The sequence below is a fragment of the Pelophylax lessonae genome (genome assembly GCF_965119305.1).
Source record: "Pelophylax lessonae genome assembly, chromosome: 5".
NCBI lineage: Eukaryota > Metazoa > Chordata > Amphibia > Anura > Ranidae > Pelophylax > Pelophylax lessonae.
Window position 1 is genome coordinate 398,678,167 of NC_138772.1, and position 72,089 is coordinate 398,750,255.

General features: G+C 43.2%; 1 protein-coding gene across 1 annotated transcript; it reads right to left on the reverse strand.

Moving 5' to 3' along the window:
- Positions 1–3,475: 3,475 nt before the first annotated feature.
- ESCO1 (establishment of sister chromatid cohesion N-acetyltransferase 1) lies at positions 3,476–50,261 on the reverse strand. The gene is made up of 10 exons (XM_082258425.1): positions 50,032–50,261; positions 29,996–31,866; positions 26,602–26,701; positions 16,304–16,355; positions 14,323–14,446; positions 12,227–12,358; positions 11,077–11,166; positions 10,832–10,975; positions 7,805–7,995; positions 3,476–4,036 (listed from the first exon to the last, which is right to left on the reverse strand). Exons 2-10 carry the CDS (start codon positions 31,862–31,864, stop codon positions 3,886–3,888), a joined length of 2,853 nt encoding a protein of 950 aa, XP_082114551.1. The 5' UTR covers positions 31,865–31,866; positions 50,032–50,261; the 3' UTR covers positions 3,476–3,885.
- Between the last annotated feature and the right edge of the window lie 21,828 nt (positions 50,262–72,089).

Here is a 72,089-nt window from a genome sequence, read left to right on the forward strand (position 1 = left end):
AATTTTTCCTTTTCATAATCTCAGCGCATAGTAGAGAGATAAGAGGTTCTGGTTGCTTTGGGCAACATAGTTCTTCCTTAGATAAATAAGGCCCATTCTGTTTTAGTAGTGCATTAAATCGCATATCTATGAGACATAGCACTCATTTTCCTAGGGGATAACCGTTCATTTAAAAGCTCAAAAAAAAAAAATATCAGAAGTGCAACTCATCCTTTCATTTTCAAGCCTGGAAAAATGAAGGGCATAAGCTGATTGTTAGATGCAGTAATGCACTCTTGCATATGCATGGTCCCTCACATTAATGTTCTTTCATGAAACAAGAGCAAAATAACAGCAGTTTTAAAATTACAGTGCAATGGAATAGTTCACAGATGAAATAGGACTGACGATTTTCCAGCAAAAACAAAGAAAGAAATGCTGATTACATCTGATACATTGTCATTTTTTTTTTTTTCTCATTTACGCAATGCCTTGCTACTTTTACTTTCAGGTAAAGCAATATTTCATGTCAGTCATTCATGTACCACCATGACAACCTTGTAAGCATCTCAACATTTAAATATTTCTATGCACAATACTGGTTTATCTATAATAGTTGTCAGTAAATAGATGTGGCGTGCATCCAATTCACTTCTATCTGAGCATTCAAACCTCAAGGTGGAATCAGGGTCATCTCTGGGCAGACCCATCTAGTCTCCTGGTTAAAGCCTGGTACACACTATTTGTTTTATTTCATTCAACCCAGCAGCCTGAATGGAAGAACAACAGAACAGCTCAGGAGAAGCCTCTGTACTAACAGTCTGATGTTAGTACAGCAATTTTCACTGCTGAGCTATTGTGTTTTGACAGGGGGGCGCCCCTGCCAGAACATTCCGGTCAGTGCTCTCAGCCATTGGCTGAGAGCGATGATCAGATGCCGATCGGCAGACCTTTTTCGGTTACCTTCTGTTGGACCAACTTCAGTAAACATGGGCCAAAGGTTGGTTGGTTTCTATTGAGCTGGCCGATGCCACCCAACATTTGGCCCGTGTGTACCAAACCAAATGCTCTGTGTAGTGCCAGCCATTAACACAAGAGCAAGAATATTCTCCTAAAGCCATTCTGCACTAGCGAGGAGAATACTTTGTATACCTTCTATTTTAGCTATTTTTGATTCACTTGAATGGAAGCATATACAGTATATTAATCTTTGAGATTAGGAAATCTACAATTTTATTCAGCTAGCAGGATACAGGTCAGTAGAGACTTTTTTTCAAACTGAACAAATCTGCATGCATACATTCAGGCATATCTAAAACGTGCTCATATCTTTCCCTTGCATTACTTCTAAACCCGGTGAGGGACCAAATATAATCAGGATCTGTACCCATAGTGGTAGACTTCCATTTCTTTTTGAGATACTAAACTTAATTCTATTGAGCATTTAAAATTATATTACATATGAGAAAGGGTTTTCATAAAAAGGATGTAAAATTGGTTATAAACAAGAGGCTGAACTTGACACACAATGACCTTGGTGAGAACCACTGCCAATGTCGGTTTCATTCACATATCTTTGTACACCTTACTTTTTCTAAAAATATAAAAAAAAAAAAGAAAAGAAAAAAGAAAAAAAAAAAAAACAGAGCCTTCCCCATTGGTTTTGGTAGGTTCAGATCCAATAAATGTGTGCCATAGAGGTTAACTGCCACAGTTCATAGAACACTTACTGTGGACTAACACAGCCCCTATGGAAACTAAATGGTGCAATGACCTATAGAAATAAATATGGAGGTGCCAGCTCAACCAGAAGTATCCATGCTGTCCATTAAATCATTTCAATATTTTGAATAAAAAATAATGTGTCAAGATGGCAGTATAAAGGCTACTACCTAGTCTTTAGGCAGCCACAGCCCAAATCCCAATAACTGTGATGGTTATCAGGCTAAGCCTATCTGTGTTGCATCACCTACACACAATGTTGTGTATGCCCCAAAACTAGCAATACTTAAGGTAACAGCAGTTACTAGCATTGTAAAGGAGTCCTAGTTTGGTTAACAGCCATCGGATACGTTCCCTTGGAATTAGTGCACAGTTCAATCTGCTGAGGTAGAACTCAGAATGTTAGTTCTTTCTTTCCTGGAGAGTGTACAGGGCATTTTTTTTTGCCAGTCATGGTGCTAAAGAGATATAGGAGCAAGAAAAAAGGAAATATATGCTGCTCGTGAGGAATTGCTTTTAGGGACCCTTTTACGTTGCCCAGCATGGACAAAAAGTTTAACACACGACTGTTGTGCCAAATAAAATTGTACCTGTGATCCAAATGCCCATCTGCAGCCGTTCTTTCCCCTCACTTTCTGGTCTCTCGGACTTTGCTGAGGCAGCGGAAGCTGATGGCTGTCAATCAAAGACACTGATGAGGGGGCGGGGCTGAGTCCTGCTGTCTGTGTCAAAAGATGCAGACAGTGGGGCTTGAGAGGGAGCCCGCACGATTGCCCCCATAGAAAGCGGCTTTCTTTAGGTCACTCGACGGAGGGAAGGAGCCAGGAGTACTGCCAAGGGATTCGAGAAGAGGGGGTTCAGGGCCGCCCTGTGCAGTTGCACTGCATAGAGCAGGTAAGTATAAACTTGTTTGTATAACAAAAAAAAAAAAAACACAACTTTCATTTAACAAATTTTTTTAGAAGATCTATTTTGTTCGAAAATAAAACAAACTGTCTGATTTTTTTCTTCGATTCAACTTGAAAAAAAAAAAAAAAAACTGATGCAACTGTAGTTCAATTAAGCACTGATATTTGTAGCAGCAAAAAGCACAACAATGGAGTTTTATGGCTATTGGTACATAATATGTTAATAACTAGGGTTGCACTGGTGCCGATGCTAAGCTTTTGCACGAGTTCTTGTACAAATGCTTCGATACCTGAAACAGATACCTTGAGGTGTGATTTGGGTCCATACAAAATGAATTGGCTAATATCACACTGCAAAGAATTGCATGTCATTTAAACAGGAATGCGGTGCAATTCCTGTCCAAATCATGTGGTTTCCCCCACCGCTCCTGTGTGAACCCAGGTTTGTCATAGTGACTTCAGCCTGGGTTAACACAGGAGAAGTGCGAGAAACTGCTTGCAGTTTGGACAGGAACCGCACCACATTCCTGTTTAAATTATATGCAATTCTTTGCAGTGTGATACAAGCCCATTCATTTTGTTTAGGCTCAAATCGCACTGCAAAGGTAACAGTAATTGGTATTGGCGAGTACTTAAGCACAAGTATTGGTACTCATACTAGCCAATTATTAATAAAAAAAAAAAAAAAAAAAGTATCTGTGCAACCCTATTACCCATATCAACTTTGAATTTTCAGCTTTAAGTGGAGGTCCTTTAACATTTTCCATCTTCCTCCAAAGTAATATGCATTTGATACTTTAACCAGTAGGACAAATATTAATTAGGAGTGAACTTATCTGCTAAAAATTAGACTTTTCTTTCTTTAAAAACGTACAGAACGGTCACTGGTTTAAAAGAGAACAAGAGAACACACGGGTCACAAACCATGCTGTCGGCAAACTCATCATACGCTTCTGTATATACCCACATGAGGACTTCAGTTTACACTCATCAGAGTCTTCTATCTTTACAATTAGTTTAGTCCACTATGAACAAACTCATTTGTTGCATGTAAACATGACTAAAGTACAGTATAGAAAATACTTGAACCATAATTTCTTGGAAGAAAAATATCAAAATATTTGCTTTAAAAATCAAGCTTTAGTGAATCCTTATATTCCAGTTAAAAATAACACGTGAACAACCCTTGGGGTGTTCACATCCTGAGTTCATTGGTAGGGGCATCCGAAATTATACAGGCTTTGTCTGTAAACTAAGAAGTTATGAAGTCCAATCTTCAACTCGATGGATGAGATCCGTTGACAAAATTATATATTAGAAACTGACTGGTGCCACAATAGTTAGTTGCAAACAGCTTGCCATCTGGAGTTGGGTCTGAGAACGCAATTTCATCCTTATTCAGATGAGAGCCATATATAAAATGGTTTCTGTTAGGAGAAAAATAGAAACAAATGACCATAATACCACCATACATTTCCAGTTAATTATGAAGTGGCCATGGAGGTTGCCATTCTTCTTGGTACAATCTATAGCCAACTTTTAAAGATGTTCTAAAGCCTAAATCCTACTTACCTTAAAGTGATCGTAAAGTCGATTTTTTTTTCCATTTAGATAAACATTTTATACTTACCTCCTCTGTGCAGTTGGTTCTGCACGGAGCAGCCTAGATCCCCCTTTGTCTCTTCTGGCCCCTCCCTCCCTTTGAGTGCCCCCACAGCAAGCTGCTTGCTATGGGGGCACCCGTGCAGAGGCACAGCTCCGCGTGTCCATTCAGACACGGAGCTGTGTTTCGGCCCCGTCAATGGACAGGCAGAGCAGCGGCTTTGGTGCCCCCATAGCAAGCTGCTTGCTGTAAGGGCACCTGACAGGAGGGAGGAGCCAGGAGCGCCAGCGTAGGACCCGAGAAGAGGAGGATCGGGGCTGCTTTATGCAAAAGTACTGCACAGAGCAGGTAAGTAGAACACAAGTAAAGCTTTACAACCACTAACTTCTTATCGCTGGTTGTTTGCATTAATGCAGCCTCTCAGCGGGTGGGGTTGAACACTGAGAGGCCGCATATTTGTGGCCCCTATGTACAAATCTTTCTGTGCTGAGAGTGTGCACCCTATGCACTCACCGGCGGGTACCGGAAAGCCCCCGATGCAGACTTGCGATCGGGAGCTTTCAGATCAAGTGACTGCTTGGACAGGCAATCACAGTGGTCACATGATCGGAATGCCTATCCCTGCTTCCCAGCGTTTAGAACCTCTTACAGGGCCAGGAGGCAGAAGTGGGAAGGAGTTAAAGCACAAAAAACCTAGAGGTAGGTTTTGAAAAAATTCTTTGGGTTATACTACAAAAATGTCAAAAAAAAAAAAAATTGTAGGTCAGCCCACGGTATAACCTCCTCCATTTTGCAACCAATCAGTAGCAACTGCATATTTATAAACAGGTTTGGACCTTATTATTGAAGGTGGCATCCTGGTTGCGGTCACTCTGTGTGCAGGGTGTCGGCACTGGTGACTTGTCCTGTCGTTCTCCCTATGTGTGGGTTCATGGGGCCAAGTGGTACTTCGTCCGGATCCGTCCTTCCCTCCGAAGGTGGTTTCTGGTGTTCACTTGCACGAGGACATTGTATTACCATCTTGTGTCCCAAGTCCTCACATCCTAAGGAATGTGCGTTGCATAATCTGGATAGAGTTCGGGCACTCAAGGTGTACTTGGTGACTACTGAGTCTTTCGTGAGTCAGGTTCGCTCTCTGTACTCATGGATGACCCAAGAACAGGGCTGCCTGCGCCTGCTGCGACTATTTCCAGATGGATCTGACAGTCGGTGGTGCAGGCTTTCCCTGTTTCAGCGCATTCTACTCGGGCGCCTGGTGCCTCCTGGGCTTTTCGCCATACAAGGCATCTGGGCTACGGCCACACCACCCTGAATGCGCCCGCTCGGTTCTGATCTTGGAAGCTAAGCAGGGTCGGGCCTGGTCAGTACTTCATCTGTTCACACCTTTACCAATTTTTATGAGGTGGATGGGCTGGCATCTGCAAAGTTTTTGCTGGCTGCTGTCTGGAGGGCTTTTGGGCTTCCTTGAGGGTGTTTACTGTTTGTTTTCAGGTGGGCCTCATCTTTTGTTCTGATGAGTCTTCTGTTGCCTGGTCAGCTATGTTTAGCCTTGGGGACTTTTCTTTTCTGCTGTTCCCACTAGGGATCGACCGATTATCGGCAAAGCCGATATATCGGGGGCCGATATGCACTTTCCCCGATATATCGGAATCAGCCCCTGAGGTTACCGATATTTCGGGAAAGTGCTTGTACCGGAGTGATGCCTGCAGCTAGAGGCATCACCCCGGCAGTGGGGTCCGTAGCCGACGGTCGGCTGTCTTGTAATGACAACTGATGTGGCTGAGAAGCCACTCGGCTATCATTACAAGGACGTCCCCCCCTCCCACCGTCTTCCGCAGGTCGGCTTTCCCACCGGGAGACCCAGGCAACCAGCCTGCATGGCTCCTGGAGAGAAGACCCAATCAAAGCCGCATTCGGCTCTGATCGGGTCTCCATGTAAAAACCCGGAAGTGATGTCACTTCCGGGTACTTGCCGCCAAATTTTAAAAAAATTACAGCATTCAAAAACAGCCAAACTTGGCGTTTTGAATGCTTTTAAGTGCAGAGGAGGGGTTTGGGGTCTTAGACCCCCAGATCCCTCCACAAGTGTACCTGCCAAAAAAAAAAAAATGTACGAAAACATCGGCCAATATATATGCGATGACCAAATATCAGTATCGGCAATAAAAAAAACGATATTGGTCGATCACTAGTTCCCACCGCTCATTTTATGGCACTTCTTTGGGACGTTCCTACTGATATAGATCAGAGAACTGCATCGGTCAATAAACGATAGAGAAAACTGGATTTTTGACTTACTGTAAAATCCTTTTCTCTTAAGTTCATTGACAGAAGCAGTAACCACCCCTCTATTTTGAGTTGGGTTGGTGTTACTTTCGGACACTGCTTTGATACAAAACTGACATAATATGCAGGAAGCGACAGGGTGTACCCTTCGGGACTGCCCATAGGCGTAGCCAGAACTTTTCTTCTGCCTAGTGTCCTACTCCTGTAGGGGGCAGTATAACCCATGTCTAATCCATGTCTTTATGAACCTTGCTTTGTGCAATGGATGAGTGAGTTTGGGGGTGGAGGATCTTGACTGGCTTGCACAGAGTCCTGACCTCAACCTGATAGCAAACCTTTGGGATGAATAAGAGCGGAGACTGCAAGCCAGGTCTTGTTGTCCAACATTAGTGCCTGACCTCACAAATGCGCTTCTGGAAGAAGGGTCAAACATTCCCATAGACACACTTGTGGGCAGCCTTTCCAGAAGACTTGAAGCTGTTATAGCTGCAAAGGGTAGGCCAACTCAATATTAAAGTGCATGTAAAAACAGGTGTCCCAATACTTTTGACAATACAGTAAACCCCCGCTCCATCGCGGTTCAGTTTTTGCGGTCCCGGTATATTGCGTTTTTTTTTGTAATGTTATTTTACTATATAAATCATTAAAATTTAAATATTTTTGTGTTTTCCATAGCTCTTGCTATGTCTCTCAGTATCTTTTATGTGTTTAAATGAGTTTCTATTGTTTTAAAAGTGTGTTTAAAGACCTTAAAATGCTTTTACACGTACAGTGACAGTAAAAAAAACATGCCTACAATGCATTTTAATAGGGTTTTTCTATTTCGCGGATTTTCACTTTTCGCGGCTGGGTCCAGAACGTAACCCCCGCAATGGAGGGGGGTTTACAGTATAGTGTATATACATACATACAAAAAAAATGTGTTACTGTTTCAGCAGTCACAATAGGTTTCAGTTCAGTCACATGTGCGATCAACAAAGATACTCCATCCGAATAGCTCCACTAATTCTAAATAGTGCGGGAGCATACCTTTCTTCTCGCTGTCCTCTATAGCACCACCATGTTGTCACTGAGTATTTATTCAGTACTATCTCCAGATTATTCCTGTGCAAAAGGCGGCTTCTGATGAACCCTACTAAAGCAATGAAGGTTGTGTGTAGGCCTCCTCACCCCTTCATTAGCAGTGGGAAACGGGGATTACAGATAAAACCTCATGTAGCCTTTGGTTCCCTAATAGCCAGACTGTCTGCAAACAGCTTAGTAACTGTCAATTACCAATAATCTTATACAGCCTGGTTATAATTACCTTAGACACTCCAGCATCCTGGACGCAATCTTCTTCCTCCTCGTCATTGAGAATACCCAGATGCGACTTACTCCACAGATAGCCGGCTCAGGAGTAGTAGAACAGCACCACGCTTTCACTCTCTCAGAAAATAACTTCTCTGTGTCAGAGGATGAATTACCTGGATTAAAATCCTCAATGACTCTGTAACCCTAGAAAAAAATATATATATACATGACTGATAGCCAAACAGAGGGAAAATAAATACACGTATATGATTTTTAGACATATTTAATTCAGACTAGTATATACTCAATGAACCAACATAAAATTGACTCTCCATAACTTTAAGATTGCTGTTGGAATAATGAGGATTAGCAGAAATAGCCTAAAGTGGGATTTCAAATGATGTGGCTGCAACCACAGGCTTCTAGATGAGCATATTCTCCATGGCCTCCAATACCCAGCTTTTCTCTATAAAAAGGGTAGGCCAGAGACAGTACCGCTGGGGAGGAAAGAGCTTGATCATGTTGGATGTCCAGCCAGTAAATAAGGGCTCTATCTGACCTGAGAAGCTCAAAGTGTGCAGGGAAATCAAAGTCATTTCAGTACAGAAGAAGGACCTGTACAACTGTACAAGGCTGAAGGCAAGGTTGGAGCTCAACTTTAATCAGGAACCATCACGAACAGTGTTTAAGTGCTCAGTGGAACTTGTTAAAAGTGGTAGTAAACTTTTTTTTTTTTTGCGCGCATACTAGCACATTATGTTAAACTTACCTTAAAAAGCCCTGCAGCGGCGCGCTTTCACTACGGACAGGGCTTCCATCTTCATCCGCTCTTCCTTCTGGGTTTGCGGGCTCCGGGCCATTGGTTGGATGATTCATGATTATGTCATTTCCAAGAAGCGTGCAGGAGCCGCTGTTCATGGCACAGGGCTCTGAAGGAACAGCATGGAATGCCGTTCCTTCACAGCGCATGCGCCAGTGACGTCACTGGCGGCTTCACAAGTAAATATCTCCTAAACGGTGCACGTTTAGGAGATATATACTGTACCTATAGGCAGTGCTGTATTTTGGCCTAGGCCAACAAGGCCCAGGCCTACGGTGGCACTTTGCAGGGGGGTAGCAAAAAATCCGCCCCCACCTGACACTATTGGCCACTGGTTGCTAGAGCTGCCTCTCTTATTCCCCCCACTCTCTCACCCCCCCTCTCTCTCGCTCTCATCCCCCCACCTCTCTCTCATCCTCCTCTCTCTCACCCCCCTCTCTCTAGTCACTGGTTGCTAGAGCCCCCTCTCTCATTCCCTCCTCTCTCTCTCACATCCTCCCCCCTCTCTCTCTCACATCCCCCCCCCTCTCTCTCTCTCACATCCCTCCCCCCTCTCTCTCTCTCACATCCCTCCCCCCTCTCTCTCTCTCTCTCTCACATCCCTCCCCCCTCTCTCTCTCTCTCTCTCACATCCCTCCCCCCTCTCTCTCTCACATCCCTCCCCCCTCTATCTCTCTCACATCCCTCCCCCCTCTATCTCTCTCACATCCCTCCCCCCTCTATCTCTCTCACATCCCTCCCCCCTCTCTCTCTCACATCCCTCCCCCCTCTCTCTCTCACATCCCTCCCCCCTCTCTCTCTCACATCCCTCCCCCCTCTCTCTCTCACATCCCTCCCCCCTCTCTCTCTCACATCCCTCCCCCCTCTCTCTCTCACATCCCTCCCCCCTCTCTCTCTCACATCCCTCCCCCCTCTCTCTCTCACATCCCTCCCCCCTCTCTCTCACATTCCTCCCCTCTCTCTCTCACATCCCTCCCCTCTCACATCCCTCCCCTCTCACATCCCTCCCCTCTCACATCCCTCCCCTCTCACATCCCTCCCCTCTCTCTCTCACATTCCTCCCCCTCTCTCTCTCACATCCCCCCCTCTCTCTCTCACATCCCCCCTCTCTCTCTCACATCCCCCCTCTCTCTCTCATCCCCCCTCTCTCTCTCTTTCACTCACTCACCCCCCCCTCTCGTGAGATCTTAGGGGTTAATGCTGGGACTTTTAGTCCTTCAATTTTGGAGGGAGCCACACCCGTTAAAAAAGGAGTGGGGCAAATTTACATAGGAGGGGGAGGGGGGCGCCCTATTTTAGTCTTGCCTAGGGCAGCACAAAACCAAACTACACCACTGCCTATAGGTAAGCCTTACTATAAGCAAAAATCATCCATGGGAGTTTACTCTCACTTGAAGGCCTGGTTCACACCTATGCAGTTTGCTTTTGATCTGTTTCTGCAGTGCTTTTTGTACATGCATTTTTGATGCGTTTTGCATTCTTAATGCTTTTTTTTTTTTTTTGCCCAATAGTTTGGGCAGATTAAAAACTGCACTACATGCTTTTCTACAGCATCTACATTGAAGTATGTAGAACCAAAAACGCACCAGTTGGGGTTTAAAAAAAAGTAACTGATCCTTTCCAAAAATGCAGGGGGAAAAAAAAGTTTTATGTGAACGTGTCCTATAGGAAACCATGTTCAATGGATTGTTTCTGCAAAAAGCACCAAAAGACGCATACATGTGAACAAGGCCTAAGGGCTCGTTCATGCTTGTGGCAGTCCTTGCCACCCCTCAAAAAAAAAAATCGATCAGTGCCTCCTCACTGCCTTTTTAAAACCATGAAAGTAAACACCACAACCGCATGCATTACACATTTCACTTGAATGGGTCGTGTTCAGTTGCGGTACTGCTCACAGAAAGTGACGAAGTATAATTTTTGCAGTGGCCACAAACCAAAGCATTTTGGCCACAGCAGGGATATAACCCCTCTGGCTGTCCTTGCAGCTTAAGGGGGGGGGGGCAGGAAAAACAAATCAGTTTCTGCCTATTTTTTACCACCCCCCCTTGCTGCCCGTGTGACCAAGCCCTTGGAGAAGATGGTCTTCAAGTGTTGTCTACCGGTCCCAATATTTTAACATTTACTTTGAAACAGTTTTTTTTATTGGGCACGTGGAAACATTGTGAAGCAGAAAATGCAGTTTAGGAAAGATCCAAACAGCGAACCAAGATCAATAATTACCCATTGTATATGTTCTGCAATTAAACACCCAACAACTTTCTTGTCAGAGCTAATAAACAGAAGTGTTTTTGTCCTGGAATGCAGACGAAGTGGAACCTGTTGGAACCCCAAGTCATTATCCACCATTTCCCGAATCTCCAAAACCTAAAAAAAAAAAAAAAAAAAAAAAGAAGAAGTGTAAGGTAAATTCCATTATACTTTAAAAGTAAAAACTGAAAAATATTGAAGTTAAAAGTTGCAACTACCTTTTTAAGTGCATATTTAGGGTCATCTGGCAACACCATTATGATTTTCCCATCTGGATATTCAGCCACAATCCTTTCCTTCTTCCAGCCCTGCATTGCATAGATTAAAGTTAAGAGGAACTGAATTCTAGAAGTGGTGCCCACAATAAGGCAGGCAGAGGGCAAAGAACTAGTCACTGATATTGCTGTGAACACTTTGCACCTAATCTTTTCCTATCACTGGCTTACCATGCCTTACTATGCAACGTGTCATTGGGAAGGCAGCCATCCTAATGTGTTTTTTTCCTCCTCATGTCAGAGACTCCAAGAAAGAGAACAATGAGCAGACCAGTAGTGACATCAGCAAATCTCACCTCAAACCTGGTAAGACTAAAGCAGCAGTGCCTTAAATCTCACAGCAGATATACAACTATGAGGCTTAAAGAATATGTAAACCCAACATTTCATATAAATGATATGTGCCTGCCGTACCATGTACTCATATGAAAAAAGTATCCTGTTCTCTTTGTATTGCTTCCTTTGTGTGAAATCCCTAGTGTTCCTGCCAGTCACTCTACTTTCCTATTAAAAACTGACCACACTAAGCAGGAGAACACACCGCGGTCCGTTATCTAGCTGTGATGGGAACACAGTCTGCTCTCCTTCAAGGAACAGACTTGTTCTGACACCCCCCACCCCCCAACACTTACAGTCACTCAAGGGGAAGCTCAGTGGTGCTGCTGTTTCTCCTCCCCAAAACTTTTATGCAGCTGACAACATAGAGAATGGAATCACTTACAAAAAAGGAGAAAAAAAAGCTATTTATAATAGTTTTTTTTAAATTTTTTTATATATCTTTACACAAATAGGTTTTACCTTTCATTTCTAAAAATGGGTTGTTTTAAAAGGTGAGGGTTTACAACCAATTTAAAGCAGAAGTGGAAGACAAAAGGAAAGTGAGGTGCATTGCATCAGTCTCTGCAACATATATGTGTATATATATATATATATATATATATATATATATATATATATATATATATATATATATATATATATATATATATATATACACACACACACACACACACACACACACACAAAAAATGGCAGTTCATTGTTTACCTAAATCCCGAAGGAAGTGTACGGCCATACAATAAAGAGTGCTTACCACATACTTTACTGCACTGATGAACTGGTTATGAAAGAGAAGGTGCTGTGCCTCATCTTCAGGGTTTGACGCAGTATACAGCATGCCACACACACAGCAAGATATGGCACCAAACCGTTTCTGTCCAGCATCCTGACACAAGAAAGAGGACTTACAGTAAGTGGTAAAGATAGTGACCCTAAAATGTTAGCAATATGCCTGTTTGTTCATGAAGCGTTAAACACGCTGATATAAAATGCAAGGTAATCAGACAATATTCCGCTGACACCTGCTGCTATCCGATCCGATCCTGTCCGTGAAATCCGGACGGATAGAAACCCTATTTTCCATCCATCCAGAGGATCGGATGGGACAGGCGGTCTGTTCTCAACCGATTCCCCCATAGAGGACAGCGGGGATCTGACAGCTCCATCTCCGCACACAGAGCAGAGACGGAGCTGCAATTCGCCTGCTCAGCGGAGATCGGCGGATCGATCCCCACAGAGCAGAACGGAGTCTGCTGGGGGATGCGGACAGTGTGAAAGGACCCTTAAGCCCCGTACACACGTATCGATTGTTGGCCGACCAATCGGCCGTCTTTTGTCCAGGGCTGTCCTGTCCGCTGAAAAGTGCAAAAGACTGCACAAGAATTTTGTCCGCTGACTGCAGAAGTGATGTCATGTTCTGGTCTACTTTCCCTGTGTTTTTTCTTCTCTGAGAATGCCCAGTCTTGCAAATCTGCTGATTGTCGGCCGAATTATGTACTGACTGGCGAACAATCGGCCGTTCTGGTGTTGGCCAACAAAAATTTTAATGCTTGCACGACAGATTATTTTCGGCTGAAAGTGCGCTGTCGGAAGCATGATACTAACAAGCCTACAATCGGCCGAATATTTACGGCCGACAATCCATACGTGTGTGTACGGGGCTTTAGTCTTCAGTATTAGTCTTTTTTGCTTTGATGAGCTACAGATATTGCTGATGGTGCTTTGGAGAGAATATCCTGCCATTATGTTTTAAACAGGAAGGGGTTAATTTAATAAACATGCTGAGTGTAAAATCTGGTGCAGGTTTTTTTTTTCTGCCAAAGCTTTATTGAACAAGCTGAAGTTAGGGGCTGATTTTTTCTAAAACTGGAGAGTGCAAAATCTGGTGCAGCTGAGCATGGTAGGCAATCAGCTTCTAAGTGCTGCCTGACATTTTTTCCTAGGTAATTTGACCTGGTGAGTTTATATTGCTCAGTAGGGATGGGCTCAGGTGTGTTCGGGATCTTAGTCCCAAGCCACCTGAGCAATCCCGCCAGGAAGCCCTCACTGCACACCGCCAATCATAGGCAGTGAGGGATTTCTCAGCCCGGAGCTGCACATACACACACTGCCTGTGATTGGCGGTGTGCAGTGATGGCTTCCTGGCGGTGGGTTTGAATTGCGATCCAAACACACCTGAGCCCATCCCTATTGCTCACAGGGGGTGGAGAAGCGCACAGTGGTGGATATCAGCAACAACACATTCAATTATGACTGGAGGACCTTCACATTATTGCACCGTTTTTCTGGAATTTGTTTCTTCCTGAACGTTTGGGACTATTTCAGAGGACTTTATTTTTCACCGTGAATTATAAAATTCTCTACCCTATTTTCTTAGCAAAATTCTTAACGGAATGGTCTATAGTTCATTTATTTTGGAATTTATTTTGTGATACACGCTTTTTTTTAATACACATTTCAGATGACCGTTTCAGTGTTTTGGAACAAGCGCTGTTCAATGCAGTTTATCTGTATAATAACTTATATCAGAGCAAGTGTGAACATCTGCTTTGGGTTTTGGTGTCTTCTTTAAATTCACTTTTTTTTTTTTTAGCAGCGCAGTGTCTTTACAACACAGTAGCAAAAGCGAAGTTACTATCTCTCTCGCTCTCTCTCATTAAAACTAAAGTGACCTGTAAGCAGCTTGTCAGGACTTCCAACCATCATGTCTCTATAGTACTGTACATTGGCTACACTGAAATGATAGCAATCAGTACAGCATTTGAATTGTTAATATAATAGATATCCGACTATTACCACACATGCTATAATACCACTGTAGTGTACATGGCTTGAAGCTCCCACACTTACTATAATAGGTTGCTTGTTGCTATCATTGGTGGCCTCTTTAAGTTTTCGGATTTCTTTCTGAACGCTCGGGTCAGAGGCTGGCTTAGTGGAGTTTGTTTCTTGTCCATCTTGTTTTACTGTAACCCTGTAACAGATGCAATACACATATAAAATGGCTACAAACAACTGCAAAGAAATGTTTCAGAGCCCATTTCTGATGTATAGCCATTTTCCCTCAACACACACAGAAAAGCTTCTAGAACGCAAGCAAAACTATTGTATTATTTTTAGCTTTGGATAACAGCCAAGTCGAGGCAAATAACCACTTGCCGACCGTCCACAGTATGTATACGCCATTACTTTGACGTTAAACACTGTTATGGCAGCAGCTAACTGCCATAACTCCGGTATCCTTTTTTTCTGTGGAGGAACCGGCGTTTGATAAAAGTGATCCCAGCGGTGGATTTGCCACAGGATCACTTTTAGAGGCGGCAGAAGGAGGTGCTCCCGCAACTCCCCCACCGCTTCCCAGTAGTTTGTCAGTAAACCCAGGAGCGAACCGATGCGGCCGACGGCTAGGCAGGAAGTCGAGTGAGGGCAAGATGGCGCCTACTCAGCTTTATGCCCTTGGTGGACTGGAGCGACCTTTGACGTCACTTCTGGTTCTCGGGCATTAAGAAATTATTTTTTTTAAGTCCATTTTTTTTCTTTTGCTTTTAAAGATAAATGAGAGATCTGGGGTCTTTGTGAGCCCAGATCTCTCAAAGAGGACCGGTCATGCATATTTCTATTACAGGGGATGTTTACATTCTTATAATAATAGGAAAAAAGTGATTAAAAAAAAAAAAAAAGACAGTTAAAAAAAAAGTAAAATAAGAAAAAAAAAAAAATGTGAAAGTGCCCTATCCCTCCGTGCTCACGCGCACAAGTGAACGCATATGTAAGTCGCGTCCGCATATGTAAACAGTGCTCAAACCACACATGTGAGGTATCGCCACGATCGTTCGAGTGAAAGCAATGATTCTAGCACTAGACCTCCTCTGTAACTCTAAAGGTAAACCTGTAAAAAAATGTAACGCATTGCCTATAGAGAGATTTTTAGGTAGTTTGTCACCATTTCACAAGTGTGTACAATTTTAAAGCATGACATGTTAGGTATCTATTTACTTGGCGTAACATCATCTTTCACATTATACAAAGAACTGGGGTAACTATTGTGTTTTTTTTTTTTTTTTTTAAATTCAATAAACTGTATTTTTTTTTTAAAAAAAAATGTTTTTGAAAGACTGCTGCGCAAATGTGTGACCTAAAATAATAAAAACGGCGATCATCTATCGTCTCCGCTAAAAAAAATTTATAATATATATATATATATATATATATATATATATATATATATATATATATATATATATATATATTTTTTTTTTTTTTTTTTCTTTGGGGGGGTTCCAAGTCATTTTCTAGCAAAAAATACAAAATTTAAACTTGTAAAGAAAAAGTTAAAGAAAAGGCCTGGTCAGCAAGTGGATAAATTGCATTCTTTTCACAAGATGCCCAGTGTGTACTAGCACATCTCTAGAAGGCAGACGAGACACACATGCACACACTGTCAAAAAAAAAAAAAAAAAATACACACACAATAGCTAACCTTCCTGTAAATGAAATTGTTTCAAACATTACTACAATCATTGGTTATAAGAAAATGAATAAAATATGCAGATTATTTCCTTGTGTTCTAAACTTCCTCTTGTCTAGGTCTTTGTAGGTTGTATATTAAAATGTAAATAATAAAAATATATTATAGCTATTAGGTTATTTACAGTATTACCAAAACTATCCACTTGGAACAGGTTTAAAAAAAAAAATGCATCTGTATGTATCCAGATAAATACAGCCCATTTTTCATGATGCTTGGCTCCATCACTTGCCATACTGCTACAGCAACACCCGCGCATCACAAGTGTGGTACAGAGCCATTAAATACAGACTTAGCACTTACCCTTTCCCAGCAGATGCAGCCATCTGGTCTGTCAGCTGTTTGCAATCACTGCCTAAAATAGATTTCAATATCCACATCTCATTTATTACGCACTTTCATTGATTATACAAATCAGCATGTTAAAACCTTTAAAAAAAATCAACGATTAACTTCACAGTCCATCACCTACTGTGTGAACTTTTCTAAAAGCGGATCAATTAGGTATGCTCTCTTTTATACGCAGCGCTTCCCAACCAACCATACAAAAAAAATGGGGGAATTTAAAGAATAATTCCAGGCATCAGCATGTTATACATGATTATATTAGTCCATTTTGAACCAATGTAACTATGTATATTCTAGAGCTGCACGATTCTGGATAAAATGAGAATCACAATTTTTTTTGCTTAGAATAAAGATCACGATTCTCGGCGTAACATCGTCTTATACATTATACAAATATACATAAAATTGAGCTAACTTTAATGTTTCGTTTTTTTTTTTTAATTCATTAAAGTGCATTTTTCCCCAAAAAACTGCTTTTGAAAGACTTCTGCGCAAATACAGTGTGACATTGCAACTATCGCCATTTTCGTCTCTAGGGTCTCTGCTAAAAAATATATAATGTTTGGGGTTCCAAGTAATTTTCTAGCAAAAAATACAGATTTTTAACTTGTAAGCAGAATGAGACTAAAGCTGGATACACAATTGAAAGTGTTTAGGTTTGGCCTTATATTAAATGGTTTTGGTAGATCTAAAGGAAAAAAAAATCTATAGAAAATTGTATAGTGTGTATCCAGCTTTAGTCTTTAGGAGGTTCAACTGCCCTCACTTACAGACGAAGGTCCATTCCTTTGATCTAAAAGAACAAAATGATACATTGTAAGAGCCGGTTCACACTGAGGCGACACGACTTCGGGGGGCGACCTGTGAAGTCGCGTGCACCGCGACTTTGGCGCGACTTGCAGGGACTTCACATAATGGAAGTCTATGCAAGTCGCCCCAAAGTAGTACAGGACCCTTTTTCTAAGTCGGAGCTTGTGTCGCTCCTATTAGAACGGGTCCTGTACTACTCAATGGACCGCGACTTGTCAGGCTGACAAGTCGCCTTACAAGTCGCGGCAGTGTGAATGGGCTCTAAAACATTGTGTTTATAGTCATCTAGCAGCCAGGGCTCTTTTTTTTTTTTTGACAACTGAGAGTGAGCAAAGAACAGCTCTGTAAGAATTGAGGACATGCTGCTTTAAGATCGTGAGGGGGTTGAATCGAGATCGCAATTTTTTTTTTAGCAACTCTTCTTTTGTAATTCTAGCACTACAATCACCAACCTCCTGACAGAATTTTCAACATTGAGGGAGCTAGCGAACTTTTGCATCTTAAGGCCTCTTGCACACTGCGGCTTGAAAAAGCCCAGTACAGCTTTTTTAATACATCCCATTAATTGTAATGTGCCTATGCACACATGTGCATAAACAAGTGCTGTGCATTCTTCAGTAATAATAAAAAAAAAAAAAAAAAAAAAAACGCTTTTTTGGTCAGTAATTTTTGCCTCATAGGCCCAAACCAGCATTTACATACTGTGCAGAACAAGAATGCAAGAATAAGTTTTCGCGCGAGTGCATACACGCAAAAGTGAGTGTAAATACGCACAAATACATACAAAGGAAAAAAAGTCTGAAAAAGCAGATACTCAAAACAGGAGTATTGTGCAAGAGGCCTTACCAAAAGCCTTAAGACACAGCTATGTCCCAGTATGACATCTGTATGGGTGCGGGTGCATGTACCTGAACAGTGAATACACACATGCAGGGTGAGTTCGGGGGACACACACCCACACGGATGTCATATTGGGACACAGTGGCAGTGTCCATGTGGCAGCTGCGTCTCAATAGATATCAATGGGACTGCCTGCATAGGATGCACGGAACACCTGTGTATCCCTGTATGAGTAAACACAGCCCGGCAGGGGCTAAGGTATTGTGCACCCTGGGTGAACGAGGCCCAACACCACCGCCAGCAACACTACAAGGGTTTAAAAGCCAACTTCACCATCAAGTGGCTCCCTTCCCACATAAAACATCTGGGCATTCAATAGCCCAACAACCTATCATCTCTCGTTGCACAATATTGCTGCCCTTTAAACGCTTGCTGACCACCCTAAAGCACATTTACTGCTGCAGGGCGGCCGCGCTGTGCAGGGTCATGTATATGTGCACTTCCAAGTATCTCGCATGAATTTGCGCTGCCAGCGGTTCCCTCCTGCTGGGATTTTATACAGCTGGTACCGAGGATCCGATGTCCGCCGGCACCCTTTATTGCGGTACACAGGCAGAACAGCAGTCTGCCTATGTAAACAAAGCAGATTGCTGTTCTGTCAGTACAGGGCATTGATCCTGTGTGCCTGTAAAGCAGAAACACCGATCCATGCTTTCCACTAGTAAAAGCACCCCCCACTACACAGAAACACCAGCTAGGTACACATTTAACCCTTTGATCGCCCCTGATGTTAACCCTTTCCCAGCCAGTGTCATTAAAACAGTGACAGTGCACTGTAATAATGACACTGGTCCCCAAAAAAAGTCTAAAGTGTCACTGCGTGTCCGATATATAGAATATATAAAAATTATATATTCTAAAAAAATATATATAGATATATTTTTTTTTTTTTTCTTTTTTTTTTTTCAAAATGGTCGGTTTTTTAGTGAATAGCGTAAAAAAATAAAAAAACGCAGATATAATCAAATACCAACATAAGAACAACATTTTATTTGGGTACAGCATCACATGACAACACAATTGTCAGGTTAAGTAACGCAGTGCCATATCGCAAAAAATTGGCCTGGTCTAGAAGGGTGGTAAATCTTCCGGAGGTGAAGTGGTTTGCCAACAACCTTCAAAAACAAATTGGCACAATAGTTCAAACAGAGCTTCTCCTGAATGGTGAGATGATTCATCTTTTAAAAATAATAGGTAAAAAATCCCACACATTGCCTGGATCTTTTAAGCTTCATTCACACCCCCATAAAAATCTAAAAAAAAAAATGTATATATATGCACAAGTATTTTATTTTTAATGATGGATCTGCATTGTTTTCAATGGAGCCATTCACACAGGTGTGTAAACATGAGCTACTTTCAGATCCGTCATCAAATCAAAAAATTTTCATCTTAGAACATGCACATAAATGTAAGTATGTGCGTTGGTGTGTGCGCAAAATTGAGTAAAAATAAAATTATTAAAAAAATGATGTACACATACTCCTCTTTAGTGGTGTAAATGCAACTATATGGAGGTATTTTACTGATCATTACACAGGAATTTTTCTCCTAAAAACACCACAACACGTGTAGTAACATCAGTAAAATTTTTATGGCCAGGTGAACGAGGCATTACTTGCGGTCTTCAAATCCTTACAATCAGTACTTAATGACTGTTTGTATGTTTGAGGCTGGTGGGTTTGTAGGACCAATCTTAGAGCTCTTTCACACGGACGTTCCATATGTCCGTATATCACCCCATCCGTTTGCGGGTGATATACGGACATAATGCATGTCAATGGGATTGCGGATGTCAGCGGATGACCATCCGCTGACATCCGATTTTCGTTCTTTCAGTTCGGTTCCGTTTTTTTGGAACGGAACAGAACCCTATTTTTGTTCAGTTTAAAAAATGGAACGGTTGCAAAATCGGATGTCAGCGGTGTCATCCGCTGACATCTGCAATGCCCATAGACTTACATTATGTCCGTATATCATCCGAAAATAGATAGGATGATATGCGGACATACGGAGCGGATGACACAAGTGTCATCCGTGTCCGTGAAAAAAAAAAAAAGAAGTGCCAGAGCGGATCGCAATACAGTCCGCTCCGTGTGAAAGAGCCCTAATGCAGATAGAATGACCAGCAAATTGTCTCCACATTACATGAAACTATACCAAAATTGCATCTCATCTGGCACAGGAACAGGATTGGTGCAGAAACACCACCACCAAACTGTGGACCTCCCTGGAGCAACCCCACCGACCCCCTTGATGTTTGGATTTTTAACCACTTGCGTTGGGGAAGATTTTACTCCCTTCATAACCAAGCATGTATGGCACTGTGCTACTTTAACTGGCGAATGCACGGTCATGCAATGTTGTATGCATTTGAAGTTTATATCTTTTTTTCATACAAATAGAGCTCTCTTTTGGTGGTATTTGATCACCCCGCTTTTTTTTTTTTTCTACAAAAAAAATAAATAAATAAATTAAAAAAACACAAAACCAAAAAAAACCCACCACGATATACATTTTCTAATTTCGGTTATAAAACATCCAATACAAAAAAAAATCTTCAAAAAAAGAAATCCCAATAAGTGTACATTGATTGGTTTGCGTGAAAGGTATAGATTTTCTGTTTTATACTACTAATGGCAGTGACCAGCGACTTGAGCAATCTGGACTACAATATGACACCAACTGATACTGGGCGAGAACTGACTAACTGCCATTGACACGAATACAGTGATCAGTGCTAAAAATATACACTGTTGCTGTATGACACTGGCTGAGGAGGGGTTAACATCTAGGCCAAACAAGGGGTTAAAATGTGTGCCTAGTAATGTTTAGTGGGTTTACTGTGTGGCCTTTTACTAAGCAATTTGCCCTTTTTGTTTTTACTCCCTGCTTTGCATAGAGTAAGTCTCGGTTCACACTATTGAGATGCGGGAACACTGCGAATCTAATGCATGTTCCTGCATTGCATCCGCAGCACAGGCAGTTCACACTGACATATGAGATACGCTGGGGGTGTCAATTCATAGTTAATGACACCCTCAGATAAGATCACATATCGCAGTGTGATCTGACAGTTCGCACATGAATCGGATTGCACTAGTGTGAACCACCATGCGATCTGATTCTGCTTCGGACCAAAAAAAGGGTCCTGTGCAAGTTCACTGCGATTGCAGTGCGAATTCAGCCATACAAACTGTATGGCTGAATTTGCACCGCACAGACATTGCATGTGATTTTAGGAGCAGTGCGCTCCGAATCACATGCGAGATGTCCGTCATCGCAATAGTGTGAACCGGCACAAAAAAAAAAACTGCACATCACTGCTGTACGAAGTGAGCCCTGTGTTGTTTACTGACCTTGGACTCTTGTCATTTGCTGAGCCCATAAATCATTGGCCGGGACCTATGGATCGGCTTGTGCTACAGCAAATGGCAGCAAAGTCTTCAGGATCCACACACGCATGCACGAGCAGACCCAGAAGAAAGCCGCTATTTACAGCTACGTAATTGTGCCTGTACGAGTTGGTCTGCCGCAGTAAATGTACTGTGGTGAGTCGGTAAGCGGTTAAACAACATTGCTTGTGCATATTGTTTTATATAGTTCTTATGATTTGTAAGGCTTATATGCAGAGTAAATATGTAAAGCGGCGGTAAACCCAAAACCAATAATAGAATATATTGCAGCTTACCAATACTTTGAAGTGGTGGCTGCATTTGTTTTCTTTTTATTTCTTTTGTTTGTTTAGTTTGGACACATAGGCTAACATGGAGGAGAGTACAAAGACAAAAAAAAGTAGAAGAAGAATAATAAAAAAAAAAAAGCCAAAACGCCCATAAAAGTAGCTGCAAAAAAAAAAAAAAAGGAGGATGTACAAGTGTGTATGAGGCCTAAAATGCCCCCATCCTGCCTCCTAACACCTATACTAGAGCTGCATAATTAATCATAAAAATTTTTTTATATATATATATAATCTCGATTTAGCCCCTAATTCTTAAAATGACATGTCCTTGATTCTCAGTGCCGGTTCACATTGCTGCGATCACAGAGATCGCATGTAATTCGGAGCGCACTGCTCCTAAAATTACATGCGATGTCTGTGTGGTGCAAATTCAGCCATACCCTTTTTTTGGTCCGCAGCAGAATCGGATCGCATGGTGGTTCACACTAATGCGATCCGATTCTGTGCAAACTTTCAAATCACACTGCGATATGCGATCTGATCTGGGGGTGTCGTTAACTTAATTGACACCCCCAGCGTATCGCATATGGCAGTGTGAACTGCCAGGGGTGCAGATGCGATGCAGGAACACGCTGTATATTCGCAGCGTTCCCACATCGCAGAAATGTGAACCGGTGTTCCGTGAAAAAACCCTACCTGTGAAAATTCCCTACCCTCGTCACTTCCTCTTCACATGTGTCATGGAACAGCTGAGCCGCTTCCCACTACCCATGCTCATAGCTCCGGAGGGTAGGGAATTCTCACGGGGTAGTGTTTTCCAACGTTACACCGCAATCAGCTGTTGCCGCGGGTACAGTAAATCATCTCCGCTCCTACCCGTCACTTCCCTGATCTCGGCTACTAAATGTAAAAGCGGCGGCGGGTCTATGAATATATAAATCACAGAGCCGAGATCTCCGTGATTTATATTTTCATACATACAGAGATCAGGAGCGGAGATGATTTAATGTAGCAGCGGCAACAGCTGATGCGGTGTAACGTTACACATCACTACCCCGTGAAAATTCCCTACCCTCCGGAGCTCTGAGCATGCGCAATGGTAACCTGCTCAGCTGTTCCATGACGTATGTGCACCGGAAGGGACGAGGGTAGGGAATTTTCACGAGGTATGGTTTTTAAGTCCCGGTTCACACTTGTGGGATGTGGGAAGGCTGCGAATTCGCAGCCTGTTCCCGCATCGCAAACGCACCCCTGGCAGTTCACACTGCCATATGCGATACGCTGGGGGTGTCAATGAAATGTTAACGACACCCCCAGTTTGATCGCATATCGCAGTGCAATCTGACAGTTCGCACAGGATCGGATCGCACAAGTGTGAACCACTGTGCGATCCGATCCTGATGTGGCTGGAAAAAAGGGTCATGTGCGTGTTTGGTGCGGATACATTGCAAATTCAGCCATACAAAGTGTATGGCTGAATTTGCATCCGCACCTCTGATCGCATGTAATGAAGGAGCAGTGCGCTCCAAATTACATGCGATCGGCGCACTCGCAGAAGTGTGAATCGGCCCTTAACGTTACACCGGCACTGACAGAGCTGTTCTCTGCTCACTCACAACAGTCAAAAGAAAAAATAAATAAATAAAAAGAGCCTCCTTTTATCAACACAGGCTGCTAGATAACTATAAAACACAATGTTTTACAATGTATCATTTCGTTTTTTAGATCAAAGGAATGAACTTCCGTCTGTAAGTGAGGGCAGCTTAATCTCTTAAAGACCAAGCCTTTTTCGGACACTTGTTGCTTAAAAGTAAAATCAGTATTTTTACTAGAAAAATTACTTAGAACCCCCAAACATATACACACACATTATATTTTAGCAAAGACCCTTGAGAATAAAATGGCAATCGTTGCAATCTTTTATGTCACACTGTATTTGCGCTGAAGTCTTTCAAACACAGTTTGAGAAAAAATACACTTAAAAAAAACCAAAACAGTAAATTTAGCCCAATTATTTTGTATAATGTAAAAGATGATGTTACGCCGAGAATCGTTAGAGAATCATGATCTTTATTCTAAGCAAAAAAATTGTGATTTCTCATTTTATCCAGAATCGTGCAGCTCTAACCTAACGAAACTAACCAATGTATTATCACTTAAGGACCGGAAGGTTTTACCCCCTTAATGACCAGGCCATTTTATGCGATAAGGCACTGCATTACTTTAACTGACAATTGCACGTGTGATGCTGTACCCAAATAAAATTGATGTATTTTTTCCCCCACAAATAGAGCTTTCTTTTGGTGGCATTTGATCACCACTGCAGTTTTTATTTTTTTGCGCTATAAACAAAAAAAGAGCGACAATTCTGGAAAAAAAAAAAATAAATAAATTTTTTTTACTTTCTGCTATAAAACATTCCCAAAAACAAATTTAAAAAAATCTAATTATTTCATCAATTTAGGCCAAAATGTATTCTGCTACATATTTTTGGTAAAATAAATCCCAATAAGTGTATATTGATTGGTTTGAGCAGAAAAGCATGGCAGGCATCAAGCTGACGGTCGGCTGACTTGTAATGACAACCGATGCAGCTGAGAAGCTGCTCGGCTGTCATTACAAGGAGCAGGAGGGGACCCCCCCCCCTCCTGCGGGTCGCCCGGGTCTCCCATCCCACCGGGAGACCCGGGCATCCTATCTACATGGCCGCCGAAGAGAAGACCCGATCAGAGCCACATTCGGCTCTGATCAGGTCTCCATGTAAAAAACCCGGAAGTGATGTAATGACTCTGCAGCAAATTAAAAAAAATGCGAGCATTCAAAACAGCCAAACTTGGCGTTTTGAGTGCTTTTAAGTGCAGAGGAGGGGTTTGGGGGTCTTTTAGATCTCCATATCCCTCCACCAGAGTACCTGCGAAAAAAAAAATTAATGTCCGAAAATATCGCCAATATCGGCCGATCCCTATATCCGATGACCAAAATACCGGTATTGGCAATAAAAAAATGATATCGGTCGATCACTACACAGAATCCCTGTGTTCATTACTGACAGAACAGAGGTCTGCCGTGTTTACAATGGCAGACCGCTGTTCTGTCTCCATGGGTGGCACGCGCGCCCCCACTATCTGCTACACGAAGAGACATACAGGTACGTTGTTCCACGTAACAGAGCCGACCTGCCACTGAATAACTACGGGGGCTGGTCGACAAGTGGTTAAAGAAGTATATACTTGACTATTTTCAGCCCGCTCTGATCCGGTCACTGCTGCAGTGGCTGCAGGGTTGAGGAGGGACCGGAGACAACAGCTGCAACTATATATATGTGGGAGGAAGACACTTAAGGAGGCACACTATGGGAGAGACCTACTTACAATAAATCCATTATGACAGGCAACACCAGTGATTTGAGCTGATTATGTTAACATCTACGTTCATTGCCGGTTTGAGGCATAGAGGAACCCAAATGTATATGTAACCTTCAATTCCCAGAATCTGTGTGTTTTGGGGAGATATGGACCACTCCAAAGGTCCCCAGGTACACACCTCCCAAAGAGTAGTGTTCCCCTAAAAGCCAGAGCCCATAGTCAGTAGGCAAGAAGCCACCCTGCAGTCCCCTACTAAAGCCCCGGTCCTGGCTGGGTCTGTCACAATAAAAATGTATTCAGGAGCTCCCAGATTTGTAAGTACACCATGGTGATCACTAGAGGTCGACACCCAAACAAGAGAATTAACTCTACTGAACCAGGCAGGAAAGGCAATACCTTAATGTGGGCAAAAGCAGAGAGTTAGGAGCTATGTTAGCGATACACTATTACCAAAAGTATTGGGACACCTGCCTTTTCACGCACATGAACTTTAATGGCAACACAGTCTTAGTCCATAGGGTTCAATGTTAAGTTGGCCCACCCTTTGCAGCTATAACAGTTACAACTCTTCTGGGAGGCTGTCCACATGATTTAGGAGTGTGTCTATGAGAATGTTTGATCATTCTCCCAGAAGCGCATTTGTGAGGTCAGGCACTGATGTGGACGAGAGGGCCTGGCTCACAGTCTCCATTCTAATTCATCCCAAAGGTGTTCTATCAGATTGAGGTCAGGACTCTGTGCAGGCCAGTCAAGTTACTCCCCGCCTCCCAAAGACTCGCTCATAGTCTTAATGGACCTTGTTTGTGCATTGGTGGACAGTCATGTTGGAATAGAAAGAGGATCCCCAAACTATTCCCACAAAGATGGTAGCATGAAATTGTCCAAAATGTCTTGGTATGCTGATGCCTTAAGAGTTCCCTTGACTAAAACTAAGGGGCCAAGCTCAACCCCTGAAAAACAACCCCATGCAATATTCCCTCCCCCACCTAATGATTTGGACCAGTGTACAAAGAAAGGTCCATAAAGACATGAATGAGCGAGTTTGGGGTGGAGGAACTTGACTGGCCTCCACCCGATAGAATTTAAACCATTACATATGCACTGTGATCATTAAACACCCTTTTTAGTAAAGCAGTAAAGCTAGGTAGGGGCTCCAATCCTTCCCAACTTTAAAGGGGAAATGTGGCAATCGAAAGCTCGAGAACTGAATGATCACATGACTGCTGGGGCACTGAGAGACTGGGTCCGCTGCCAGTCAGGCATCTGGGTAGATCCCGTCATTGTCAGGATCCTTCTAGGGCCTGGAACTGCTCTGTGAGGTCAGCCAACAGACTTTAGTCTGCTTTTGGCTAATTCTGGGTTACAGGAGAACACAAGTAAGTGCACTTCTGTAACCCAAAAAAGGAAAATAAAATAAAAAAATAAATAAAAAGCTTTGGCTATATATATCTCCTTTAACTATATGTTCTCAATATGTATAGGTAAAACGTACTTACTTTGAGCGACTGATGGCTTCAGCTCTGGCAAACAAGTGGACACTGTGGTTCTCTTCATTGGAGAATTTTCAGGACTTGAATCCAAATGTAATCTGAAACCCTATCAAGAGAAAATGAGGGATAAATACAATTATTATTTTAAAGCATAAACAATTTAAAGTAAAGTTAACTGAAAATGAGGGAAATGGCTGTCTGAGGCCACATTCATCCACATATTCATGCACTGGGTCAGTGAGCGGTGTTCCTTCCTTTCTCCGATGATAAACTTCTACCCGCTACTCTTATATCCTATCCAATGGAAAACCAATAGAAAATGTCCAAGAAGCACTTTAATTAATGTAAGAAACCTGGCTGCTTACTTTTTTTTTTTAAATATAATTGAGTGATTAGCTAGTGAGGGGTGGTATTATACCAGAGATTATTATTATTATTTTTTTTTTAAATTCGAGGATAGGAAAGGAAAAAAAAAAAAAAAAAAAAAAAAAACGCCCTACAAAAAACACTAAAGTAACACCATTTTGAAAATCCTTACCATTGAGGAGAAAAGTTGAACTGAAATTTTATGACATCTCTGCAATTCAAAAGATAACAGCATCTGCTCTGTCAAGGTGTAACAGGGATCTCATCACATTCATATCCTTTCTACTCTTTCTGCAGTAAAAAGGAAACTACAGTTCCCATCAACCACAAGAAATTTTAGTGAAACTAGGCCTGTACATGTTTAATGTGTCGAGAGAGGAAGAAGGTCCACTAGATATATCTAGCCTACCAATGCCTTCCTTAAGCCAAAAGAAGCATGTTGATTAGCAAGCCAGAACTCTTGCTCTGCATATTTTTTATGGGGAGTGACTCAGAAATAACAAAATGACAACAGCCATTGGATCAGCATGACAGCCAACTGGAATTATTGTAAAGAGAAGACTAGAAACATCAGTTTATATATTTTCTCAGTACAAGAAGAACCTCCTTATAAGTGCTCTGGTCTGGTGCAAGCCTTGGAAGACAAGAGAAAGAGTTTACTTTTCAAGAAATAAACTAAATTTTTAGAAATCCCTGTGGATGTTTCGCAGGTTTTTTTCTTGTAATGTCACACCGCTTTTACAGCATGTTCAAAAAGGACCTTCAGGCATAATATCTTAAGCCTCTATCATGGTTTGGTCAGGCTGCAGCTTTGAAAACAAATGTCCTTCCTCCCCTTTCAGGGGGTGAGAGATCGCATGACTGCGTTGCTGCTTAAACGAACAGATGTCTAGCATCCGCAACGACACTCATGCTACATTCCTGAAAGTTTTGGAACTATTGCTGTCTTATGCCTTTCCTACTCTCCACCCAGCCAGCTTGGGTCGCCTTTGACAGATGGCCTAGGTAATTCCCAGCCCTTACCTCTCCCACCTCTCTAGGCCTCTAATTCTGGCCTCTCTTCCCCCATCCTCTCTAGTCTTCAGGTGTGCATTCTTTTTTTTTCCCCCTGGCGTCATCTTTCTGCCTACCTTCTTCCTTGTTTATGAGCCATCTCCTCTTTTCTAGATTTGTACCATTGTATGGATATTGGTGGTCCTAGAGGGTACCCCGCTGTTGAGGGAACCTCCCCAGGACCACTTGGTCCCCAGGGCTTCATGAAAAAGGCCTAGCTTCTGTTATATCAGTTCTTGTTTTTATACTGCTGCATTTCGTCTACATTTGCAAGCTAACTTTTGTTACTATGGTCAATGCTACCCCCTGCGTGGGCAGAACAACAGCATGGTAAGCAAAAATTGACACAGAAAATGAATTAGGGCTGCCACGACGCGTCGACGTAGTCGACTACAAAAAATCGTCGACGTGCGTGAAAAGCGTCGACGCGTCAACGCGTGACGTCACACGCCCCCTGGCTGGCCGCCGCGCCGCTTGAAGCATTGCCGGCCGGGTGAAATTCCCCCGCCGGGCTCCGTCGGAGACAAGAGGTGAGCGCTGACCATCTCCAGCACCCCTGTACTGCCACAGCTTCTGCCGCAACACACATTCGCCATCCTCCCCGATCACCCAGCTACTTAGACATGTCACATGTGCGGCACTACACCGGCCTGTAATGGCCTGTACTAGGTGGGAGGGCTTACTGGGAGGTCTGTACTGGGAGGGGGGGCTTACTAAGTGGTCTGTACAGTACAGACCACTTAGTAAGCCCCCCTCCCAGTACAGACCCCCCAGTAAGCCCTCCCACCTAGTACAGACCCCTTAGTAAGCCCCCCCTCCCAGTGCAGACCCCTCAGTAAGCCCTCCCCCACCTAGTACAGTCTGTACTGGGAGGGGGGGCTTACTAAGGGGTTTGTACTAGGTTGGAGGGCTTACTGAGTGGTCTGTACTAGTGTACTGGGAGGGGGGCTTACTAAGTGGTCTGTACAGTACAGACCACTTAGTAAGCCCCCCTTCCAGTGCAGACCCCTCAGTAAGCCCTCCCACCCAGTACAGACCACTTAGTAAGCCCCCCCTCCCAGTGCAGACGCCTCAGTAAGTCCTGTACTAGGTGGGAGGGCTTACTGAGGGGTCTGCACTGGGAGGGGGGCTTACTAAGGGGTCTGTACTGGGTGGGAGTGCTTACTGGGGGTCTGTACTGGGAGGGGGGCTTAGTAAGTGGTCTGTACTAGGTGGGAGAGCTTACTGAGGGGTCTGGACTGGGGGGGGGGGGGGGGCTTAGTAAGTGGTCTGTACTAGGTGGAAGGGCTTACTGAGGGGTCTGCACTGGGAAGGGGGCTTACTAAGTGGTCTGTACTAGGTGGGAGGGCTTACTGTGGGGTCTGTACTGGGAGGGGGCTTACTGAGGGGTCTGTATTAATTATAGGATTAATTAGCTAATCAAAAAAACACTAAATTAAGCAAAAAAAAATAAAATAAAAATAATCGTTAGATTAGTCGACTAATCGTAAAAATAATCGATAGATTAGTCGACAGACAAATTAATCGTTAGTTGCAGCCCTAAAATGAATGTCCTTCCACGCTTCCTGTATGCACGCTTCCTGTATGCAATGCTGGTAATGCCGATAGCCCTACCCAAATCATACTTTCTTGCCAATCGCCCCCTCTTCCGGACATTCTTATGGAACGAACCGAGAGCGAGAATACGTTTATCTACCTTGTCCATCCCAAAGGCTAAATGTGAGATTGGCCTGCCAGATCTTCAGGATAGTTGACTGGATTAACCAAACATTCAATGATTGGGTGGGTCTAGAACAGGCCTTTTTTGACATTCCCTTAGCTGTGGCCCCATAGGTGTGAACTGTGCATAGTCAGACTTCAGCCATTAACACCCACTTGCTAGCAGGACTACTCAGTTTCCTAACTGGAAGAAAGTGGATATTTACCAAATCTACTTTACAATATTATCGGAGGGTAAAGCCATAAATAACCGCATTATTACCTCATCAAGTGCTGCCTCAAGCTCCTGCTTTATATGGTTTTCTAAGAACCCATTCTCTGCAGATGTCTTCTCCAACATATCGCCACTTCCAGGTATCAGATTAGTATTGTCTTTTACCTTTTGACACACAGCAGGTTTGGTATGCTTATTCTCCATTGCCGATGTTGTATCCGATTTTCTGGTGTTTACAGAAACAGGGGTGCAAGATGCCGACTGTCGTCCTTGTGAAATTTTTGCTTTGATCAACTCAAGACTGGGAAGCACAGCTCGTTTTCGGAGTATATTATTTTGAGAAAAGCTATTTTTTAATTTGATTTTTATCCACTTGGAATTCCTTGTTCCTGGACTTGTTTTTTTCTCCAGTTTACATTTGATATTTGATGGCTTTCTACTGGGAAAAAAACGTTTCAGTTGGCTGACTGGACTTTTTTCAGCAATGGGTGGAGAGAGGTCTGCCAGGATTTGTGCTTTCTCATCTTTAGTCTTCTCTTCAGTGGGACTGGTTGGAGAACTTGGGCCTTTAACAACTTCTACTGTATCAGACTCTATTTCTCCAGCAATTTCATTGCACAAATCCAAGATACTAACTCTCTTAGATTTCTGGTCATCTTCAGCGGGTATATCCTTTTTCTTATTGGCTTCTGATAGGATAACCTTTTGCTTTTTTGCTTTACTTTTGGTTGTGCTGTCAACCGGTTTTGTGGTCCTCTTACGCTTTAATGGTGCTGCGGGTGGCAAAATTTTTACAGCTTTGCCTTCACTGGATATTCTTTTACTCAAGGATGAATCTAACGTTTTAGAACTACTACAAGAAATGGGCATGTTACCAACTGTAATTTCTTTATCTATAGTACCGTTGGGGACAGACAGAGATTTTACAGAGTTCTTGGTTTTGTTGACAGGTAAAGTTCTCCTAACCTGTTTTGAGCAGGTTTCACTTTTAGCTTCTGAATGTTTTATCTTCTCTCTTGGCCTTTTAGAATTCTTTGGAGCAGTTTTTGTAGATCCTTGCTTAGCATTGTCTTTAAGCCTTTTTTTGGACCCCACAGGAATTATTGTTTGCTGTGAAATTGGCGGTGATGGCTTTAACCCCTTTTTGCGTGTTGTAGTTGCCTTTTTAACAGCTTGTGCTGGCTTATGTGCTTTTGTCTTGGGCTCCACTTCTGATTTTTTAACCGTTGCTTTCTTAACTGGTGCTTTCTTTATATTGATGACCTTTTTAACTTGTTTATTACATTTTGGCAGCATATCACATTTCTTTGCTTTCTTCTGTGCAGGTTTACTTGGAGTGCCATGGTTTACATTCTTGACCGTTTTCTTTACACTTGCAGGCTGTAAATCAGATTTACGTCTGGTTTTTGTGTCGACACTCTTTTTCACACATTTAACAGTTTTTGTTACTCTCAAAGCAGGATTTTTGCTACTGCTTTTTGTTATTTTGTTACTTTTGTTTTGCACAGTAGATTCTTTAGCCACAGTTTTTCTGACATTAGACTGATTATTTTTCTTTGCTTTTGAAGCACGGCTGGAAGACTTTTGTGTACCCTTTTTTGAAGAAGTCACCTCTTTGGCTTTACGTAGATTTTTACCCTTTGCAGGCACAACTTTTACAGCACTTTTTTTGGTAGCTTTTAAAACTGTACTTCTCTTTTGCCCAGCTTCTGCCTTGGATGGTTTGGAGTTCTTAATGGCTTTATTTGTAGGGGCTTTTGATGTTTTTTTCTTCCGCCCTGCAGACAGATTTGTTTTAGCTTTGCTAGAAACACCAAGTCTCTTTTTAGGAGTAACAGAACTGCTTTCACATTCTTTGAGCTTCTGACGCTTTGAAGTGTTCTCTGGCAATGATGACTTTCTTTTTTGTGATGTCATCACTGAAAGAATAAAAAGTAGACATAAGTATATAACAGTGGCCAAAAATTTCTACCAATGTCATTTGAATTAAGAAAATACATTGTGTGCACAATTAGGCAAGTGAGTATTTAGACTAAATAATTTTTATGCATATTGTCCAACTCTAGGCTGTATAAACTTGAAAGCTTATTGGATGTAGGCATATCAGGTGATATAAATTTGTGTAATGAGGGAGGGTGTGGCCTAAGGAGATCAACACCCTATATTGAATCCAAACTGAAAAGAGACCGCTCCAGGTGAGGTAATATCAGGTGCTGGTCGGATCCGTAATCCAGAGACTGCTAGTTCAAAAGGAAAATGACCGCACTCCGAAATAAATCAAACAGGAGTGTATTTTTTCCACATCAAAAATAGGCTTTAAACTACAAACTGTGAGACCTCCTGGGTTTCACAGTTTGTAGTTTGATGCCTATTTTTGATGTGGAATAAATACACTCCTGTTTGATTTATTTCGGAGTGCGGTCATTTTCCTTTTGAACTAGCAGATCAACACCCTATATCAAGGTGTGCATAATTATTAGGCAGCTTCTTTTCCTCCCAAAAAATAGATTTAAAAGGGGTTGTTAAGTCAGAATTTTTTTTTCCTCTAAATGCATTCTATGTGCAGCAGCCCACCTCAACCCCCCTAACACTTACCTGAGGTCCCTCTCTGTCCAGCGAGGTCCAAGAGTGTCTCAGCCATCCGAGGGGAGGGAGAGCGCACGCGGGCCGGGTCTGGGCTCTGTCTGAATAGACACAGGGAGCTGCGACTCAGCTCGGGTGCCCCCATAGCAAACTGCTTGCTGTGGGGGCACTCAACAGGAGTGAGGAGCCAGGATCACAGAAGAGAGACCCGAAAAGAGGAGGATCCGGGCTGCTCTGTGCAAATCCACTGCAACAGAGCATGTAAGTATAACATGTTTGTTATTTTTATAGGAAAAAAGTTATGAGAATTTACAATCATTTTAACTGACTCTGAAAAGTCAAAAATTTTAAAAAGTCTTTCGAAGGGATGCAGCACACAAAGAAATTGCTAAGATATTGGGGCATGATCAGAGAACCATCAAATGCTTGGATGCAACAGGTTCGCAAGAAACGTGTTGAGAAAAAAATAAAAAAAGACGCAAATTAGCTGCCAAAGATTTGAGAAGAATCAAATATGAAGCTTCCAGGAACTCATTATCCTCCAGTGTTGTCATTCCAGAACTGCAACCTACCTTGAGTGCCCAGAAGTACAAGGTATTCAAGGTGAGACATGGCCAAGATAAGGAGGGCTGAAACCTGACCACCACTTAACAAGACACACAAGTTAAAATGTAAAGACTAGGCCAAGAAATATCTGAAGATTTTTCAAAGGTTTTATGGAATGATGAGATGAGAGTGACTCTTGATGGACCAGGTGGATGGGCCTGTGGCTGGATCAGTAATGGGCACAGAGCTCCACTTTGATGCCAGCAAGGTGGAGGTGGGGTACTGGTATGGGCTGGTATTATTAAAGATGAGCTAGTTGGATCAGGTTGAAGATGGACTCAACTTTCAAACCTACTGTCAGTTTTTAGAAGACACTTTCTTTAAGCCGCACAACGCTTCATCGCATGCATCGAAGTACTCCACTGCGTGGCTAGCCAGTAAAGACCTTAAAAGATGAAAGAAAAATGACATGGCCCCCCTTCCTCACCTGACATAAACCCTATTTAGATCTTGTGGGCCCTTCTTAGATTTACAGTGAAAAAAACAGTACACCTTTCTGAACAGTGTCTGGGAGGCTGTGGTTGCGGCTGCACAAAAAGTTGACCATCAACAGATGAAGAAACTGACATGAATGGAAGGCTTATGACTGCTATTAAAAAGAACGGAGGCTATATTGGTAACTTTTTACTTTTCAAACGTCAGAAAGTTTTTATCTGTAAAGTTTTAGTTGTTTATTATTCTCACTTTAACCCTTTTACTGCCATGCCCTGTGCTCCACTTTTAAAGTTCGCTGGCCAGGCCATTTTTGCAATATTTCCCTCTGCTTTTTTATTTTTCCCTTACAGCTTTCAGAGTTTGTTAAAGACCCCTCCAAATCATATATTTTCTGAAAGCACATGACCAGTAGAATACAAATAAAAAAAACTTTTTTTTTTCTACTGATTTTTAGGGCACAATGATATTTGGGCAAATGTTTATCAAAACAATATTTTTGCTAAAAAAAAAAAACCACTAAAATCATTATCAGCAGATAAAAACGCAGCACATTTTACAAAATTCCTGCTAAATATAAAAGCTTACCTGTATTGAGTTAATAAATACCCACTATTTGTAAATTTTAGATTGCGCCTTTTTGCGAATCGGTGAAAGTCGAACATACGCAAAAATGGAAACAACCAAATTTCTAAAAAAAAAAAAAAAAAAAAAAAAAAAATCTATAGAGGTTTTCATTGTTCCCTTACAGCTTTCAGAGTTTAAGACCCCCCAAACCATGACCTGTAGAATTAAAAAAAATAAATAAATAAGAAAGGTGCTACTGATTATAAACGTCCTGCGATATTTGCGCAAAGGTTTATCAAAACGTATATTTGCGAAACATTCTCTAAATTCATGTTCAGCAGATATAAATACAGCAAATGTCACAAACTTCCTGCTAAATTCCCACTAAATATAAAAGCTTAAACTGTATTGAGTTAATAAAAAACAAATATTTGTAATTTTTAAATTAAGCCATTTTTCAAAATTGAACGTACGCAAAAATTTCTCCAAAAATCTGGAGGCTTTTTCTTTTTCACTTACAGCTTTCAGAGTTTATCAAAAGACACCCCCCCCCCCCCCCCCAACCATATATTTTCTGAAAACACATGGCCAGTAGAATAAAAAGAAGGTGCTATTTTAAGGCACTGCGATATTTGCGCAAAATGTTTATCAAACCAACATTTTCGCTAAAAATACACTAAAATCATTAATAGTGGATTCATACATGGCAAAATGTACCAAATTCCAAATAAAACTGTACTGAGTAAATAACAAATTTGTACATTTTAAATTGTACCTTTTTGTGAAATGGTGAAAACTGAATGTACACAAAAAACTGTAAATAAAAAAACAATTTACTTTAAAAATCCAGGTGGTTACCATTTTTCACTTACAGCTTTCAGAATCTGTAAAAGTCCCCTCAGGCACGATTCACACTGATGCGATGCAGGAAACCCTGCGAATCCAGTGCGGGTTCCCGCATCACACCTGAATCACCGGCAGCTCACACTGCCCTCTGCGAACTGCTGTGGGTGTGAATACAAAGTCAATGACACCCCCAGATCAATTTGCAGATTGCAGTGCGGAACTGTGATTTCGGACAGGAATCAAATTGCATGGTTGTGAACAAAAAAAAAAACAAACAAAAAAAAAAAAAAAAAGGGTCCTGCACGAGTTTGGTCCAAATGCGATGCAAATTCAGCTTTACAGTTCTGCACAGGAATGCGGTGCGAATCACATGCGATGTCTGGCATCGCACCAGTGAGAACCGGGCCTCAAACCAGACATTTTCTAAAAGCACATGACCTGTAGAATAAAAAAAAAAAAGGGGCTAATGATTTTTTGGGCCCTGCAATTATTTCGCAAATGTTCATCATATCACTGTTTTCACTAAAAATACACTAAAATCAATAGTGCACATAAACACAACATAACTTGCAAAATTCTTGCAAAAATTACTACTAAAGTATTGTTCACATGTGGCATACTAAAGTGTAAGCCCATGGAGGGCCAAGTTTACCCACACAGGGATGCACAGGTGTTCCCTGCATCCCTGTACAGGCAGTCCCATTTATGTCATTGGGATGCAACGGCTGCACAGGCATAGCTGCTGTTCTCAATCTGACACCCATGTGGGTGTGGGTGCATGACCCCGAACGTAGACCGTGTGAGATCAAGGACATGAATGCAGATCTACATGGTTGTCAAATTAGGAGCGATGGCTGTTCTTGCAATTGCTACATCCCAAATGACATCAATGGGACTGCCTGAACAGGGATGCACGGAACACCTGTGTATCCCTGTAAAGGTATGCTGTGTATGCCCGGTGTGAAGACCAATCCGGTCTGCCTGTCCGTATTTCGAGTGGACCCAATCAGGCCACCCATTGTTTTCTATTGAGAGGCCGATGTAAATGGACATGTGGCCGTTTACACCCGCCTACGTCCGATCCAATAAATACAGACGGATAAGATGGAAATGGACAGATGGCCCACTGCCATCTGACCGCCCCATAGGAGAACAGCGAGCTGTGTCCATTCTGCATCAGGGGAACGGACCTGGACCTGTCATCCACCTGCTGAGTGGGGATCAGCAGAGATACCAGATCGCTCTTGTAAAGCAGCACTTTACATGAATGAATAAGGAATTTGTATAGAGACCTTATTTATTTGTAAACTGACAGTCTGACATAGTAAACTCTAGGTTTACTATGTGATCAAGAGCTGTCAATGGACACAGCAGCCATCGTTACGATGGCTGCCTCATTGCACTGCACTACAGGGAGGGGGCTGGCAAACAAGTTTACAAACCCCCAGCAGGACTGCTGGCCGGATACAGTGGCAGTCAGCAGCTGCAGGCGGCGGGAGGGAAAGGGAGGGATGAATGGATTGGGGGGTGCATTGGCCGGTATGGGAGGGTGGGACATTCTGTGATTCTGTGACCCCCCCCCCCCCCCAAGCCCCAGCAACACCTGAGCTTGCAGGAGAGGCAGAAGAGGGATGCCGGCTTCTAAAGCTAGCTGCAGGGGTTTTGGCTTTGCAGGGGGGAATCAGTGCATAGGAAAGGGGATGAGGAGTAGTTTCAGGTGACAGGGAGAGGCGGGAGGTGGAGAGGCTGGGGACAGGAAAGCAGCGTTGTCGGGGGGGGGGGGGGGGTTGTTCATCACATTTTAGGTAATAAAATGGATGATCAGTGGATTGTAATCCGCTGTTTAGAGTTGTAGCATTGTTCAGCAGAGTCTGCTGAACAATTCTGTTATAAGTTCATGGTCTTCGAAGGGACCATAAACTTATAGCAGGAGGAGAAATGAGGTCCACACAGCATACAGACCTGGCTAGCTGCAAGCAGTGCTGTAGTGTAGTTCTATAATATACAGTGATATAAAATATATCACAGAAGTGCTACCAGAAGTCAAGTTGCCTATTCAACACACCTAAATATGTAGACCAAGGCTCAATCATCAGCTTTTACCACACCTTGGCCACCTGTGTGAACAAGCCTGAAGTGACATAGGTCTAAAGTGGGGTACACACTATAAGAAAATCGGGGCAAGGATCGTTTGATTTCCCTCGTTGTTCCACAGCAAATTGTAACCGATGAACGAAAATTTGTACGAAAATACTCGTAAGACATGCTTTTTTTTTTTTTCATTGTTTCTGATCATGCTCAGTCTTTCTTTTCTGATTTTTCTTGTACAAAAATTGTACGAAAACGGTACACATTAAACGAAAATCTCTTTTTTTCCATATGAGAAACATTTTGGAGTTTGTCCCCTCGAAAATTTTCGTACGAAAATTCCAAATCGGCTGTATAAATATAAATGTCCCTATAAATGTCCTTTCCTACCTAACCTATATGAAAAATAACATAAAATAAACAAAAAAAAAAAAAAAAAAAAAAAGAAGAAAGATCTTTGTACTTTCCTATTTGTAATCTGCTCAGGTCCGGTCACGTGATCATGCAGCTCTGACTCCGGGAGTGCTTGATGTCTGGAATCCTGGAAGCCATGACATCACCCATGGCCTAGCCATTGCCAGCGCTCCCTCCTCTCCCTTGCAGCAGCCACTCACTGACACAGGGGAGCCAGAGCTGCAGGATCATATGAATAGACAAGCAAATTGCAAATAGGCAAGTAAATAGATATTTATTTTTATATAGTTTAGGCAGGATAGGTAGGAGGAGGGGGGGAGGGAACATTTTTGGTCACATCAGCATTACAATAGGTGTTACAGACTGGTCAGCACAAACCAGAAAAATGCTGTTCACATTAGATGGCTAGAATACCAAGAGATAACCGTTATTTTCGTTTTTTCTGGAATCAACACTGTATATTTGATTTTCAGTTATGACTTAAAGCGGAGTTCCACCCAAAAGTGGAACTTCCGCTTTAGGGAGTCCTGACCCCCTGACATGCCACATTTGGCATGTCATTTTTTTTTGGGGGGGAGCGGGTACCTAGTTTTGACAGGTACCGCTCCCACTTCCGCTTGGAGCGCCGAGGAGGAACGGAAGTTCTCCTCTCCCCCTCCCTCCCTGCAATCTTCTGGGACACGTCACAGGTCCCAGAAGATTGCCGGCCAATCAAGACGCGCAGCGCGACTCACGCATGCACAGTGGGTACCCGGCTGTGAAGCCGTAAACTATCACAGCCGGGTGCCCACAGCAGTGATGCCGGCGCCGAGGGAGAGGATCGAGGCTTCGGGCAGCCGCATCGCTGGACCGTTGGACAGGTGAGTGAATGGCTGGAACTCCGCTTTAAGACATATTTGGCATTACAGTAACCAGACATTTACTGTCACTGGAATCATTAAGCCAACAGAAAAGAGGACTCATTACTAATATGGGCCAGAAATATTTAGACACAGAACAAAAGGTGAATAAGGCACCTGGACCAGATGGCAGACACTTACGGGTCATAAAAGAATTGTGCTCTGTCATTTCAAAGCCATTGTTTCTAATGTTTAGGGACTCTTTATTGACTGGCATAGTACCACTGAATTGGCGTAAAGGCCAACGTGGTGCCTATATTTAAAAAGGGATCAAAGTCTTTACCAAGTAACTATAAACCAGTGTTAATTTTGGCAGCAAATTTCAATTTAGTTTTAGTCTTAGGACTAAAATGGCATTTTAGTTTTAGTCCTATTTTAGTCTTCTGCAAGTGTTTTAGTTTTAGTCGTATTTAGTCGACTAAAACTCCAGTATATTTTAGTCGACTAAAACGCCCTACATTTTAGTCGACTAAAACTAATTTTAGTCATCTATAATCAAATGGGTGTAGTTCAATTGTAATTTGTAATGCATTATTTAAGCATTTCTCTACAATTTCCAAACTCATTATATACTACTGCTGGTCCTGGAGTGAAAAATCTAATATGTTATTATTTATGCTTTGAGCATGCACCAGTGTTAATTTTTGGCAGCAAATTTCGATTTAGTATTAGTTCTAGTCTTTTGACTAAAATGCCATTTTAGTTTTAGTCGTATTTTAGTCATCTGAATTGTGTTAGTCGACGAAAACGTTTTAGTCGGTTTTAGTCGACGAAATTAACACTGCTATAAACCTGTTAGTTTACCTTCTATAGTCGGGAAGATACTGGAGAGTTTAATAAAAGAAAAAAAATAAACATTTAAAGCGGAGTTCCGCCCCCCCCCCTCCAAAAATTAAAAGTCAGCAGCTACACATACTGTAGCTGCTGACTTTTAATATTAGGACACTTACCTGTCCTGGAGTCCAGCGATGTCGGCACCGCAATCAATGTTTCCATCGGCTGTCGGGTGCTGCCACCGCCATTGCCGTTAAGGGAACCCGGCAGTGAAGCCTTGCGGCTTCACGGGCGGGTCCCTACTGCGCATGCGCGAAGCACGCTGCACATTCGGATTGGCTCGGCGGCGGGGGGTAGGAGGATGGGACCGCGCCGTTTCCCGGAAGTGGGGAAGGGTACCTGTCAAACACGCACCCGTTCCCTCCTCCCCCTGAAAAGGTGCCAAATGTGGCACCGGAGGGGGGGGGGGGGAGGAAACAAAGGAGCGGAAGTTCCACATTTGGGTGGAACTCCGCTTTAAGCAATACAGAGCATGAATTCATGAAAGACAGAAGAGCTTATCCTTTAAAAAGGAGGTATGGACTCCAGAGAGAGAGAGAGATATAATTTTGCCCCTGTACAAATCCTTATTAACTACCTCCCACCCGGGCCATTGTAGATATACGGCCGGGCGGGAGTCTCGTCCTTCTGAATGGACGTTCCAGAACGTCCTTCAGAAGGAGAGAGATCGCGCCGCAGCGGGCACGCGCAGCGGCGCGATCTCGATGTGCCTGTGTCCCTCGGACACAGAGCAACATCATTCGGCAGGAGGGCCCTGTGATTGGCCCTCCTGATCACATGACGGCTGTGTCCAATCACAGCCGTCATGTAATGTAAATAGAGCTGTTGTAATGGCTTCGATCTCTTCTGCTCCTGACAGATCCTGTCAGTGAGGAGAAGAGGAGAGGATCGGTGCTGCTGCGGGGGCGATCAGTGAGTATTTCTAATTACTCACTGATCACAGGGGGGGTCTGTGCTGGTAATCAGAACATTGATTACCAGTACAGCCCTGGGGGGGGGGGGGGGGGGGAGGGGTGCCACTAAGCCACCAGGGATGCCCACCCATGACCACCAGGGATGCCCACTATGGCCACCAGGGATGGCAAGCAGGGCTCAGAGAGCCCCCCAGTGCCCTCCCCATCAGTGTTGCCCACCAATGCCATCTATCAGTGCTGCCCACCAGTGCCGTTATTGCCATCTATCAGTGCCGCCCACCAGTGCACATTATTGCCCATCAGTGCCCCCCATCAGTGCCGATCAGTGCCACCCATCAGTGCCGATCAGTGCCACCCATCAGTGCCACCTATCAGTGCCCATCAGCGCTGCCTATCAGTGCCCATCAGCGCTGCCTATCAGTGCCCATCAGCGCTGCCTATCAGTGCCCACCAATGCTGCATATCAGTGCTATCTATCAGTGCCACATATCAGTGCCCATCAGTGCTGCATATCAGTGCTACCTATCAGTGCCCATCAGTGCTGCATATCAGTGCCACCCCATCAGTATCTCCTCATCAGTGCCTGTCAGTGCGGCATCATCAGTGCTCATCAGTGCAGGAAAAAACATATCTATTTACAAAATTTTATAACCTAAACAAAAAAAACTTTTTTTTTTTTTCAAACTTTTCAGTCTTTTTTTATTTGTGCACCAAAAAAGAAAAAACCTGACGGTGATCAAATACCACCAAAAGAAAGCTCTATTTGTGGGGAAAAAATGACACAAATTTGGTTTAGGTACAGTGTTGCATGACCGCGCAATTGTCATTCAAATTGCAACAGCGCTAAAAGCTGAAAATTGGTCTGGGAAGGAAGGGGGTTTAAGTGCCCAGTATTGAGGTGGTTAAGACCTCATCTGGAATTTGCAGTTCAGTTTTGAGCACCAGTTTACAAAAAGGACATTGGGGAACTGGGGAAAGAGAAGGGCAACCAAACTGATTAGAGGCATGAAGGAGCTCAGCTATGAGGAAAGATTACAGTTACTGAACTTATTTGTTCATATCAACATGTATAAATACATAAGTGGTCCAAATAGCAAACTTGGTGTTGAGTTATTTACTTTAAGGTCATCAAAGAGGACAAGGGGGTACACTTTAGATCTGAAAGAAAAGAGATTTATTCTCCAAATACGGAAAGGCTTCTTCCCAGTAAGAGCTGTGAGAATGTGGAAACCCTCAAGATTTGGTTCTGTCCAGCTCAGTAGATTGTTTTCCTAAATGCACATAATAGAACTGGATAATAACATTTATAGGTACAGTTGATACAGAGAATATTGGATTTCCTTTTGGCTGATCAGGAAGAAATGTTTTTCCCCCACTGGAGCAAACTGGATCATGCTTTATTGGGGGTTTATTTTGCCTATCTCTGGATCAACTGTGGGTATAGGATTGTGTTCATAGAGATTCTTTTTTTCCTGTTGGTTGAACTGTTGGACTTTTTTTTCAACCAGATGAACTATTTAATTAATTAAAAACTTCTGCAAATAAAAAGTGTATTTAAATCACAATTTAGAGAAGCAGGGAAGATTTTAATGGTTCCCTGTGTTCCCATCTATTGTTCCTGGTGACCATTATCACTGGGACTAAAAGTGATGGAAAATCTGAAATTTAGAGGAGTTGTCACTAGGTCAGATATAGAGGGGAAATCAACAACTGTTCCTGGAACAACTAAGAGGATTTCCATTACTTTAGGGAGATCTTGTCTCAATTACCAAACATTGTGTCTCCAAACAGGAAGTTGAGGAAAATCTCACCAATGGGATGCATATAGCATAAAAGAACTTGTCAGGGGTTTAAAAAAATCCTTATGCCTCATACACAAAATAATAGTTTTTTTTGGTTCAACCCAGCGGGTTGAACATAAAAAAAAACTGACAGCTCAGGTCAGAGCCGCTGTACTAACAATCCAACGTTAGTACAGTGATCTCTCTTGCTATCTTATTGTTTTCTTACAGGGGGAAGCCCCCCCCCCCCCCGGAGCACTGCGGTCAGCCCTCTCAGCCATTGGCCAAGATGGCCATTTGGGAGCCCATCTGCAGACCATTTTTGGTCATGACCCTTCAACAGAAGCCACCTTCTGTCAGACCGGCTGCCGCACACATGGGCCGATGCCACCCGAAAAACCTCACAGATGTGGTCACTAAACAGTCGTTATTAAGCTGGCAATAGATGTTTCAAACTCTCGGCCGGTTCAGCAGGGACTGGCTGGGATTCACACGAAGAATGGGCAGGCTGAAAGTACCCAAGTTGATCGATCAACTTTGGTACAACCAGTATGTCAGATTTTACATTCAAATATTGCTAGCCGATAGCAGTAATCACTGTGTTCTCCTGGTGGGGGTGGCTCCCCCCACTTGAAGAATACAATGGCTCCGCGGGAGGGATTCCCCATCAACACTGAAATGCGATTGCAGGAAAGAAAATTGCATAATCTAAGGCTGGCTTCACTTTATTTTCATCCTGTTAACCATGAAAGCGCTGATCCCAAACTTTGGTTTTAAGTTAGGAGCAGTGTATGTAAATAACTGTCACATTGACAGTTCACCTCATATTTCATCTTCCAACATTACTTGCTGGTCCAGCTTTCAGCCAACTAGAGGTGGGTGACTATGTGACAAATACAGTGGGGCCACGTAGAACCAGCGGAGTCACCCTTTAAAAAGGAAGCAAGCTGAACAAGCTTTTAGGATATAGATTTCTGCATATACAATTGGTTTGTTACAACTACCTGTCCATCAGCATTGCAGGAGAATATGCACACTGGGAGATATATTAGTTACTATCACTAGAAGCACCCAAATCCTGCAGAAAATAGCACCTCTATCAATGAAAGGAGAGGTACGGCTAAAGCTTTTTTGACCCTAGAGTTCATTAACCTTTTTCAGCCGACACTGGACTAAAGTCCACCGAAAGCTGATGTCACTCAGCCAGTCCCGAAGCTGAATCAATGCCTGGACTGGCAGCTGGCTCATCCTCTAAGCTGGGAGCTACCACCCCCTCACAGCCCAAAACCCCAGTGAGCACTGGAGGGGAAAACAGAGCAGGCGACCGATAGTGCCTGCTTTCTGCTCAGAGCGGAGGAGAGAACTGAGCGATCAGGGGTGTTTGATCCTTCAATTCTCAGTTCAGAGACCTTGGGGGGGGGGGGGGAATATAGTATCGGATCGATGCTGCATCCACCAAGGCAATTATTTTTTTTTTTAAACCCCATACTTTTTTTTAAAAAAAGGGGGAAATCAGTTTTAGACACCCTGGTGACCCTCCTTTAGCATTCCTGATAATTCCCCTTATTCAATTGTCCCACATGGCAAAGATCTTGGAAAAGCAGGTAAAGAATTTAAGTGGCTTGTCAATGATACTGGGGGGGGGGGGGGGGGGTTGTAGGTACTACTTAAGGCTGGGTTCACACACATGTGAATTGAATGCATCCAATTCGCATGACAGGAGAGTGTGGTCAGCTCTCAATGGAGTCAGTTCACACAGCTCCGGGGTGGCCGCAGACCGCATTTGGAAAGGGTCCTGTGCGTCTTTGGTTCCGATTCAGGTGTGAATTCAGGCAAAAATTCGGACCTGATCCGCACCTGAATCAGTGAACAGGGACGCACCGGACCCCCTGCTGTGAGCCACTGCATGTGTGAACCCAGCCTAAAATTTACTTACCTTTTATTTATCAAGAGATTGGAGTGCTGGAAAAATCTAGAGACATCAGGAATTCTGCAGCTGTGCCTCCAGGACAGCCAAAAATCTGCGATTTGACACAGATGAACCAAATGGCACGTAGCCTTAGTAACACTTTAGTTAAACAAGAAATAAAATTAGCAGGCTTATACCCTAAGGCTGCATTCACATGTCAGCTTATAATCGCGGGCAGAACCGCCGCGGTTCCGCCCGCGATTCGGAGATTTATTGCAAATCGCGGGACGCCTAGCGTTGCCCGTTGATTTGCAATAGCCCCCCAAACGCCGAGCGATGTTGCCGCGATTTACGCCCGCCAAATCGCGGCAACATCGCGCAAACAAAATCGCGGGAAGCAATACGCTCCAAAGAAGCTCTTGTACTTTTTTGGAGCGTATTGCGTCCCGCGATTTTGTTTGCGCGATGTTGCCGCGATTCGGCGGGCGTAAATCGCGGCAACATCGCTCGGCGTTTGGGGGGCTATTGCAAATCAACGGGCAACGCTAGGCGTCCCGCGATTTGCAATAAATCTCCGAATCGCGGGCGGAACCGCGGCGGTTCTGCCCGCGATTATAAGCTGACATGTGAATGCAGCCTTAAACATGATTTTATTTTGTGAACCGGATTTAGAGTTACATTTTTTGTATTTTAGTGAGGGGTCTGGACAGACAGCAATCACCATGGGGACAGGTGCTCATTGCATTTTCACATCCACAAGGTCCAAGGCTCTAGGTTTGTAAGTGTTGGAAGTTATATTTAGTCTTGTACTGTCCTTTTACATAATAATTAAAGATATATGAGGATGTGGAATTGGTGGATGCAAGCATGTATGGAGGCTTTGAAAAATGGTTTACGAGCAGAGTTGTATAAAGTACTCGAAACCCATACTTGAGTAAAAGTACAAGTGCTCGATCAAAAAGTGACTTGAGTAGAAGTACTAAAGTATTCAACATTTTTTGTACTTAAGTATTGCAAGTAGTTTTTTTTTAAATTTTGCTACTCAAGTACTGAAAGTAAAAGTACCAGTAGTTTTTTTAAAAAAAAATTGCTACTCAAGTACTGAAAGTAAAAGTACAAGTACTGTGTTATGTAGTTATTAAAGAAAGAAGTCAAAAGTTTATTAAAGTTATTAAAGAAAGAAGTCAAAAGTACACATGACATTATACACATTTTTTTGAGCTTCATGAAACCTGCCATCTACTGTTCTGGCAGTGGTAATTTTTATAATAGTAACGAGTAACTATGCAGCACAAAAAAAAATAAAATAAATATCGGAGTAGAAGTATTGAAATCATCGAAAAAAATGTAGTGAAGTAAAAGTGGAAGTAGGAGAAAAAAATTCTACTCTAGGAAAAGTACAGATACCGCCTTTTGGTACTTAAGTACAATAGTGAAGTAGTTCTACTTAGTTACTATACATCTCTGCTTACGAGGGTATGTTTTAGTTGTGAAATACATACTCTCGTTTACAGTGTTGTAGTGACTGTATGGAATTAGCAGTACTAATATTACAGGTACTTATATAGCGTGGTTAATTTACGCAGCGCTTTACACACAAACACACACAGGGAGAACACGCAAACTCCTGGGAGGTAGTGTTGTGGTTGGGATTTGAACCGGCGACACCAGTGCTGCTAGGTGGAAGTGCTAACCACTTAGCTGCCCATGAAAAAGGTATGCGTTAGTATTTGTTTATGTATGGGTGCTAGAGATGAGGCCTGAAAATGAAGGTGGAGGCAGCATAAAAAATTTTGGAAACAGTAATAAACAATTATGTGGGTCAGCTTTTCAAGCAGGAATCTATAAAAAAAGAACTGACGTGTTAATCAAGTACAATACACAGAACTGGCCACTTTTCAAGCTTCACAAGCTGTAAAGTACAGTACATTTGGAGAGATCATATTTGGCTGTGCTTGCCAGTAAAACACAGTGCAATCAAGGCTGAATTTCCATCACTGGAGCCTGCAGGCATGCAACCTTAGGAACCCAAAGCAACATCCTTCTGCTCGCCTCTTACATAGAAAATATTCTTGTTTTATCAGTGTAGAATCTTTGGGTGTTTTAAGGGATACCCTTTACTGGCTAACATAGTGGAACTCTGGGCAAAATAAAAAAATAGATGTTACATTAAGTTATTTAAAAGGACCTTGCCCCTATAACTTTTGAAATCAATGCAAACCCATTAGCTCTGGTTCACACCAGTGCGACTTCAAAGCCAACTATCAGCACGATTTCATGCGCGGCTTGCTGACATCTGTGCAACTTAATTTAACAGACGTCAATGCAAATCGCACAGAAATAGTGCAGGAACCATTTTCAAAGTTGCAGCAATTTGAACAGTTGCACTGCCACAAATGGGATGCAACTTTTAAAGTGCAGTTCCACCCTAAAATACAACTTTTTGCCATCTTCTTCCTCTCTGTCACCTGAAAAATAAATGGATAATCGCATTTATTTTTTTTTACTTACCTTGTTTAGAAGAAAATATACTTCCTCTTCCTCCCCTCGGCGGCCACGGCCCGTCGTCACTTCCTGGCTTGCAATGATTCCTGGGAGCTGAACGTCATCTCTCCCAGGAATCAATGCGCCTGCACCGGCCCCGACGTCAGTTCCGGTGCAGGCGCCGTCATACCTTGCTAAACAGCTTCTGGGCATGCCCAGAAGCTGTGGAGGGATGACGCGCGCGCACCGGAAGTGACGACAGGGCCGGTGCAGTGCATCGTGGGACTGAAGACGGAAGAGGACGCAGAAGAGGATCGCGCTGGCTTCAAGCTGCCCACACCTGAGATGGCAGTGCTGGAGAATACATTTTCAAGGTAAGTATTTCTTCTAAAAAGGTAAGTGCAACCCGGGACAGATCAGAGGATATCCATTGTGGAATGTACTAGCCCTGACTGTCCCGGGGTATTTTTATGTATTTTTTTTTTTAGGTGGAACTCTGCTTTAACTGTCAAGTCATGTAACAAGTTGCACTGGTGTGCATCAGAGCTTAGAGAACGAATGTAAACACTTACCTTACCTGCTGCTTGCACCTCTCTGATCCTGAGAAATCTTCTGTGAAGTCCAAAGGGAATCCAACAATTTAGAGACTGTGGATCTTCTGGGTCCCCCGCAGCTCTCACTGGCTCCTCATGGTGACAACCTCATTACTGACTCCTGTAATAGTGTATTGTAGCTTTCCCGCTCCCAGCCCAAAACCCCACCAAAGTGAGTGCACTGGCCATTAAATCCTGTGAAGAATTAATACTCCGGGTTCTGACATAGTACTACACTAATCCGTAATCTAGTCCAGAGGAACAATGTGCTGCCAATGCTAGAGCGAGGGCATGTAGACAGGAAGCGGCCAAAAGAGGCCACAGCAAGGGCAGACAACCTTGGGAGAAGTTGAGAACTACCTGAACATGGAAGACATCCAAGATCACTATCGCGTGATTTCTTCAATATTAATGGAAGGGTCTGCAATTTCTGTTTTCTTTTCTCCTTTTTTCCAGGTGGCCTCACCTCCCACTGCCATTTAAGCCTAGGCCAGAAAGAAGAGTTGTGCTACAGCAGCCCCCCCTTCCTTGGATAGCCTCATCAAATATCCCAGAAGGCCCCATTCACAGAGTGGTCGGGGGGCAGAACTGCATGCTTTTTGTGTGCCGGGCTGCTTCTACTTGGAAGAGTTCAAACACAAGAGCAAACAGATGGATTGGATGCTTGCTTCAGAATTTCTAATGGTCACTGAAATCACTAGGCACACCAGCTCTGGTTCAGAAGCATTACACAAAACAGAGACCCCCCTTAGGAACAAGCAAAGGACCCAGAGTTTAGAATCAACACACATACCCCAATGCAAGCTCCAAATATCCCAGAGGCCAGGTTCATTTAATGATCCAATTGATTCATGACTGTAGCCCGGGGAGTATGTTTGGCCCCCAAAAGGCATTGCCTTTATTCTGCTGTATATCCATTTTTTCATAAATTACTTAGGACTCAAAGTAGAACTAAGGCCCCTTTCACACAGGCGGACCGTTCAGATCCGCCTGTCCGTTTTTTTGGCGGATCTATGGGGCATCTATGGGGCATCGGATGTCAGCGGAGACATGTCCAAAACCCTATTTTGCATCCGTCCAGCGGATCGGATGAGAACGGACCGACGGTCCATTCCAATCCGATTTCCCCCATAGAGATGCATGGGGAACTGACAGCTGTGTCTCTGCACACATCGCGGAGACACAGCTGTCATCCTCCTGCTCAGCGGGGGATCAGCGGCTCGATCCCCCGCTGAGAAAAACGGAATCCGTCTGACGGATGGATAGTGTGAAAGGAGCCTAAAGGCTCTTTTTTGTTTGTTTTAAAGTAACAAACTTGTTCTACTTACCTGCTCTGTGCAATGCTTTTGGATAGAGAAGCCCTGATCCTTCTCTTCTCAGGTCCTCCACCAGCACTCCTTGCCCCACACTCCTGTCCCTCGCTCAGTGCTCACTCCTGAGCCCTGTGTCCAGGCCTTTCCAACTCAAGTGTCTGCATCATCCCGTTTTTAGCTCTGATGAAGGGGGGTGTGCTGAGCCCCTGAAACGCGTGGGTTGTAACAAAATAAAAATCTTTTAGGCTGGGTTCACACTGACGCGAGTTTCACTGCATCCAATTTGCATGACAGGAGAGTGTGACCGACTCTCAATGGAGCCAGTTCACACAGGTCTGGGGTGGCCATGGAGCGCCCTGCAAAAGGGTCCAGTGGGTCTTTGGCTCCATTTCAGGTCTGAATACAGGCAAAAAAATTGGACCTGATCCACCCTTGAAACAGTGAACAGGGACGCACCAGAACCCCAGGTAGGAAGGAACCTGCGGCCACAATACTGTGAATCCAGCCTTAAAGAGGAAGTAAACCCTCCTCTGCAAGTTGTACCAATAGGTGATCCTATGATAAGGCTTACCTATAGGTACTGTAAATATCTCCTAAACATGTACCGTTTAGGAGATATTTACCTTACATGAAGCCAGTGACATCACTGGCGCATGCGCTCTGAAGGAACGGCCACTGGTGCCGTTCCTTCAGAGCCCTGTGCCGTGACCGTCGGCTCCCGCGCGCATGCACGGGAGTGACGTAATCGCGGGTCCAGCCAATCAGATGGCCGAATGCCGCGAACCCGGAAGAAGGGTGACAGAACATGTCACCCATGGGAGAGGTGAGCGGTCGCCGCTTCGGGGCTTCGTTCTAAGGTAAGTATATCATAATGAGCCAGTATACGATGCATACTAGCTCATTATGTGTTTGTCTTTCAGGTGTCATTTAAAAAAAAAATTCTGAGGTTTACAACCTCTTTAAAAAGTCTGTACAAGCTGGTGTGGCATTCCCATCCTTTTAAAAACTTCAACAGACTTCTTTGGGGGGTCCAGCAAGACCCCACAGGTGCTGGTGAGCAGCCTCTAGGACCACAAACCACCCATCCCGTTAAAACACATCCACATAAGGTTTAGTGCTCCTACATCACACAGATCGCTGTCTGTCCAGAAGGCATAAGGTTTAGTGCCCCTTCCTCATTGGCTCTGATTGACAGCAGCGGGAGCCAATGAGGAGTGAGAGACCTGACAGAGCCTTGGCTCTCATGCACATCGCTGGATCAGGCTCAGGTAAGTATTCAGGGGGGCTGCGGAGGGGAGGCTGCATGCAGAAGGTTTTTGTTTTTTTTACTAGACATCTTTTTATGCAATAAGACTTTAAAGGATCTGCTACTGACAGCTTGGTGCCAGATACCACAGCCTACCTTCAGAGGTCTACTGGTGTCCATGCAGCAAAAAGGGGGGACCTACTGAATATTAGGTGGGTTGCCCTAAAGTTACAGCTCTGATGGAGTTTTCTAATGGAATGTACATATATCCCAGCGCTCGGCTTCAGGGAACATCTATTCGGATATCTCTCTGCCTGTCATCTAAGTGGCATGATCTACATTCCTGGAGGACCAAACCACAAGGCCACCATTAGAGCTGCAGGAAATGGTGACACATTCCAGGAGTGGGGGACACCTCTGAGCTCCATGTGCACCTCATAGAGGACTACATTCCCCACTGCCATCCATGTCACCCTGTCCCCCCCCTCCTTGTACCCCACACTCAGCACTATCCCCCCCTCTACATCCCCACATTGACTGACACAAGACATACACCTCCTAGCAGTGCCACTAACCGGACTGATGGGGGAGTGCTCGAGCCGTCCACCCTCTTCGCTCATCAGGTTCTTCTTCCCCCACTCAGCACCTCCTATGGAACAGAAAACCGGAAGTGTGGAGTTATCAGGGCAGCGCACAGCCCTACCGTATGAATGTACACACTGAGAGATCACCGGCTCCGGGCACACAGGAGAAACTTCCCGGGAGGAGCAGTAAAGCGTCAGTGAAGCCGATCAAGGCATGCGCACACCGCTACTTCTTTAGCCCCGCCCCTTACTGCGGCTCAAGCCTCGTTTTGATCCTATCGCCGCTGCTGGGATTTTCCATGATACTGTGAGCTCGCTCCCGTGTGCTTCCCCCGGTACTCATCTTACAGAGCGCGCTCCCGGTCTTCTGTCTGATGGTCATGTGATGGGGGACTGTGTATTTTTATAATAAAAGGAATCCTGTCATAGTGTCTTGTCATATGTGCATGCAGAAGTCAGCCTTATGTATACATGGTGTCATAAAAGCAGCTTTTAGGGTGTTCTTCTGCCTCTAAACACCCCTCTGTGTTATCCTATGTGTCTGTGCACACATAAACAGGCGTTTAGGGGAAGAACCCCCCCACCCCCCCCCCCAGGGCCAGCGCGTTCAGGAGGATAGCGTTTTTCCTCCAACCGACTTACACAAGCGGAACTTTACCCATAACAACTTGATGGAAATAATGTTCTTTAGCAAGGGACACTTTAATAATTATGCTGCCAAAGTTAGTGTGCGCTGTAAATTGCCTTCAGCTTTGTTCTTGTTTCTTCTTGCTGGAGGCTGCCATTTTGCTGAAGCCCAGAGCCTCTGAGCAGCAGTAAATCATTAAGTGGAACTAAACCCACGATTTAAAGGTATAAAAAAGTTAAACTCCTAGAATTCCGATGTTCTATCAGACTACCCGCCAGATTATGTACTGACGTTCCGTCAGCTGCGCATGCGTTTCACCGCTACAAGGTTTGCTGCGCATGCGTTCTACCGCTGCCAGGTTTGCTGCGCATGCGTTCCACCGCTGCCAGGTTTGCTGCGCATGCATTCCACCGCTACCAGTTTTGCTGTGCATGCGTTCCACCGCTGCCAGGTTTGCTGAGCATGCGGTCCACCGCTACTAGGTTTGCTGCGCATGCGTTCCACCGCTGCCAGGTTTGCTGCGCATGCGCTACACCGCTACAAGGTTTGCTGCGCATGCGTTCCACCGCTGCCAGGTGTGCTGCGCATGTGTTCCACCGTTGCCAGGTTGCTGCTAATGCATTCCACCACTACAAGGTTTGGTGCGCATGCGTTCCACCGTTGCCAGGTTTGCTGCGCACGCGTTCCACCGCTGCCAGGTTTGCTGCGCACGTGTTCCACCGGTGCCAGGTTTGCTGCGCATGTGTTCCAACCGCTTCAAGGTTTGCTGCACATGCGCTCCACTGCTGCCAGGTTTGCTGCGCATGCGTTCCACCTCTGCCAGGTTTGCTGCGCATGCCTTCCACCGATACCCGGTTTGCTGCGTATGTGTTCCACCGCTGCCAGGTTTGCTGCGCATGCATTCCACCGCTGCCAAATTTGCTGCGCATGCCTTCCACCGCTACCAGGTTTGCTGCGCATGTATTCCACTGCTGCCAGGTTTGCTGCGCATGCCTTCCACCGCTACCAGGTTTGCTGCGCATGTATTCCACTGCTGCCAGGTTTGCTGCGCATGCCTTCCACCGCTACCAGGTTTGCTGCGCATGCGTTCCACCGCTGCCAGGTTTGCTGCGTATGCCTTCCACCGCTACCAGGTTTGCTGCGCATGTATTCCACCGCTGCCAGGTTTGCTGCGCATGCCTTCCACCGCTACCTGGTTTGCTGCGCATGCCTTCCACCGCCGCCAGGTTTGCTGCGTATGCCTTCCACCGCTGCCAGGTTTGCTAATCTGACAGAACACCTCCAGTCAGAAGGTGTCAGCGGACATCTTTCTACACCCATCTACGTCTTGAATTTCAGAGTAGTTTTAGCAATAAAGTGAGCGTATATAAATACATATTTACATCTGTGATGCTGTTTCCATGTTACATTTTGAGAAAATGTTTTTTTTTCTAATAATATACCAAACATGTTAAACTTACCTCCTCTGTGCAGTTGATTTTGCACAGGGCAGCCCTGATCCTCTTCTTGGGTCCCTGGCTGGAGCTCCTGACCCCTCTCTCCTGTTGAGTGCCCCCACAGAAAGCAGCTTGCTATGGGGCATCTGAGCCGCAGCTCCGTGTTTCGACATGGAGCTGTCATTTGGCCCCGGGCTTCCTCCGTGATTTTCTCCCACACTCCAGAGACATGCTAGTCGGTTAATTGGCTCCTATCTAAATTGATCCTAGTGTGTGTGTGTTTGAATGTGAATTAGAGTGCTTAGATTGTAAGCTCTTTGAGGGCCAGGACTGATGTGAATGTACAACATATGAAAAGTGCTGTGACAGCGCTATATACTGTAAGTGCCTGTAATAAGAATGGAATGGTGCTGCAGGAGCAAGTACCATTGTTCTTAACAGGATACCATTAGGTACCCAGAGTCTGGGTAAAGCGGATTAGTGTAGGGAATTTTCACTGAGCAGGAGCCAATGGCAGTGCATTGTTCTCAGTTGTTACATGCCTCCTTACATTGAAAGTGCTGAAGTGCCTTCATTATGTTGATGGTTAGTGGTGAAGGGCCATTGATGGTCATTGCTGTAGTTACTCTCCATGTTGATGGACAGTGGTGAAGTTCCTTCTTAGGATGACAGCAGTAAAGTGCCCCCCGAAGGGGCAGAGGAGAATATGCCCAGGTCTCCCTTACCCCGTTCAGAGGCTGCCAGGCCCGTACACCTGTTCCACACACACCGACAAACAGGCTCAGAAGTCTTGAACAAGAGAAGAATAAGGGTGCAGAATACAGTATTTCAAACCACAAACAGATGTAGGAGGATAGTCTCTTAATTACAAGTCCTCTAGCAGCAGCCTTGATTGGAGGTACAGGGGATAGGCAGTTAATCTAGGGCTCTTTATGAGCAATCATAGTCTATACTTCTGGCACGCAACTCCTAAAGCACATGGACACCTGGAGACTTAAGCAATGGTCCTACTCACAATGTTCAAGGACAGCTGTCACCTACCAGCTTCAATGCAACACTCTCCTTTGATAAAATAATCCCTCTTCTAGTCATTCTCAACAGGGGATGCCCTCTGGCCAGTATCTTTCAATCCATATTCTTTAACCACTTAAGCCCCGGAGGATTTGGCTGCTAAAAGACCAGGGGTTTTTTTGCGATTTTTTACTGCGTGACTTTAACGGACAATTGCGCGGTCGTGCGACACTGTACCTAAACGAATTTGACGTCCTTTTTTTCCCACAAACAGAGCTTTCTTTTGGTGGTATTTGATCACCTGTGCGATTTTTTGATCATGCGCTATAAACAAAAAATGAGCGTCAATTTTGCAAAAATAACAATATTTTTCACATTTTGTTATATGAAATTCCCCCAAAAAAAATGTAAAAATGTAAATTTTTTAACATTTTAGGCCAATTTGTTTTATGCTACATATGTTTGGTAAAAAAATCGCAAAAAGCGTATTTTGATTGGTTTGCGCAAAAGTTATCGCGTTTACTAACAAAGGGAAAGATTTTTGTCATTTTTGGTGGGTTTTTTTTAACGCGTAATGGCGGCGATCTGCGATTTTTTTTGCGGTACTGCGACATTGCAGCGGACAGATCGGACCCTTGACTGACATTTTTGACACTTTTGGGGTTACCAGTGACATTACTGCAGTAATCAGTGCTATATATATGCACTGTTACTGCAAAAATGACACTGGCAGGGAAGGGGTTAACTGTATTGGACAGGGAGGGGTTAAGTGTGTCCTAGGGGCGTGATTCTAACTGTATAGGGACATTGCTATTGGTGTAAAAACAAAGATCAACGGTCCTACATAGTAGAACCGTCTGATCTTCATTTTTACACCAGGGAGAATGACGGGCGGCTTGTTTACATAAGCCGCTCCGCCTTTCTCCCTTCACCGGAGCGATCGTAGTGTGACCGGCGGACATCGGGTCCGCCGGTCACACGCACTGACTTTTCAGTGAACCACCCGCAATTGGCTCTCAAGTCAGTGACAGGCGAGTGACGTATCCATACATCACTCTGCCTGGCCGGGGCTGACCGCCGCGTATATAGTCGTGCGGCGGTCGGCAACCGGTTAAAGCCCTTAGCCAAGCACATACTTAGGACACAAGTTGCATCCCAGGGGCAGCAGCCCCAGGACAAGAACACCCTGAACAAACCTCTATTTTCTTTATCTAGTCACTTCTTGGATGCCCTTAACAAAGGACTATAAATAGTCCATATAAAAGTTTCCAGAGATCCCAGATAGAAAATGCACAGCAACCAGTACTGAGTAAAAGAGTGAAGCAGATCCGCCACCAAGTAAAGTGCCAAAACACGCTTACCAGACGGATATGATAGACAGGCATTCAAGATATAACTTGGCAAACTGTCATAGGGTCATCATCCCAATCCACTTCTCAAAGAAAGGTCTCATGGATATAGTATCAAGTGTTACATCAGATCAGGAACTGCTCATAGAAGAAAGATGATACCCCTCATATAAACGCCAATCAGCGTGGTTCAGGATCTAACCAACAAGATGGCCGCGGTTGTCCTCTACTGCGCATGAGCGTCCAGGCATCCAATCGGGAGTGGCCCAACGCGTTTCGTCATACGCAAATGACGTCTTCAGGGGCGTGGCCCCACAGCTGATAGGCGCCTTTTTATAGTAAGAAGACAAAGCGGACTGGCCGTGACAAAACCGGAAGTGGGAGTCGCAACTGAATGCGCTCCACAGACCGGAAGAAAACAGAGCATTACTAACCAGCAAGCCGGAAATAATTGTTTCACATATTGCAGATACATATGCATAAATTCAACCAACAGTTGAATCAGCATCCAGGCAGCGCAATCGTTATTACAAAGGGCCACCAAATATAAAAAATCATTAAATATATTTAAATAAGAACTCAGATATACGCAGTATACAACAGCGCCATCTTGTGCTTAAAATCAGAATCCACATCTTCACTAATCATGTTTAAAACCTAACAGAAAAAAAAAAAAATATATATATATATATCACACACATAATATTAAATTGCAATATGAACATAAATATACAATACAACATTTAAAAACAACCATAGAGAATTATATAAATAAGAACACAGCATACATGAATAAATAGTAAAATCCTAAGATTCAATATAAGAGAAAGGGGAGGGCAACTAAGAATTGGCTATAAAAGCGTTTATATCCCACTCCACGTTCAACCCGTGTTGTGTAAAAGATTTTAACTTATAGATCCAGGCTGTCTCCAGCCTGGACACACCCCTAGTGAGATTATTGCCCCTCCAATTACCTGTGTACTTATCAATCCCTAGGAATAAAGTGCCTGCAGGGTCCCTATTATGGTAGGTGTCATAATGACGGGAGACACTGTGCTTTGGGAAGCCATTTAAAATGTTAGTAATATGCTCGTTAAGACGTACCCTGAGCATTCTCGTGGTGTGTCCCACGTACTTCAGACCACATGGGCACCTAATAAGGTACACCACGTACCTAGAGGTACAGGTGGTTAAGGGTTTGATTTTATGAGTGAGCTTAGTTACACAGGTCACTACTTCCTCACTTTTTCTTCTACCTGCAACATTCAATTTACAGACACTGCAAGACTTGCACGGGAAGAACCCACTCATATCCTGAAAAAATTAAACACGCTTAGGAGGGTTCTCAACATTCGGTGCCACCTGCAACCTTAAAGGGGGCACTCTCCTAAAAATCACAGGTGGCAATTCAGGCAAGATAGGGCCTAAAACCCCATCATTCTTCAACACATGCCAGTGCCTGCGCAAAATGTTTTTAGCCGAAAAATGCTGTGTAGAGTAGGTGGAAAAAAATGCATACTGGAAGGTGTCATCTTTTGATCTTACTTTAGGTATCAACAGATCATCTCTATTTTGTAAACTTGCGCGTAATAAAGCTGCTTCTAGATCTGACTCCTTATAGCCCTTCTCAAGAAATTTTCATTTCAGAGAAGAAGCCTCCTTAAGAAAATCATCTTTTCTAGAGCAGTTTTGCCTTAATCTCAAGAACTGACTGACAGGAACGGATCTCAGCCAAGATGGATGATGACAGCTGGTAATGTCAATGAATCCGTTCCTGTCAGTAGTCTTGAAAAAAGTAGAGGTGATTAGTTGCCCATCAACCACTCTGATGTTTAGATTCAGAAAGTGAATCTCTTCTCTGCTCCACTCGAAAGTGAGCACAATACCCTTGTTGTTCGCATTTAAAGAGGCCATGAATAACTCTAAGGATGACTGATCACCATCCCAAAGGAGGAGGATGTCGTCTATGTACCTACGCCAGAGCAAACATAATTCTCTATGGTTGTTTTTAAATGTTGTATTGTATATTTATGTTCATATTGCATTTTAATATTATGTGTGTGATATATATATATATATTTTTCTGTTAGGTTTTAAACATGATTAATGAAGATGTGGTTTCTGATTTTAAGCACAAGATGGCGCTGTTGTTGTATACTGCGTATATCTGAGTTCTTATTTAAATATATTTAATGATTTTTTATATTTGGCGGCCATTTGTAATAATGATCGCGCTGCCTGGATGCTGATTCAACTGTTGGTTGAATTTATGCATATGTATCTGCAATATGTGATACAATTATTTCCGGCTTGCTGGTTAGTAATGCTCTGTTTTCTTCCGGTCTGTGGAGCGCATTCAGTTGCGACTCCCGCTTCCGGTTTTGTCCTGGCCAGTACGCTTTGTCCTCTTACTATAAAAAGGCGCCTATCAGCTGCGGGGCCACACTCCTGAACACGTAACTTGCGTATGACAAAACGCGTTGGGCCGCTCCCGATTGGATGCCTGGACGCTCATGCGCAGTAGAGGACAATCGCGGCCATCTTGTTGGTTAGATCCGGAACCACGCTGATCGGCGTTTATATGCTCAGATACCCCCTGCTTAATGTGAGTTGCATTCTTATCTATTTGAATAAATGATTGACGCTTACTTACTACACTATGTGGGGTATCATCTTTCTTCTATGAGCGGTTCCTGATCTGATGTGACACTTGATACTATATCCATGAGACCTTCCTTTGAGAAGTGGATTGGGATGATGACCCTATGACAGTTTGTCAAGTTATATCTTGAATGTCTGTCTATCATATCCGTCTGGTAAGCGTGTTTTGGCACTTTACTTGGTGGCGGATCTGGTTCACTTTTTTACTCAGTACTGGTTGCTGTGCATTTTCTCACTGGGATCTCTGGAAACTTTTATATGGACTATTTATGGACTTTTTAATAATATTTTAGCGCTACATATTTATATTTTTTATCTTGTCCACATATTGTCAGTATATGACTAGTGTAGCTGCTGTTTGATGTATTTGAGAATTTTTATATATTTATATATTAATACTTAGCGCAGCTATTTATTTATAGTTTTATCTTGTTTCTACTGAAATTTTAGTGTTGCTGCTTTCTAAATTATGGATATCTTTGATTATGGCACTTCCCTTACTATCAATACTGAAGAGGTTTTTACCTCAGTAGAGGAAGCACCAGACACTTTAGGGGGTCTGTTTTTAAGGTTGAAAAACCTCCTAACAGCGGAACTCCACACTAATTGGAACGTGGCCTTTTTTTAAAGGTATATTTCAGACAATATGGTCCCTAGGAGTCTCCGCTGGGAGGTTTCCCCAGAGCGATATAATTGATATTAATGAATGGTTCCAATTTTTTAACAAAGCGGGACTTAGCCTTATGGATTTTATGGTTTCTAAAAAGAAGCAGAAACTTTTAAGATTGGACAAAGATATTGGGATTATCAAAGAGAAACTCTCTGATTTTAAAACCAATGAGGATTATAAAAAGAAATCCGAAGCTTTACATAAACATTTGGAAAAAGAGGAAACAGAGCAAAAATTAAAAAAGAAAAAGAAATTTACTAGTGACTTGGGCGATTATAAGCGTGGAGAAGTTTTTAAATGGCAGTCAGCCTTTGTGGTTAAGGAGTCCACAGGTACAGACGCCAATGAGGAGGTTTCTAACGTCCCTGTAGTAGTGAGGCCTAGATTAACCTCCATTAGGGATTTGGTCCCCCCCCTCACCCAGACCTCAGGCTACTCAGTGGTTACCAGCTGGACGAGATAGGGGTAGAGGAAGGGGTAGAGGAAGGGGATGTCCACCACCACCATTAACCAATAATACAGTATATCAGAATAATAGGTTCGAACCCCTATCTAGGGATATTGAAGAACCAGACAGGTATATGACTAGGTATCCCTCAGAGCGGGAGCGATTTGTCCCTAATGATGGTGGATGGGTGTAACCTGCTCACCACAATAGTTATCAGGGACCCAATCCCCATAATTATGGCCATGGTGGTTATAATTATGGTTCTTCTAATTCTGAGCCTTACACTCACGGTGGGACTAATAATTCTAATTATAATAATTTTTTTCGCAAGGACACCCCCAAAGGGAAACGTGGAAAAAACATAAAAGAGGGATTAGATCCTTCTCAAGTTTTTGAACTTAATTTTATCCCTCTTTTAACCGAAACCCGCCTTCAGTTGGAGAAATGGAACACAGGTTTACATACATGGTTTGGTAGGTGTAATTTGCTAAAGATGACTAAACTACCTAGATTTTTATACCTTTTTCAAACACTACCCATTAAGGTCCCAGCTTATTATTTCAAACAAATAAATTCAATATTTATCAAATTTGTTTGGGCAGATAAGAAACCCCGTCTCTCAAGACAGTTACTAACGCTGTCTAAAAGATCGGGAGGAGCGTCTTTACCAGATATGCGTAAATATTTTCAAGCTTCACACCTTCGAAGACAAATTGATTGGTGTCGTCATGGAGACTCTAAGCTCTGGGTACAAATTGAGCAGGCACATACACTTATTCCACTTAACAGAGCACTATGGTGCTACGATGAATTACCAACAGAGTTGAAATCACATCAGTTAATTGGTACGACGTTACAAATTTGCTCACAACTATGCTTCCAGAATTCTTTATCTACATATGATTCCCCATTACTCCCAATTTTGGGGAACCCAAAATTTCCCATAGGCATGGAGGCACAATCTTTTAGATCTCTCAGTATGACAGGCCATTTCCAAGCCGTACATTTCTTAAGGGAAGATAAATGGCCTTCTCTGGAGACATCAATTAATGAGATGGATGTTTTTAGACTTCCCTTATGGAACGCACTTCAATTGTCACATTTTCTTTGCTCAATCCCTAAGCCTCAGAATTATAACCGTCAATTGACAACCTTTGAAAGATACTGCTCAGATACAGGGAATATTTATCATGTGATATCCAAAATATATGATCTGATAAATACACCTGAAAGGCAATATCAATTATCTTATTTTGACAAATGGGAGAGGGAGTTGTCTCGTGCCTTCTCACCGGAGCAGCATCAGAGTATGATCAACCTTGTCTATAAATCCTCTATATGTACTAAATATCAAGAAACACATTTTAAAATATTGACAAGGTGGTATTACACTCCATATAAATTACACAAAATCTCGATTAATAACTCGGATCGATGCTGGCGCTGCTCGGTAGAAGAGGGCACGTTAATCCATATTTTTTGGTCTTGCCCCAAATTGACGGACTTTTGGAAAAAGGTTAGAGTGATCATGCAAAAGTTTACAGAAGTTGAGATTCCGGAAGATCCGGCTTTTTTTCTTCTACAACTAAATAACTCATCAATGAGGAAATATAGAGAATCGGTAATATGTCATCTTGCAAATGCGGCCAGACTTTGTATACCCCTTAACTGGAAAAAACAAACATCTCCAACAATAGAAGGTTGGGTTCGGAAAATAGAGGAAATAAACAAAATGGAGGATTTAGTAATGACAGCTCAACATAAGAGGGAAAAATATATAAAGACGTGGGGAGCATGGAATCTATTTATCTTATCGAGAGAAGGTATAGCACTACTAGATTGAAAAATTGAATGGAAGTATGATGTAAGCGTTGAGTATTTTTCTTTGGGTAGAGGTAACATTTGCCCGCCAGGAAATGGAAGGGATCAATATCCTACCACCCCCCCCCCTTTTTATTTTTTTTTCCCTTTCCCCTCTTTCCTTCCCCTCTGTTTTTTTTTTTGGGGGGGGGGTTTGAGGGTTGTTTATGTAGGTATAAAAGAAGGAAAATTGGGGTGGGAAGAGACTGTACTATGTGTAGCTTTATCATGAAGACAAGTTGGCTGTATAGGAATAGAAGTAGGGTACTGCAGATAAATTGGGATAAGAGATTGTGATTGCTATATATTTGTATTAACAATGATGTAAGAACCCTACTTTTTCCTACATTGTTAAATTACATGATTATAATGTATACTTTTGTTGTACAGACTTATCTCAAACCCTTAATAAAAAATGTAAAAGTGAAAAAAAAAAAGAGGGATTAGAGGGGGGAGGAGGGTCAGAAAGAAAAAGGAGGCGATTCTGAAAGATGCTGGCCTCTTTAACCTGAGCTCCGCCCCCATATCTAACGAGGAGAAATATGTCCTGAATCACGGATTAAAGTACGCACCACCAAAATCTCTGAGCAAATTCGTTACTTTTATTGACCTGCAAAAATTTGTTAGGAAAATTAATATCAAAAGGTATCTACTTACCAATCCTGTCAATCCTAGAACAGATTATGTCATGGGTGTCAAAACCACATCCTTTTCCAATGCCTCCACTTTTAATCCTCCAGGCCCGGTGGCTCCCTCTCTCACTGTGTTCAAGGAATTGGTCGCCAGGGACATAGACTCCTTAAAAGTCACGAACCCTGGGCTAATCTCATGTTTAAAAAGGGTTTGAAACGCCTTAAAGAGAGAGATGATATCACTGTCAGGCCTGCAGACAAAGGTGGAGGCATTGTAATGTCGTGGCATACCTATCACGCATTTTCTGGATACCTTATTGGCCTTTACAAGATACCTTGCTGGATATGCAGGATGCCTTGACTGGCATTTAGAATGGTTATCTTAAACAAAATGTCTTTTGAGTTAATCTCATTTTACTTTGATTTCTTTACATGTGTCACTGAGCTTGCAAAGGCTAAGAATATATCAGATGACCGAAACAGTGGAAATTCCCTATCTCTCAGAATATCAACTCTGTCTGGACAGCTGACCACAAAGCCAATAATATCTTCTAAAAACCCCTTTGGAACTTTTATTGAGCGTCACCAAGAAATTTCCCTTATGACAGAGAATCACGATCTAGATTAACATAATGCTTACTATAATTAGTTGTTAACTTTGATTGGATAAAAGATGTTAATAACAACCCATTTCTTGTACGTCAGATTGTAATGACAAACCCATTTTTGAGTATATATAAACTCCAGAAACGCTGTAATAAATCAGGTCACTATGATTCAGCCATCTTGAGTCTTGTCTGATCTCAATATATATATAGCTATATATTGTCTGATTTGGTATCACTGACTAACAGGTAACAGGTATTTTGTACCTGAGGAAAAATTCCACGACAATTTGGCGAGCTTGAGCCCAGGAGAGGTGACGTCATCTGCGGACGGAGTAAGACATCTGGACTGCATTGGATACACTGAAAATATCTGGCCAGGTAAGCCCATTGTCTGCTTACAATGTTTTTCAGTCCATCCAATGACGTCCAGGTAACTCTGTTTAATTTTTGACGTAATACCCTCTTAAAGAACCTAAACTCTTAGTCGGTGTATATATTGCTACTAACATTTGTTGCGAAAGGTGAGGTTGGGTCAACCCTCACCACTGTGGGTGTCTTGGACACGCAGGAACGTGACCCCCAGTCGTGTTCTGGTAAAGCGGTCTCATTTCGGAGTGTCCATTTGAGACATAGCAAGCATTGAATGTATATGACTGTTTAGCCTGACATTTCATATACATGTAAAGGTTTTTATCTCTATGTTATAGTATATATGTAAACATATGCATACGGTAATAGGCTGTTTTTAAGTCCAGGTCAGAGTACTTGGAAGTTAGAAGTTATCGGCTGTGTGAGGGCCGAAGTTCAGGTCAGAGTACTTGGAAGTTAGAAGTTATCGGCTGTGTGAGGGCCGAAGTCCAGGTCAGGGAACTTGGAAGTTAGAAGTTATCGGCTGTGTGAGGGCCGAAGTCCAGGTCAGGGTACTTGGAAGTTAGCCTGACATTGTGTATCGGCTGAGCAAGGGCCGAAGTCCAGGTCAGGGTACTTGGGAGTTAGCCTGACATTGTGTATCGGCTGTGCAAGGGCCGAAGTCCAGGTCAGGGTACTTGGAAGTTAGCCTGACATTGTGTATCGGCTGTGCAAGGGCCGAAGTCCAGGTCAGGGTACTTGGGAGTTAGCCTGACATTGTGTATCGGCTGTGCAAGGGCCGAAGTCCAGGTCAGGGTACTTGGGAGTTAGCCTGACATTGTGTATCGGCTGTGCAAGGGCCGAAGTCCAGGTCAGGGTACTTGGGAGTTAGCCTGACATTGTGTATCGGCTGTGCAAGGGCCGAAGTCCAGGTCAGGGTACTTGGGAGTTAGAAGTTATCGGCTGTGTAAGGGCCGAAGTCCAGGTCAGGGGACTTGGAAGTTATAGGTAGTTATTCTATTTTTTGGATAGCAGTGAAATGGGAAACTGGGTTTCCGTAGATACCGACCAGGGGTCGATGAGAAAGGTCATTAGGACCGTGGCCTTAGAGTGTATGGGTAACAGGGTTACCAGATAAATGGGGCAGACCAGGGAGTTTGCATTTCGAAGATTAAATGCTCTGGGAGCATAGTTTTTGGGCTACACAGCCAATTAAAGTGTTCTGTAGTTGGACAGCTAATAATCCTAGTTGTAGGATAAGATAAGATAGGATATGACAGATTTTTGTAAATTGTATGAAGCAGATTTGGCAAGAACAAACTTAAAATCAGTTACAGAAATATGGAAGCAGGAAAGTATGAAGTTGAATGAGTATTGATATATTATAAATGAGTTGGTGTGTGTTGAATTGTTTCATGAGAAAACATAGCAAATCTTGTATTCATAAGAAGAAAGTAAGGATGATCGTTGCCCTTTAATGTGGTTTCTTTTAAGACAGGAAAAAAAACAGGCTCTGTGTCTTTGATATAAAAAGAGGAAGTAGTCCTCTGAGTTTGTAAGCTGGGAGTTTGAAGCACGGAGAAAAAGATTGTTTCTTTATATGATAAATGAACGGCATATGATATTTTTGGGGTTATTTTGTATTAAATTAAACTAAGATGAAAAATAATAGGTTGCCCTTTAAACCAGGAATCTTTGTTTAGACATTAAGGGTTACCGCAATTAACATGACCATTGAACCCTATTGGCACTGAGCCAAAAGTTTTAAAATAGAATAACTTTTTATATAATTATGGTATATTAAGTGGTATTTCAGGGGCATCCTCCGTAACCAAAGGGGAACCTCTGATCAGATTTTTGAAATTTGGGACAAAGTTCTTAGAGGTTTTTTCGTTTGAAAGATAAAAGTACATTACTTCCTGTCATTATGGGTGTATAAAAAGTGACCTACTACAAATAGTGTAAAGACAGGACATTAGAGCAAAGAATTGCAACCACCCCCTCTCCCCCAGAAGATAGACAGGAAATAAGGTATTCAGCTAACCTGTGTCTGCATGTCCCATCAGAAGCGTCCGAGAGGTTTACAGTAGGAATAACAGTAGCAGGGGTGGGAGTAGTTTCCTGCCTGGCTTCAAAGGAAAAGGGAAGTCATTGAAAAAAAAAAAAAAAAAAAAAGAAATGTTTGTGTTGAGTTAAAATTTCAGTGTTCAGTTTCAGATGAAGTGCCCATTAATCCAGTATGTAGCATATGTCTCTTGCCAGCTTGACCCAGTGATAAAAGGCTCCTCTCAAAGCCCTGATGAGACCCTTTATGTAGATGGATCATGTTTATAAACAGAGGAGGGTAAGCCTGTAACTGGGTATGCAGTAGTAACAGCAATAAATAAACAAAAGGAATGCAGAGGCATTAAATCTAAAGTTCTAAGCACAAGCAGCTGATGGTTTTGGCAAAGGCCTGTGAATTTTAAAGAGTTAACATTCACATTGACATGATTTTGGTCATATTTTTTGAAAGCTTGTAAATTTTTGACCTCAGCCCAAGTTCTCTCGGTAAGCCAATAAAGCATGCAGATATAATAGAGACTGTTCTTAGTCTTCCAGTGTTCCACCAAGGTGGCCATTTATTAAAAATCCAAGGCACATGCAAGAGAGGACACAGAAGAAGCTGCAGGAAACGCAAGGGCCGACAGAGCAGCAAAGAAGGCTGCACTGGAACAGGTCCCTATCCGGGTACTGACACTCGTAGGAAAGCAACCAACTCCTGTAAGTATGGCAATCTTGATATCATTGCAGAAAAAGCCCCCTCACAGGAGCGTGAGAAGTGGCGGAAGAAAGGTGCAACACAGGATGTAACTGGTTGCTGGAGGATGGAGGAGCATTTCTGTCTGATCTCAGGCCCTATACCCGAGGGTGGCAGCCGCAGCTCACGGATCGTGTCATATCTCAAAGACTCTAATGACCACCTTGGTAATGCAACACTGGTTAGCACCAGGTTTTCCTGGAGTAGCTGCAAAATATACTGCTTCTTGTCTTACCTGTGCTAGGTACAATGTTCGTAGAGCTGTAAGCACCCCATAAAAGCACTGCCTAAGTCAGACTGTCCTTTCCAAGGAGTTCAAATAGATTACATTGATTTCCCACAGTCTGGTCCCGATGCACATGTTTTAGTTTGTATAGACATTTTTCAGGATGGCCTAAGGCCTGGCCAGTCTCTAGGGGTACAGTACAAACCACAGGAAAAAGGCCTTTGCCCCAGGTAATGTGCAGGTATAGAATCCCAGAAACTATGGAAAGTGACAGGGGTACTCACTTTACAGGAAGGGTTCTACAAGAGATCCTATCCGCACTAAATATCGAGAAAGCCTTTTACACTCCATATCATTCACAGAGTAGCGGAAAGGTACAAAAGGTTGTATGAAAAAAAAACAAAAAAAAAAAACAAGTTGAGTAAAATAATAGCAGAAACAGGTAGATTGTTTTACGTTTTTTCCTTTGTCAGGAACACTCCCAAGAGAGGTGTGGGTACCTGAAGCAGGTCTCTATTTACCACAGCAATTGCAAGCCACACACTCAGATCTCACTAGATGTGTTGCAGCGCTTTAAAAGCAATTGACAAAAATGCATAATAGTATGTTTTCATCCCTACCAGATCCAAATGAGGATACTAACTCATAAAGTAAGGCTACTAAGAGTGCAATTGGTTACACCAACATCCCTCAAGGTAGAAGGGATACATGGATTCACGCCAGTCATTGAAAAAAGGTGGTACAATGATTTTCTTTAAATTTTTGATATGTATGGGAATGTTGGGTATAATGAAGGGGCAGGACAATAAAAGAGACAGACAACCTAAGGCCCAATGTACTGTTAAGTTTAAATACCAGGTAGCCAGGAAGTCAGGGTACTCAGGGTGCTAGATATGTCCACAATTACACCTAGAGTCCCAGACTATACCTGTGCTAGTAAACCCACTTGCATTAGAGGATCTAAATCAGACAGAGTTTTCAAAATCCTATAGAAACATTTCCAGTGCGCAAAAGGACATGTTAATTCCCCCAAAAGTCGCAGGTTTCAAGAATCCTACAGTGTGTATAGTGTTCTATGGAAATAAAACTGATGTAGGGAGGGTGGACTGTTCACAAGCATTGATAAACATATCCTGCCTGCAGCTGACTGTGAACAGCCCATGAAATAAAACTTGCATGCATTACAGAAATGAAACTGTTAAACATAAAATATGAGCCATATTAAATGACAATATGGACATTTCTCACCTAGGAGAAGCCCTCAGGTTTCTGTTGTTCAGGCAGAAACTGGGGTATTATGCAGAAAAGTTATTAATACCCATTTTCACCTCAGGGTGGTCACATTCAGGGTTGGGAATCTATTGTGTCTGTGGCAATAAGGCCCATAGTTGACTTTCTCAGTGTGTCACAGGAACAGGTACTATAGCCTCTTTATTTCCAATGGTGTCCGCCCATCCTAATTAACACAGTCTTTTGGAGGTTTTGCCTTATCTCCTAAAATAATGAAAGTGGTGTATTTATATTGATGTTTATGATAATTATGATCTCTAGTTATCTGTTGAATTAAAATAATTATGTGTTTGGTTGATAAGGTTACCAAGGCCAAGGAGACAACCTATTTCAACTCTATACAGAAATAAGAAGGGATTGGTGAAGCTGAGTATGCTGTAATGAGACATTTGTCACCTCAAACCCCCATGTATGAAGTAATCTCCGCCTCAGAACCTTACCAAGACTCAGACACCCCCCACTGAGGTTTGCCCTCTGGGCCAGTGTTCCAAGCGTAAGGGGCTGCTCCCTTGGAGGAATCTGATAAGCGGAATAGGTAGTTAGTTAACCTGATCAATAAATTCTCAAGAGGGGGAAGATGTCGTCGCATACCTATCTCGCATTTTCTGGATACCTTATTGGCCTTTACAAGATACCTTGCTGGATATGCAGGATGCCTTGACTGGCATTTAGAATGGTTATCTTAAACAAAATGTCTTTTGAGTTAATCTCATTTTACTTTGATTTCTTTACATGTGTCACTGAGCTTGCAAAGGCTAAGAATATATCAGATGACCGAAACAGTGGAAATTCCCTATCTCTCAGAATATCAACTCTGTCTGGACAGCTGACCACAAAGCCAATAATATCTTCTAAAAACCCCTTTGGAACTTTTATTGAGCGTCACCAAGAAATTTCTCTTATGACAGAGAGTCACGATCTAGATTGACATAATGCTTACTATAACTTTGATTGGATAAAAGATGTTAATAACAACCCATTTCTTGTATGTCAGATTGTAATGACAAACCCATTTTTGAGTATATATAAACTCCAGAAACGCTGTAATAAATCAGGTCACTATGATTCAGCCATCTTGAGTCTTGTCTGATCTCAATATATATATAGCTATATATTGTCTGATTTGGTATCACTGACTAACAGGTAACAGGTATTTTGTACCTGAGGAAAAATTCCACGACAGTAATCTTGGATTCAACGGCCTATAATAAGGAGATGTGTAGATTGTTGGCTGATCGCAACACTTATGAAGTTTTGCCAGGGAATCCCACGGTTAAATATAAAAACGAATTATTAGCGGTATTGATTCTGTTACCTCCCGGGTGGGTAAATATATAGACAACTTTTTACAGACTTTGGTGGCTAGGACTCCTTCTTTTTTGCGAGACTCCGTGCAAGTCATAAACGAGTTGAATAACATAAGCTGGAAGAATTCATATATCTTGGCCACTGCGGACGTCTCATCATTATATACGATCATTTCTCATCAAGATGGTAGGGATGTAGTGGAACATTATTTGAAACAAGATATAAGGTTTGGTCTACAACAAGACTTCCTAATGTCCCTTCTTGACTTTGCGATGGGTCACAACTATTTTTGGTTTGACAAGACTTTCTATCGTCAGAGTCGAGGGGTGGCAATGGGTGCAAAATTTGCGCCCAGTATGGCCAATCTTTTTATGGCCAAATGGGAGGAGGATGTCGTCGATGGTGTACCTGGGCTGGAGCTTGTGCTCTGGCGTAGGTACATAGTCAATGTCCTCCTCCTTTGGGATGGTGATCAGTCATCCTTAGAGTTATTCATGGCCTCTTTAAATGCGAACAACAAGGGTATTGTGCTCACTTTCGAGTGGAGCAGAGAAGAGATTCACTTTCTCAATCTAAACATCAGAGTGGTTGATGGGCAACTAATCACCTCTACTTTTTTCAATACAACTGACAGGAACGGATTCATTGACATTACCAGCTGTCATCATCCATCTTGGCTGAGATCCGTTCCTGTCAGTCAGTTCTTGAGATTAAGGCAAAACTGCTCTAGAAAAGATGATTTTCTTAAGGAGGCTTCTTCTCTGAAACTAAAATTTCTTGAGAAGGGCTATAAGGAGTCAGATCTAGAAGCAGCTTTATTACGTGCAAGTTTACAAAATAGAGAGGATCTGTTGATACCTAAAGTAAGATCAAAAGATGACACCTTCCAGTATGCGTTTTTTTCCACCTACTCTACACAGCATTTTTCGGTTAAAAACATTTTGCGCAGGCACTGGCATGTGTTGAAGAATGATGGGGTTTTGGGCCCTATCTTGCCTGAATTGCTACCTGTGATCTTTAGGGGAGTGCCCCCTTTAACCACTCTACAACCGCTCACAGTAATACTACTGCGGCAGAGTGGTTCGTTATCGTCCAGCCACGTAGTATTAACGTGACTGGACACTCCCCCTTCTGGGCGGCGCTTGCGCGCCGCCGGAGGCTCGCTCCCGCTGTTTTCATTCACAGCGGGAGTCGGGCCAGGGGAGGAGCAGCGGCGATCGCCGCTGCTCTTACCCGATCGTCGGGGATCGAGTCTGGAGATCCGCCCGCTGTGTGTAAACACAGCGGGCGGATCTCCATAGTGACAGGGAATGACAGATCGGACTGTTCAGCATAGCTGGACATCCGATCTGTCCATGACTCACACAGTCACCTCCCCCCCTACACGTCAGTAAGCACCAGGCATACATTAACCCCTCCCTCTCCAATAAAATTAACCCCTTCCCTGCCAGTGTCATTTTTACAGTAACAGTGCATATTTATAGCACTGATTACTGCAGTAATGTCACTGGTACCCCCAAAAGTGTCAAAAATGTCAGTCAGGGGTCCGGTCTGTCCGCCGCAATGTCGCAGTCCCGCAAAAAAAATCGCAGATCGCCGCCATTACGCGTTAAAAAAAAAAACACCAAAAATGACAGAAATCTTTCCCTTTGTTAGTAAACGCAATAACTTTTGCGCAAACCAATCAAAATACGCTTATTGCGATTTTTTTTACCAAACATAGGTAGCAGAAAACAAATTGGCCAAAAATTTTTTAAAAAATTGGTTTTTACATCTTTTTTGGGGGGAATTTCATATAAAAAAATGTTAAAAATATTGTTATTTTTTCAAAATAAACGCTCTTTTTTTGTTTATAGCGCAAAAAGTAAAAATCGCACAGGTGATCAAATACCACCAAAAGAAAGCTCTGTTTGTGGAAAAAAAAGGACGTAAATTTCGTTTGGGTACGGCGTCGCACGACCGCGCAATTGTCAGTTGAAGTCGCACAGCGCCGAATCGCAAAAAGTGGCCTGGACGGAAGACAGCAAAATCCTCCGGTGGTAAAGTGGTTAAGGTTGCAGGTGGCACCGAATGTTCAGAACCCTCCTAAGCGTGTTTCATTTTTTCAGGATATGAGTGGGTTCTTCACGTGCAAGTCTTGCAGAGTCTGTAAATTGAATGTTGCAGGTAGAAGAAAAAGTGAGGAATTTGTTACCTGTGTAACTAAGCTCACTCATAAAATCAAACCCTTCATCACCTGTACCTCTAGGTACGTGGTGTACCTTATTAGGTGCCCATGTGGTCTGGAATACATGGGACGCACCACGAGGATGCTCAGGGTACGTCTTAACGAGCATATTACTAACATTTTAAATGGCTTCCCAAAGCACAGTGTCTCCCGTCATTATGACACCTACCATAATAGGGACCCTGCAGGCACTTTATTCCTAGGGATTGATAAGTACACAGGTAATTGGAGGGGCAATAATCTCACTAGGGGTGTGTCCAGGCTGGAGACAGCCTGGATCTATAAGTTAAAATCTTTTACACCACACGGGTTGAACGTGGAGTGGGATATAAATGCTTTTATAGCCAATTCTTAGTTGCCCTCCCCTTTCTCTTATATTGAATCTTAGGATTTTACTATTTATTAATGTATGCTGTGTTCTTATTTATATAATTCTCTATGGTTGTTTTTAAATGTTGTATTGTATATTTATGTTCATATTGCATTTTAATATGTGTGTGATATACAGCAGGGCTCAAAATTTCAAGTCATGAGCTACTAGCCAGGCCTTAAGAGTTACTCGCCACTTGTTGCCCCACCCAAACCCTACCCTGCTCCGCCCCTAAACACGCCCTCATAAAATATCTCATAAAATTACACTGTTAAATGCTTTAGCATGTCCCCTTAAATTGAAGAGTGCCCACAGCATGTCCCCTTTCATTGCAGAGCGCCCACAGCATGTCCCCTTACATTGCAGAGCGATCATCACAGCATGTCCCCTTACATTGCAGAGTGCCCACAGCATGTCCCCTTTCATTGCAGAGCACCCACAGCATGTCCCCTTACATTGCAGAGCGCCCACAGCATGCCCCCTTACATTGCAGAGTGCCCAACGCATGTCCCCTTAAATTGCAGAGCGCCCACCGCATGTCCCCTTTCATTGCAGAGTGTTCACAGCATGTCCCCTTACATTGCAGAGCGCCTACAGCATGTCCCCTTTCATTGCAGAGCGATCACAGCATGTCCCCTTACATTGCAGATCGCCCACAGCATGTCCCCTTACATTGCAGAGCACCCACAGCATGTCCCCTTACATTGCAGAGCGCCCACAGCATGTCCCCTTACATTGCAGAGCGATCATCACAGCATGTCCCCTTACATTGCAGAGCACCCACAGCATGTCCCCTTACATTGCAGAGCGATCATCACAGCATGTCCCCTTACATTGCAGAGCGCCGACAGCATGTCCCCTTTCATTGCAGAGTGCCCACAGCATGTCCCCTTTCATTGCAGAGCGCCCACAGCATGTCCCCTTACATTGCAGAGCGCCCACAGCATGTCCCCTTTCATTGCAGAGCGCCCACAGCATGTCCCCTTTCATTGCAGAGCGATCACAGCATGTCCCCTTACATTGCAGAGCGATCATCACAGCATGTCCCCTTACAATGCAGAGTGCCCACAGCATGTCCCCTTACATTGCAGAGTGCCCACAGCATGTCCCCTTTCATTGCAGAGCGCCCACAGCATGTCCCCTTTCATTGCAGAGCGATCATCACGGCGGGCACTTACCTGCAGCGGGCGGCTTCTCATCAATCCTGTGCGTCCTGTGCGTCCTCCGTGTCTCCCGAGTCCTCCTCCTCCTCGGCCAGTTACAATCTTTCGCCTTTTGGCCAATCAGGAAACACCTGCCTCCTGATTGGCCAGTAGGAGGATCAGGAGGAAGATCCCTGTGACAATAGCGAATACTCATTCGCTATTGTCACACAATGGGTGGGCTCAGGGTGCAGTGCTCTGCTCCCAGAGCCCATCCTTTTCTGAAAAAGAAAGTGAAAGTAATCGCCGGCTGCTGTTAATGGCGGCGGCGGCGGTGGCAGGCACAACTTGCCATCCTCAAAATTCCACTCGCAAAATGCGAGTAGGCGAGTGGAATTTTTGAGGGCTGATATACAGTATATATATATATTTTTCTGTTAGGTTTTAAACATGATTAGTGAAGATGTGGTTTCTGATTTTAAGCACAAGATGGCGCTGTTGTTGTATACTGTGTATATCTGAGTTCTTATTTAAATATATTTAATGATTTTTTATATTTGGCGGCCCTTTGTAATAACGATCGCGCTGCCTGGATGCTGATTCAACTGTTGGTTGAATTTATGCATATGTATCTGCAATATGTGATACAATTATTTCCGGCTTGCTGGTTAGTAATGCTCTGTTTTCTTCCGGTCTGTGGAGCGCATTCAGTTGCGACTCCCACTTCCGGGTTTTGTCCCGGCCAGTCCGCTTTGTCCTCTTACTATAAAAAGGCGCCTATCAGCTGCAGGGCCACGCCCCTGAAGACGTCATTTGCGTATGACGAAACGTGTTGGACCGCTCCTGATTGGAAGCCTGGACGCTCATGCGCAGTGGAGGACAACCGCGGCCATCTTGTCGGTTAGATCCGGAACCACGCTGATCAGCGTTTATATGCTCAGATACCCCCTGCTTAATGTGAGTTGTATTCTTATCTATTTGAATAAATGATTGACGCTTACTTACTACACTATGAGGGGTATCATCTTTCTTCTA

Excerpts from the sequence above, each read along its gene's own strand:
- ESCO1 (XM_082258425.1), bottom strand. The coding sequence starts at position 31,864 with ATGACATCACAAAAAAGAAAGTCATCATTGCCAGAGAACACTTCAAAG. Across the intron at positions 14,447-16,303 it reads GCTGCATCTGCTGGGAAAGG|GGTTACAGTAAAACAAGATG; the intron begins GTAAGTGCTAAG and ends CATCTGTTACAG. Across the intron at positions 12,359-14,322 it reads GCAACAAGCAACCTATTATA|GATGCTGGACAGAAACGGTT; the intron begins GTAAGTGTGGGA and ends TTCTTGTGTCAG.